The 70,666-nt window shown below is 42.0% G+C and overlaps 1 protein-coding gene across 6 annotated transcripts; it reads left to right on the top strand.

The window, feature by feature from the left end:
• The first annotated feature begins 17,741 nt into the window (after positions 1-17,741).
• MYB (MYB proto-oncogene, transcription factor) lies at positions 17,742-45,848 on the top strand. Of its 6 annotated transcripts, none has more exons than XM_090039746.1 (16): positions 17,742-18,302; positions 22,647-22,764; positions 24,229-24,300; positions 25,166-25,258; positions 25,687-25,907; positions 27,577-27,811; positions 28,605-28,685; positions 29,045-29,149; positions 30,444-30,692; positions 31,725-32,087; positions 33,546-33,688; positions 34,106-34,220; positions 34,307-34,432; positions 34,744-34,854; positions 35,426-35,533; positions 44,609-45,848. In XM_090039746.1, the coding sequence occupies exons 1-16, from the start codon at positions 18,076-18,078 to the stop codon at positions 44,723-44,725; spliced, it is 2,484 nt and encodes an 827-aa protein (XP_089895872.1). In that variant the 5' UTR covers positions 17,742-18,075; the 3' UTR covers positions 44,726-45,848. The 6 variants fall into 6 exon arrangements, with proteins under 6 accessions (XP_089895872.1, XP_089895881.1, XP_089895889.1 ...); XM_090039755.1 differs by having other exon boundaries at positions 17,745-18,296; XM_090039791.1 differs by lacking the exon at positions 17,742-18,302 and adding an exon at positions 19,606-20,631.
• The last annotated feature ends 24,818 nt before the right edge of the window (positions 45,849-70,666 follow it).

The following is a 70,666-nucleotide window of genomic DNA, read 5'->3' on the forward strand; positions in this document are numbered from 1 at the left end:
GTCTGTGGGGATTTGAGCCCATTTCTCCCACTTCCCAGTAAAGTGGCCTAACTACCAAACATAGGCTGGGATAGGGTCAGGGCACCCTGACTGTATTGATGCTGGCCCATTAGGCAGCCAAAAGTACATGAGCAATGGGGCCAGAAGGACAACAATCAAAATTTGGCTTGACTTTACAACCCAGTGAGAAGAGTATTCTCCTTCAAGGCCCTAGACCTGGGAACTATTATGGTTTTTGTATGAAAAAGCTGTGCATAAAAAGCATTGGGACTAAGGGTCCAAGATCAGGACTCCCCAATGCCTCAGTAGGCTACAAAAGGAAAAGCTTTCTGTGCATTAATGCCTTCCATAATTTAATATTTCCCTGTCTTTCCTATCTTACATGTAGTAATGTAAATCTTTCACAAATAATTACATACTAAGAAACCTTGTTAAAAACTGTTACAAGATTGTACAGTTAAATACTCAAGAGTCAGGGAATTAATATAGGCAGACAGGGTTCTTTGGGTAAATGTGTTATCTTTTATTAGACCAACTAAATAGTTGGGGAAAATTGTTCTTTGCAAGTTTTTGAGCACAAACACCCTTCTTCAGGTATAGGGAGAGTCTGCTGGTGTTTTGTGTGCTCTCCTGGGTGGAACAGAAGCCAAAATGCAAAATGAAGGTCTGTGAAAATGTAAATGTGAGGATCAGAGAGAATAGGAGACAGTAGGTGTGAGACAGGCAGGTGAGAGGAGAAAGTTAAACTGGTAATAGAATGTAGCTGGTAAAATGCAGACAGGTTACCTGGGGTTATCAGATGGCAGGCAGGTTATAATGTGCCATAAATGCAAAGAATAACTTTTCCAACTATTTAGCTGGTCTAATAAAACATATCACATTTACCCAAAGAATCTTGTCTGGCTATGTACTTGGACCAACGTGGCTACAACCAACAACCTGGAAGGAAATTAAATATCATTTATAATCAGATATATTAATAATGACATATATCTGAACCAGACATCTAATTACCACAGCAAATTCAAAATATGTTTAACTTGTGGGGAAAAAGAAGCGTTAAGGAGTCACAGAAACCCACAAGACATTTTTTTATACAAAATTTAAAACAGACTACTACAATAAACCAACCAAAAACTTCTGCTGTACACCACACTGCGGCAAAAGGCCAAAAATACATATGTTCTAAATAGAAGGAAATTGCTTAATAATGTTTAAAGTTATGCTCTTTTGCAGTGGTAGGCAAGTAACCTCTAGAGAAGGAATTGTAAATAAAATGCAGAATACCTCCTGGGGCATTAGAGAGCACAGAACAAGGACAGAGTTTGATTCTGTAGCAGACTAGAATAAGTAAAAGAATCCTGAGGACCTGGAAAGATCAGCAGGCCAAAAGGAAAGACAAAAGGTAAGAACTTCTGATAACTCTGTCTTTGTCTGATAAACCAGGAGAGAAAGTTGGATGTCATTCCCTCCAGGCTAGATGGAGAAAAATATCACCTGCAGTAGACTTACTCAAAATACTTAAAGACTGCATGCTTGCCAGATACAACAAGAGTAAGTATCATTGGAAAGCTTAAGAGTATATTTGCTTCCCGGGGAATTCCAGAGGAACTCTTACAAAAAATGGGGGGCACTATATCAAAGATTTCATGGAAAAATATTATTTCCAAAACATTATTTTCCAGCTTTCAATATCCCTGAAGCAAGTGCATCTGCTGAAAGGGATATACAGACAGCTATAACAATTGCATGGCAGGATGATCCCTGTTTGGCAGTGTGAACTTCAGTTCAGCTTCCATCTTGTCACCTAATAGATCTTTGGTAGACAAGTAACAGCCACCTTACTCACACTAGAGAACAGGAGCTTTTGGTGTGCTCCTTCCAGCAGTTTTTGATTATTTGTTGTATGTCCGCATGCCCCTGTATACAGTACTCACCTTGATTTGAAGGGGAGCTTGAAGAAAAAAATCTTTGACTGAGGTGAGTGATTGGTAGCAACTAGGGAGCCAAGCCTGCTCCTGAGGCTGCTGCCAGCCCTGTCCTTGGACTAGCCCAGAATTCTGGGTCCAGGGATGTGTGCTAGGTCTGATGCCAAGTCTGTATGTTGACTCCAGAGCCATATGCCAGGTCGATTCCAGTCTGCCAAGTGTAGGACTGCAAGTCTAGGAGCCCAACCTGGAAGGCATGCTCAGAGCACTCCTAAAGCACACTAACAACATTGGGCTCAACACTCACAGCCACTTTCATTACAAGTTACACTGGATCTGATTATAGCTTGCTTTATTTGTTTATTGCGGTAGCCTACCTGTCATTTTCCTATTAAGCTCGTTATTTAATTAATAAAGCCTTTCTGCTTAATATCAATGGAAGTGTTGTGTCAATCCTCTTAAAGCACTAAGTACCCCATTTTAATTGCAACAGACATCAGCATAAAATGTTTAGTAATTGTAAAATATTGTCACAGGAGGAGTTCGGTTCAGTCAAAACTGTTCAAAGGTACAATGGAAAGCCATTGAGTGAAATATTTTCTGTCTTTTTTATCAAGATTGTATTGTCTCTTTTGCTGTTCATTTCCATTTGCTGACCTAAAGCAGTGAAACTCCATATTCCCCTTCCCTGAATCATTAAAGCCCCTGCACTGTGGTTTTCTGGTTCTAGTTCTAGTTTTGGTTCCAATTTTCTGATTAAATTTCTGGTTCTAGTCAGAACAGCTATGGTAAGATTGGATCTATTCAAATAAGCTCAAATTAATAGAAAAGGTAATATCTGTTTTTCAATTTTGCTCATATACAGTAGATGAATTCAGAAAGTTCATTCCACATCTATCAATATCACCAACATAGGTGTATTCCTCCTTAAGCATGGGGAATGTCTCTGAAACCTGTTTTATAGTTTGTAGTGTCGGAAGGGACCTGAGCAGATCATCGAGTCTGACCTCCTGCCATGGCAGGAAAGAGTACAGCAAGGTGTACACCTAGCCTCCTCTTAAGGACCCCCAGGGTAGGAGCCAGGACCACTTCGCTTGGAAATTGGTTCCAGATCCTAGCCACCCTGACAGCACCTCCTGATGTCTAATCTGAAGTTACCCTCTGCCAGCTTGTGACCATTATTTCTTGTCACTCCTGGTAGTGCTTGGGGAAACAGGGACTCCCCCAGTGCCTGCTGGTCCCCTCTGACTAGTTTGTAACAGGCCACTAGATCCCCCCTCAGCCTTCTCTTGTGGAGGCTGAACAGGTTCAGGTCCCGTAGCCTCTCCTCGTAGGGCCTGCCCTGCTGCCCCCGGATCATGTGAGTGGCCCTCCTCTGGACCCTTTCCATGTTGTCCACATCCCTCCTGAAGCGCGTCGCCCAGAACTGGACGCAGTACTCCAAATGCAGCCTGACCAGTGTCACATAGAGATGTGATATCTCTAAAACCAGAAAGTGCATTTTATATGCAAGTTCTGTATGACTACGTAAGAAAAAAGAATAGGATATATATACTTACATTTGATCAAAGAATGAACTGTATGTAATAACATAAGATCACTAACAGTTTATTAGCAATGAACTCAATGATAAATATTTCATTCTCAACTTAGGGCTAAATTCTTCTCATTTGCTTCCTGCCAAAATTTGAAATAAATGACCATTACCATTAATTAGAATCTCACATGAATCGGATTTTGACTGCTAACCATAAAAAAGACTCTGCAAGTTACCTTTCATATAATGAAAGATGCTTTTGGACTAAAGCAGATGGATATATGGATTCAATCAGCTTACTATGCAAATTTCTTGTATGCGATATGTGTTCCATTTATTCCTCTTTGATAGTCATTTTTTCCAGTGATGATGTTATAGAGCAGGCAGAGCCAACCTGCAGCATGTGTGCCACAAGTGGCAACTTTTGTGTGTGGCATGCAAAAGATCAGGGAGGGTACAGGCAGCACAGTAGTAGAGAGGGTAGAAAGCAGAAATCTCAGCAGCAAATCTGGCAAGGAGTACAGGGCAGGAAGCAGAAAGCAAAGCAGCTTGAGAAGGGACTACAGAGCAGGAAGCAGTAGACAGAGCAGCAGATCCAACAGGGGAAAGGGATTGGAGTGGCATTCAGGAAGGGATACAGGCTAATTTGTGGCAGGTGGGGAAAAGGATTGCCTCCCTCAAAAGAAGCAAAGGAAAAAAAGATCTGACTTTGACCTTAGAAAAGTGATTCTAAATGTACATTTATACTAAAAAAAGGTAATCTCACAGGAATGCAAACTGTTGCAAAACCATTGTGAGACTCGGGATTTCAAAGTCAAAATAACTCTGACTTGCGATCTCCTGATCCAGCCCTCAGATCTTTGGATTTTCCCAACTGGTAAGTGGAGGGAAAGGGGAGGAGGAGTGTGGGAAAGGGTTGGGGGAAATTGAAGCCCCCACATGAGGCAGGAAGTGGGGCAGGAGCAGGGAAAGGGGTGAATGGGGCCCTGGCCGGGGTGGATCGTCCAGAGGTGTGGGGGAGGGGTACAGCCCCCCGAAGCAGCGCACACCACCAGAGGAGTCATGAGGGCACATGCCCCCTGCAGGGCAGGTGTGCTGCTCGCTGCGGGCTGGGGCTGTGTGCCCTGCTGCCTTGCCCAAGGAGCTCAGCCGCATGTTACCATTGCTGCCCGCTGGGTGGGCAGGGAACATGGGGCAAGTTGGCTGTGCAGCACATCCCCTGCCCACCCAGCAGGAGGAGGCACACTGGGGTCACATGGCTGAGCTTCCAGGGCAAAGGCTGTAGGGCACAGAGCCCTGAGCCCACAGTGGGCAGCCCACCTCTGCCCTGCAGGTGACACATGCCCCCATGTCTCCCCCAGTGCTGCTGTGGGGAGCTGCACCATTCCCCCGTGCCTCTGGATGACCTGCCCTGGCTCCGGGGCCCCATTCAACCCTGTCCCTGCTCCTGCCCCACTCCCCCACTCACTGCAGGTGCCTTGATCTCTCCCACCCCAACCCCTACCCTTTTCCCCCCTGCCCCTTCTCTTCCACTTACCAGCTGGGTGCTGTCTGTGTGTCTGTCAGTGTCTGTGTGTGTGTCTGTCTGCTCCTCACTCCCAAGCCACAGACCACCAGGCCTGCTGCTGCTTCTCACTCCTGGCCCACAGTACCTTGCATCTTGTCAGGGTGTATGGGGACCCTCCCTCTCTGGGCTCCAAACCCCCACCACACATCCACAGCCCCCAACACTTTCACAAATAACACCCTTCCAAAACACACACACACACACTTCAAAAGTAGCATCGCATGATTTATGTGCCAATCTCTTGATTTTTTAACAGTTTGTGTCATAATTTTTGGCACAGTGGGGTTGGCAATACTGGATCTCATGTTGTATCTCATAATTTTCCAGTAACATGTTCTACATCAGGTTGAAGTCAAAACAACTTCCTGCAGAACCAGCTCACACTAGGGCAAAATTTAGAAACCTGGTAGTGCTTTGTCAGCTTCTGTATCATCACCAAAAGTAACGATTCAGGAATCAGAACCCCACTGGTGACTCAGTTGGTGGTGCAAGAGTTAGAACTGAATCCGGCTTTCTTTTCACAGTTCTACTGGTTGTGCAGTGCTATAAGCACCAGAACATGTTTTTGTCAATATATTATCCAGATATGACTCAGAAGGCATATGTAGAGTATATTGTGCAGTACCAAGATGCCATTTTTAAAGTCACTTTTCTGTTCATAACCACAATTAAATAAAAAGAACCAAGAAACCCTGCTAAACTGATGCAAACTGTCATTAACGCATCTTCTCTTGGTTCTTGGCTAGACAACTGTAACAAAGGTTTGCTTTTTTCCTTTTATGTGACAATGCAATATTGTCCTGGAAAGACATTTAGTTTATTAAAACTATCTGAAGAGTGTCTCTTTTTCAAACATCAGATCCCATGAAATTAACAGTTGACATACAGTAAAAATAGGAATAAAATACATCAGCATGGAGCATAAACCAAATTAACTGCTTAGCACATAAAAATGGGTAAGGTTTCACTGTTTTATGGAGGAGTTATATATATTAAGATATATTTTGAAATTAACAACAATCCTATAAATAGTATAAGCATTCTGCCCTTGAACATACTGACTTTTGGGAATGTGTGTGTGCACTGTGGCCATTTGCTGTGAAATTTAAAATCCATACTAGAAAGCAACAGTAGATGGCCTACTTTTCACAGAAAGTGAGATTCAGAGAAAACCACATTGAGCCTTAGGGGGGAAAAGCACATACACAGCCCTCATTATGAATTGGTATGTTTAGGATAGAGCAAGCAGAAACAAGACTAGGAAAAGAAAGAAATGGACTCTCCCGGAAACATATGGGAAGCACAACACCAGAAATAATAAGACATTAAATAATAAGAATGCAAACATCAGCATAATTTAGAATGTACAGTCACTAGTTAGGAAGATGACGAAAGGAGTGGAAATGTGCATACATGAGCTGATGGATGGACGTTTTTGTGAAGTGTGGTAAGGACCACATGGAAAGGTTCTGAGGTACCTAAGAAGAACATCTGCAAAGGAGCCTTCCTAAGTATCATTTTCTAGTTAAGTAACAATACCTCACTAAAGACATAAGTAAGGGAAAGCACAGAAAATTCCACTTTGACAGCTGTCCTTTAAATCTATTTTCATTTTCACAATTTGCTTTCAGTTATTAGCAGACAGCCTGGCCACAAAGCTACAGAGATAAGTTTTTACTGAAAGATAATCTTTTTTTTGCAGTAGCTACAATTCTTCTTTTACATAAAGGAAAGACTTCACTGGTATTACTTCTTATTTGCATCTGCTGATTTACTCCAGTTCTCCACAGTTTTTTGGTACCTAAATGAAGAGTTAAGTGCCCATATATCTGGACTTACATCTTTTGAAATCCTCACTTGATGTCTTCTGTCTGTCTGTTTGAATTGCTTTCAACCCACAGTTTTCTGAATTTTGTCTTTTTATATTTATAAAAGAGCCCTAGAAATATTTTCATAGGCCCCCAAAGAACTTCCAGTTTTGAAAAATCCTGAAACGTATATGGATACAGATATATTATTATACATATACATATTATACATTATTATACATATACATATTATATAGTTTGTTGATAAATATAATATTTAAATTTTTTATTTAAGCAGTATTTACAATCAGAAAGAAAGGTCTTTGTCATTAATGCTCAGTAATAAAATAATGCCTAGTTTTACACTATTAAAACATTCACTGTCTTTTTTTTTCTTATTATCTTAATGGTTTTACTCTTTTAATAGAAATAGTACATTTTTTTCAAAACTAAAGACCAGTATATATATAGTTGCACTGAATTAAATGGAAATACTTATGTGTCCAAGGAATACAGGGACAGGTCACGCTGTAATGTGCAATCATAATTTTGTTGAACGTGTCATTCGATAAACTTCTGAACAGCTATGGCGACTGAGCACTGCAAAGCGCAAGATGGAGGTGACAAATTCTGGTCTGGCCAAAAGAATGACATTTGTTGTCATTTTTGGCACCTTCTACTGACTAATACAGAAAGGAGTGACACAGGGTCTGAGATCAGAGCAAGCAGCAACAGCAGCATTGCCATCCAGCCTACAGAAGATTACTACAACGATGGGATAAAAGTGAAAAAAAATAGAGCAAAGAGGGGAGAGTTGCTACCATGTTGAAAAATTCTCTTAAGCCACATGTCTAGAGAAAGTTGCTTTTCTTTTAAGCAAGTAAAATGCCACCTTCTGAAAATAATCATGTTAATAATAGGTACATCTACAGGTTGCTCTATGGCTCACATGCTACAGTGCCCATACTTCCTTTTGGTGCAATAGAGACTGTTACTGTGCTGTGAAGGCAGTGCATGGTTATATTTTGCCACTACGTCGCCATAGCAGTGTGCTATACTTGGGGAGCATGCCACTATGGCAATGTAGTTGGCAATCATGTGTAGACATACGTGATTGCTAAAGTAGCACGCCATACAGCGATATAGTGCATAGACACACCCAATAAGTAGTAGATCTTCTGCCTGGGCTGGTAACTGTCTCTCCCAGGTTTACAAGGTTGAGTTAACGGTGGGTTATTTGTAAAAAGAAACCTTTATGAAAAGACAAGGATCAGAAGATCCTCCAAATCTAGTGGGAAGACAGACGCACCAACATTAGTGTCCTCCTGCAAACAAACACTATGAATATTAAGGCAGTGATCATCCAACATAAACTTCATTGGGCTGGCTATGTCATCTGGATGTCTGACTGGCTATGTCATCTGGATGTCTGACTACAGATTCCCAAAGCAAGTTTTATTCTCCAAGCTCGGCCAAGGCATATGCTCAAGAGGAGAGCAGAGAAGGTACGTCAGGGACATCCTCAAGGCAAACTTAAAAAAATGCAAAATCAATGGAAGACTAATGCCCAGGACCATCCCAAATGGAGGAAGAGTCTGCTGCAGGGATCTCAGTACTTTGAAACCTCATGACAACAACAGGAGATGGAAAAGCGGGAGCGGCAGAAACAGTGTGTTGTGGACCTAATCAAGAATCCAGTGCCACCCACCTCACTTGGAAACACATGTCCGAGCTGCAGTAGTCTGTCTATCCGTAACAGGCCTCATCAACCATCTTCAGACACACAGATAAGATGATCATGGAAGACAATCACCCTTGATTGTGAGGGATTGCCAAAGAAATAACTACACAAGCTGTAATGCAGTGAAATATCAGAGCCAAGTGATGTCTCATTTAAACATTTGTAAGTCAAAAGCAGCCCCTTTAAGTTACCTAAGTCAATAGAGCTACACAAAAACAAATTGGTCTGAGAGGAAAACCAACCCCTATCAATCAAAGTCTACTTTCAGTTACACCAGTGTAACTCAAATGACAACTAAGAGCCGTGACTGCCTAGAACTGCACCTTGGGTGGTGGTGGGTGGTGTGTGGTCCAGACACAGAGACTGGGATGCCATCATATTTTTTGTCACTAACGTGCATCAAGCAGCCAAAAAGACAAAACAAACCCCCCGGCAAAAAAACAACCACCCCAAACCCCAACCAGTTTCAGCAGTAAAAAGGGAGGTGACATCTCTACCCTCAACAGCAAATCTCCAGATGCTACTTTGTCCCCCTCCCACCACAGTGCTGGAACTAGAGTTGGAATCATTGTAGGAAAGGTGCAGGGTGGGGGGAGGCAGAGGAGGAGGATGGGAGGGTGAGGTGTGCCCCCACTCCAGCTACATTCTGGTGATCTTCCCTTAGGCAGCACCCAGGGCTCATGCCCCATTCACCCACCCATCATTATACTACTGTATCAACTGAATTTCTTTCCATTTAAACCAGTGTAAACAAGAGAAAAAAACTGGACCAATATCCATATTGAACTCAGAGCACAGGTGTACTTTAATCAGGGAAAATTTGAGAGTAACTACACAGAACAAAGCTACTCCGCTTGCCAGCAGACGTACATAATAACCACACCCTCCCTAAACCATGTAGACAGATCAAATCTTTTGTCTTGTGGAATAGGTCTTGCTTTATTGTTTAGAGAGGCATGCTACTATTCTTGACATATTATTACTAGGAAACAAAGTACTGTAGAAAATAAATTAGTTACTCTGTGTTAAACTGTCCTGTTTTCTATTATGAATCTAATTTGTCTAACTTTTTGTATCGTACCTTGTTTTAAATAAATACATACCACAGTTACTTTAGATACACCCATTGCCAGGAACCAGAATAAAGGAAAGAAAACAGGCTATAAAATGAAAAGATTAGACCGGGGTAGGGGGCTCTATTGCCTTGTGTAGACCTATAACATGCAACTTTAATAACCCTTCATATTGCTAATTTTGTATTACCTTTAAGGATGTGACGTCAGTCCCGTGCAAAAGGGTAGAAGGATGAAAATGAATATACAAGAGGTTTCCTATTTTCTGAATGGCACCTTTGAAAGAATAAATACAATTTTGTTTGACAGTTTATTTGTTCCTACTGGAAAGCACTGAACTTCATTACTAGCTCGGTGCTTGTCCCCTGTACCATCCAGTTCAATTGTTTAGGCATTCCAATAAATGTTCCTTCTTTGCAGAGTGGAAGGGTCAAATACAAGCATTTTTAATCTGAGACAATTCTGCTGATGTCCAAAGAATTAGTCCCATTTACATCAGGGCTGATTTTGGCTCTAGTGCACTCTGCAGAAACAAAACATACTGTAGTTTCAAAACTAATGAAATAACAGCCTTTGCACAACACATGTTCAGCTTCTATAGTATTCTGTTTTTGCAGTTGGAAGGCCCCAGGCATTGCTTTCCCTTCCAAGCCATACACAAAGAGGGGTTAGCAGAAAAAAGAACCTGTGCTAAAGTGTAGAGCTTTCGTTTTGCTCTATCTTTCAGGATTATCATTTCTACCAATTTATACCCCTTTCCTTCCAACCTGATATTATACAGTTGCACCCTGTAGTGCTCTGCCTCTGGTAGCACAAGCCATTTTGGTTTCTATTAATTTTCCTTTACCCTTAGACTGGTTCAATGTTAACTCTACAGCCTGTATATTCTGCCAAGACCCTGCCACCATGAAAAATTACATTTTGCATCTCAATAGAATTGAATCTCCCAATTTTGCAATTCTTATCTTGCTGACTTCCAGCTGGTTAAAGATGAGTGCTGACATATGATCTGTTGACTACATAGTAAATTCACTTTTCTATAGGGTAAAAGCAAAATGGATACACCTGCATCTCTGATTTACTCTATACCATGCAAAGCTACCTGGTCTTCTCCTCTCCCACCTCCTACATTGTGGGAGCTTGTACATGAGATGTTTACTGGAGCTGCCTAATTAGCTGTGCAGTAAACATCTTAGCATCTATACATGTGGCGCTTTTAGAAAACAGTAAACTAATAAACTCTGAAGCAGATTAGTACTTGTAAATAAAAGTACTATCCTGCTGCAGAAATGGTTTGTGTGCAGCAATTCACGTGTAGACGCTGACCTGGCTGGCTGGGATATAAGGATGCTTCAGTGCGGTGGCTGCCTGCTGACTAGCCGTGACACTGAAGCACCTTCATGCCCTATCCAGCCCCTCTGCAGCACGTTGAGCTGGGCAGGAGCATGTCCCAGGCAGCAAGCTGAACCCCAGGGTCCCCTGCCAGCCAGGGCTGCTCTGCCTGAGCTCAACATGCTGCAGTCCTGGGCACATGTTCAATAAACTTGTGCATGATACGCACCAGAGTTTATTGCAGCTCATTAATAGCATGTGTAGATGCGCCCAGTGAGTCACTTGCATCAAGAGTAGTTACGCCTTGAAAAATGTCTAGTAACTTTATAAAGGGAGAAGGTTACTATGTAGAATGTGTCATATTTCCACTCCTCTCATCAATCCCCCTCCCTCCCACTTAAAAGTAAGCACACTCCCTACCATCTAGGGGCCAGGTGATGTAAAATCACCTACTGCAGGCAGACAGCTTAGCAAAACTCATCCTCATCTTACAACAAAATGTGTACAGAAATCTACATGAACAGAAATAATTCATAAACCAGAAGAAATATTTGGTTTATATTATCACAGCTAGATCACAGTGAAAGAGGAGAGCCAAAGGGGTATGCTGAGTTCCTACTTTCCTGAACACTCACACACAAGAGGCAGCCCTAATATGCACTGATGCACTCCAAAGCATGAAGAGTCTAGCACTTTGCAATCACTGGGTGACTTTGTGTGGTCATGGCCGCAATTTCTATATGCCCGATTACTTCATTGTGGACCGAGGATCTGTTTAGTGCAATAGAAATTTTTATGAAGGGTTGGGGCAGATTTCCCCTAGCTTTGCTTCTTGCTGTGTCTGTAGCCAGTTAGATTTCCAGCCCTATTGCAGGGGCACAGGAAAAGAAAGATACCACGGCAAATAGCTGCTTTCCTCCCTTCCCTTTTCTGCAATGACCCTCATTGTACAGATGCACGCTGTGGCTGCATCCATACACGCAGGTAGGTGCCGTTTGTGGCACCACAAACCACACCTGTTGAATGTTAAACCATGAGTAGCGCTGCTAATTTGCAGTGCAGGGGCAAAAATTGCTACCAGGATTTCCAGTAGCAAAATAAAGCCCCAGGAAAAAAAGCAGCACAAAGTGCATGAAAATAGTGTATACCGGGACAACCACAGAGACAGGGAAGCAAGCAGCCCTAAGCTGCCTGCTCCCCTGTCTCCACATGCTGCTCCCCAGATGGCTGGCGTGCAGGGTGCCACAGCGCAGGGCCTGTCTGTCAGCTAGTCCTGTGCTGAGGCATTTGTGCTGCAGCCAGCCGGCCCCTGCTCCACAGCCCACATGGAGCTTGACTGGGAGCCAGAAGGAGCTGGGCACAGCCTGTAACAAAGGGCACGTAGAGGGGTATGCATGGAGGCACAAATTTGTGCTGCTGCTATTTGCGCTGCTGCAAACACACATCCCTGCTTGTCTGGACACAGCCAATATGACTATTTAGGTATTACTGATCCTGCTTTAAGGTAAAAAGTGGACTAAGTGGACCTCTCAGCATTCTTTCTATGATTTCTAGAATCTGCCTTGGCCGTTAGTATTTAATTAAAACATAAATATTCAGTAGGATGTCCTGGCTGTTGTGTTGCTATTTATATATACCTATTCATCCCTGAAGTTCCATTACCAGTAAAAATATGAGTGGTGATGTCTCTAGCTATCCTGGCTGCAAGTACCAATCAGGGAGTTAACAGTGCAAGCATTTAAACTACACTCATAGCTCACTTCTTATTGGAGGAAAAATGCAAGTGCAGCTTTTCAGGTGCAAGTTGTATCCACAAATAAGGCAGACTGGAAGCTGACTAAAATGCATTGATATCCCCCAAAGGACTTGGCTTACAGGAGGGGTGGGCAAAATGCAGCCCAGGGGCCAGATGTGGCCCACCAGGCCACTATATCCAGCCTGCAGGACCCCTAAAAAAATGTAGAAAATTAATATTAATCTGCCCTGGGCTGCCTGTCATGCGACCCTCGATGGCTTTCTAAAACTCAGTAAGCGGCCCCCTGCCCAAAATAATTGCCTACCTCTGGCTTACAGGAAAGCTATTGCATAACTAGTGTTAAAACCATGTTCCCTGATTCCCAGTCTTATAGCTTACCCATTCTTTCTCCTTTACTGAGGCACACAAAACTTTCTATGACAGAGTCTATATTAAAGGAAAGCAGCCTAGTTAAAGTTTGATTCCCACTTAAATGTTACCAAGTTTTTTATAATATGTTACTTGAAATGTTTTCAATTGAAAGTCCAATAAAACCATTTTATTTTAAATTAATAAACATTACTTGGTGGTCTTTGAAACTCAAACACTACAGCAGCAAGAACTTGAAAATGAAACTATCTATAAAAGTTCTCCCACTGAGTTTGATTGTCCGAGCTGAGGGAAATTCAAATAGTAAATGAGGAGGAAATAGTTACACTTATACTACCAGAATAGAAAACAGTCTTGATAACCCAAGATACTATCAGTAAGTTAGGTAAAGAAATGTGTTTATTTATAAAATGTAGCTTTGTGTTGACAGTGTTTCTTCACAGTTCCTAGAAAAAAGAGGAAAAGCAATAAGGATTAGGTCTGGGATTTTCAAAGGGCCCTTAGTAAGTTAGGCATTCAACCTCCAGGCCCTTAAAGGATCCTAATGTCAGAAGCTAATCATATTTTTCTTTTCCAAGATAAATCCCCATTACAGTCAACTGGCATTTTGTCTGAGTATAAGGATTGCAAGACTGAACCCCAAGTCACAATAGTAAGTCACAGCAGGAAATACTGTGGATGGCCCTATTGTGCAAATATTCTGTATTTAATTATTAACTATGAGTTTTGATATTTTCTTTACATAGTTTTGTTAGTTTTTGAGTTTTTTGGGGGTGGTGGGAGGAGCACATTATTAATTTGCTATGCACTATCCTGTATTTATAATTTGTTTTTAATTATTCATTATAATTTGCATAAGTAAATAAAAGAACACTAGAATATGTAGTTGTGCCTTCTATAGTTACTGTTAGCTAATGCAATTAATATAGACAGATGCAGAGGCATTACTAATTAGTACAGTTGGAGGATGACACGAAAATTTTGCTACCAAACATCCAGAACACATTTTCAAGTCCAGCACCTCAAATGAGAAAAAGATAATCTTTTTTTCCTTTGTGCCTTCAGTAGATATGTAGATATAAAAGCCATATCTACATCAATATATAAAATTCACCTAAAATTTAGAGTTGGCTTGAGTTGTATATGTGCAAGAAAAGAAAACGTTCTGCATGTTGTATTTTACTTAACAATTTTATTTTAAACAGTAAAATGCAGTCATCCCTGTGATATGCATGTGCATATCCCATTGATTTTAGTGGGAGTTGCACACATGTGACTTTGAAGATGATTGACCTCTAAATTAGCTTTTTACAAAATGAAAGTTTTTTTGGGGGACATGGTTCACAGTCTCGCATGTAATTACAGACAGTCAAGTTGATTTGTAAGTCTGAAAGGAAATGTATATTTATTCAGATTCCTAACAAAAAGGTCTGTTCCTAAATGTAAATCAGATTAAGCTTGCATAAATATCATCCTTCTTATTTAAGTCAGGATACCCCTCACTTAACACTCAATGAAATTCAATTAATTTAATTCAAGAAACTTACATCAGAACAGAGTGGGAATGTGTTGAGTTTGTTTCAGCTAGAGTTCACCCTTCATGCATCTTGAAATATTCAAAAAGGATAAACATTTTTCAGAACAGCAGGAAGGAACATACAGAAAACACACTTTATGAGGCATTTCATGTATGTAACAAGAATATAGTTGCCACCAATAGGCAAGACACATTGCATTTCACTAGGCCCCCAATTCTTATTCACCTTATGTAGCGCTTATTCATGATGACTAGTTCTTACTCACATAAGCATTTCCATTCAGTTCCTAATGTTTATCTCATATTTATCTTGGTTAAAGGCCTATCTTAGGCCCCATTTCTGCAAATCATGCATAAATTGGGTAGCACTCACTGACCTTTTGTGTAAGGGACACAGAGTTAAACCAGTGATTCTCAACCAGGACACTGTGGAGTGCCATGCCATGTGGCACTCCACAGTATGGCACAACAAGTTTGCACACTGGTAGGCATGCAAACTTGATTCACAAGATAAACCTGAGGTTTCAAATAAGGATCCATAGTGTTAAAAAAGTTGTGACCTATTGTGATCTTTCTGAGTTCTTTGCAACAGAAAAAATGTTCATTTATTTTTGCCATAGTTAAAAAGAGAAAATTAAAAACTGGCATTTTCTGAGGGATACCTCGAGCCTAGCAGGGCAGTGCTCCAGGTCTGCAAAGGGTGGGGACCACTAGGTTAGACTCTAAAAATATAATAGAAACAAATAAGCATTACCCCATTAGCAACAGTGCAGCACACTTCTCCAGCTGTAGGTCTGATTCTTGTGGAGTGCTAGCAGTATGGATTCTTGAACTGCCAAGTTCTAACTACACAACAGCATAAATAACAGATGCTTTGCTCCAGATCAGAAAGTTTTTTCTCCCTATAACATACAACAGTGTTGACTGTGTATAATAATGAGGCTTTGATATTTTCTTTCATGAATGTGAACATAATCATCACTGCTTTCCTGTTCCCCATCTCACCTCCCTCATTCCTAAAAGGATTTCTTTACCAAAAGCAACTCCCAGGACGTGTCTTTCTTGTTCTTCTTGGATGATTATTATAACTTCCCCTGGAGTCAAGCTGGATGACAGGAGTTGGAATGAATCCTCCACGTTCTAGAGTTTAAATCTGCTTTATTATCTTTTCCTTGCTTCCTGAGAATTTTACTGTGATTTTTCAAATAAATACACACATGTATGCACGCAGGCACATATATGTACAAACATGTGTGTGTATGGGGGCATGTATTAGAGCTCACAACCTTGTGAAGTATAAAATTGGACCCATTTTACACATGGCAAACAGAAGTACAAAATATCAAAGTGCTTTTGCCCCAAGGTGACTCAGTGGAGACTGTAAGTTTCCAATGACACCTGCCATGGATTCTGGCTTTTAAAGAGGCTACAGAATATCTCTGGTTGACCCCTCAGATGCACGTACTATATGTCATTATAGATACTTTTAAATATATTCAGAATTAAATGGACCCATCTAAAATCATAAAACATTGCAATTTCTAGTATAGAGCATGTACACTGCTCCAATGAGAGTATCTACAAAATGGCTAGGGCTACCAGTGATTACCCTTTTTTTTTATTCACACCTCACCTGAAAAGTAATATTTCTGTTTCTGGAAAAAATAAAAATAAAAAAAGCCCTACTAAAGCATTAGGAACTCAGACCACAGAGTTAGTGAGTTTTGGAAAGTGCAGTTTGATTTGGAGAGGAACACCACCATCCAGAATTTTTTTTTTTTCTGGCGTGGGTTCAAGCTGAATATCCTCCTTCCTGGTGACTTGCCTGTACATAAACTTTTAAGCGCAGGTCTAAACACTTGGATCCGGGGGACTGCTTGTCGTTTAGAAAATAACCTGACATTTCAGATGCCACAAAACTGAAAGTGATCATCACTGCGCTGGGCTCCATTGTCTGCCTCTGCCGGAATGAAGGCAGAGGGGAGTTCATTCATAAACTGAGGCTTGGAGGAAAGGAGAAATGTAGCTCTAACGTGACAAGGATCAGAGCTCTGAACAGCAGAGTAGCCTGGGAACTTTGCATGCTTCGCCATTTTTCAAATTATGACTCATTCCTGTATCAAAAAATGTGTTCTTTGGAGCTCATCGGACACCCACCATCTCTCCTAAGGCGGCGAAAGCGGCAGCACCCTTCAAGTCCTGGCAGCAAGGGGAACTATGGTAAAAATCCCCAGCGGAACTGCACTGAGAATCAGGCTGCCTCCCAGCCCCGCACTGCCGCCGCAGCCCCGGTGCCCCCGGCCCTTGGCGGGGCGTTGGGCTTCGCTCGCTCAGGGCTGTTTTGAGCGGAAGGGGAAAGGGGGGGACTACTTCTTGGGATATGAAACGGAGCGAATAAAAGGAGCCACCAAACAGGTGCGCTTTGGGGGAGGGGGGGCGGGCTGTGAGTGTTTCCTCCTCTCATTGAATGAAACACATGCACACACAGAGCACAGCCGCGGGCACCCCCCACCGAGCCGCCTCGGGACTGCCCCTGTACAAGCACCAGTGCACAGGGCAGGCGGGCGCCCCTCTGCGCGGCTCGTATCCCCTCCGCCTCTAGGAAGCACCCCCCCCCTTCCCTCACTTGTCTCAGTGAGTCTTGCACACACACACACACGCACGCACGCACGCGCGCGGGCTCCTTCCTACCCATCCCACGCTGTCCCCGGCCCCTCTCCCTCGCTGCTCCCTGGGGCTGAAGGGCATTTCCAGCCATGAGGAGCCCGGGGAGGTCTGGTTGGAAACGCTTCCCGCGGGGAGGCTTCTTAAAGAAGGGCAGCTAAAGTGAGGGGTGTGTGAGTGTGTGTAAATAGGACTCACTGGAGCAAGTGAAAAAAGGGCTGCAGTGTGTGTGGGTGTACAGGAGTCACTGGGACACGTGAGGGAAGGAGGGGATGTGTGTGTGTGCAAGACTCCCTGGGACAAGTGAGGGAAGGCAGTGTGTGTGTGTATGCGTGTACAGGAGGCACTGGAACATGTGGGGTGGAAGGGGACGCACTCTGTGGGTATATGTGGGTGTACAAGAGTCACCGGGACAAGTGAAGGAAGGAGGGATGCAGTGTGTGTGTGTGTGTGTGTGTACAGGGCTCACGGGCCCCGCAGAGGGGGAAGTGTGGAGCAAAAGGCGCCTGTGCCTGCCTCCCCCGCCCCCGCTACCGCCGCGGCCGCGCGGGCTGGGAGGCGCAGCGCCAGGGCGGGCCGGGCCGGAGCAGCTCGCTGGCTGGCGCGGGACGAGCGGGCGGGCTGTGCAGGCAGCCCCGCGGCGGCAGCAGCGGCGGGGGCAGGGGCAGGGGCTGGACCAACCTCCCTCGCAAGAGGCGCCTGCGCATTGCAAGGGGCGCCAGATTTGGCGGGAGGGGGAGTGTCCAAAAAAGCCCTTTGTTTGATGGCATCTCTGTTTACAGAGTTGCTCTGCACCTCGCAACCTGTTCCCTCCTCCTCCCGCTCCCGGCTGCTCCGGCCCCGCGGCACGGCACTTTTTCCCCTCTTTTTTTTTTTTTTTTTGGAGGGGGGGGGGAGCAGCGAGGACAGCCGAGCCCTGCAGCAGCACCGCTCTCCTCCTCTTCCTCCCCCGTGGGCCAGTCCCAGGATGGCCCGGAGACCCAGGTACAGGTAAACTCCGCGTGCGCGCGTGTGCCTGGCGTGGGCAGGCTCCGAGGGGCCGGCTGCCAGGAGCCCCGGTGCCCCCGAGGTCGGCCGGCGGAGCTGGCGGCTCCCTGCGCCTCTGGCCCCTTCCAAGAGAGGCAGCGAGGCGGGCTCGCGTCCCGCGCGGGGAACTGCTGCTGCTGCTGCTGCCTCCAGCTGCTCCGCGCTTCCCGCGGGCACTTGTTGCTCGGCCGCGCGGACAGAGGGAAGGGCCGGCTGGGGCTGCGCTGTTGCCCGCTCATTCATTCCCGACGGCGGGGGCGGGTGACAGCCGGGGCCGGGCGGAGAGAGAGCCCTTTACTGGGGCTGGCATTATTGCACCGCCAGCGCGCACACACACCCACCCACCCCGCTGGCTCGGGGGTCGCGCTGCCCCGCGTCTGTGCAGCGCTGCACGCGTCGCTCTGCACATGTGGAGCCCGGGCGGGCCGGGCCAGCTCCGGCTGCGGCAGGAGGCGGGGGAGGGAGTGTGTGTATATGTGTGTACATGTATATGTGCTTGTTTGGGGGTGTGTATAAGTATAAGTGCCTGTGCCTGCATGTATATGCTCGTGTATACGTGTGTCTCTGCATGAATATGTGTGTGCCTGCATGCATATGCTTGTGTATGTGTGTGTGCCTGCATGCATATGCTTGTGTATGTGTGTGTGTCTACACATATGTGTGTGTATAAGTGCATGTGTGTGTATAAGTGTGTCACTGCATGTATATGCGGGTAAATGTGTGTGTATGTATAAGTGTGTGTGCCTACATGTATATGCTTGTGTATATGTGTGTGTCTCTGCACGTATGTGTGTGTGCCTGCATGTATATGCTTGTGTATATGTGTGTAAATGCATGTGTATATGTCCCTGCACGTAAGTGTGTGAATGTATGTGCTTGTATAAGTGTGTCTCTGCATGTGTATATGCACATGTATATGTTTGCATGTGTGTGTATAAGTGTGTCGCTGCATGTATATGCGTGTGAATGTGTGTATGTATATCTTGGGTAAATGTGCGTGTGTCTGCATGTATATGCATGTATGCGTGTGTTTATATGCGGGGGGGTGTATAAGTGTATGTCTGCATGTGTGTGTGCAGGGGTGGCTGGGCAGGAGCTGTCAGCAGCTCGCTCGCGCCCCCCCCCCCCGGGCAGAGGAAGGGAGCTGGGTGCTAGGGGAGGGCGGGCCGGGGCCCGGGCCATGCTGGAGGGAGCGGGCGCCGCGTGGCTGCTGCCGGGACAGGGCGCGGGGGGGCGGGCGCGCGGCGCTGCGGGGCTGTTCGCTAATGACCTCCGCGCGCCGGGCCGACACGTGGCTGGGGGATCCCCCTCTTTGACCAGCAAACCCCGCCCCACCCCGGCCTGGCCTGCACTCAGGACACGCATGCACATCTCCCCCCCCCCCCCCACACTACCCTGGCTCTACACACACAGCCCTACATGCGCTCACACACACTGCCCCAGCCCTAAACACATGCACACGCTGAACATAGCCCCCAGCCCTATACACAGGCACTGTAACACACATACACACACTTTACTCTCAGCCCTACACATACCCACATGCTGCACATACATACACACACCCAGCCCTAAACACACAAGCACTGCACATATGCACATCCCAGCCCTACATACAGACACTGTACATATACACACACACTCTCCTTAGCCCTACATACACCCACACACTATACCTATACACACACACACACACACAACCCCACCTCTACACACACACACGTACTGTACATACACATGGTCCCCCGCTGCCTCTACACACACTGCATATACACACGGAGATTCCCCCAGGCCTAAACAAACACCCCCAGCCCCACATACACATACACACACTCCCGGCAGCTATAAAGAGACACACCCTCCCATCTTTGGGAAGAGCAGGGAGGCTTGCACAGCAGAGTGCAGGGGTGGGGATGGAAGAAGGAGCTGGTGCCTATGCCCAGCATGGGATCCCAGTGCTCCCCTCATGGGGACTTGCTGGTGCCTCCCCCTGCTGGCAGCACAGCACCCTGGGCAGGGGTGCAGCAAGGTGCTAGCAGCCAGGTGTGTCCTAGCGAGCAGGCTCCGCACTGCTCCTGGCATCCAGTTTCTTCAATCACAGTATCAGCAGCAGCGAGTCATTTCCTCTCCAACCTTTCCCTCCCCTCCCCCCCTACTTTTTTTTTTTGTCTTATTGCACAATTCGGTTTCCTTAACAAAAGTGCAGCCTGGCTGTGGAGCATGTAAACGGCACTCGCCAGGCAGTCAGGTGAAGCTTTCTTCATTCTTGCAGCAGCCCGGCTCCTGGGGCAAGGTATTATCTGCTGGGAATCATTTTAAATGCTTCAATAAAGCTAGAACCTAGACTAGCCATGGATCAGCCTCAATTCCTAGGCCCTGCTGCTTCTTCTGCCACAGATTTCACCTCATAAGCGGTGAAATCCTTATTTCTAGGCCCCAGTAAGGCCCTGTATAGGGAGTGAGGGACTTTGTGGGGCAAGCGGGGCATTCAACTCATTTCACCTGTATGTCATTGCTCTTCTAGCTCAGTTTCTGCCCTGCTGGGTGTACTGTCAGTAAGTGTAATTTTCAGTGGAACCAGTTTTCAAAATTATACTTGGAAATTGAGCTGCAAAACTTCCTTTGACAGCAGACAAGTTAAACAGCTGGCCCCGTGTGTCACTTTGAGAAGAAAATCCAACTTTCTTTTAAGTAAAAACAAAGCCAAGGAGCTGATACCGCTGTTCTGTTTGGAACGGTTGGACTGCAGCCAGAGGTCCCAGTGAAGCCTGTGAGATTGACTGGTCCTGTGAATAAGGACCATTCTCTGGGGCTGCAGGATCAGACCTTTGTTCACTGTTTATGTCCAAGTGTTCCACAACTCTCAAAATACAGTGCACTGTAGAGTTGGACTTTGCCATCATACCTAGAGGCTCAGTAGTGAATTAAGCCTGGGGTTAGTGGACTTGTTTGGTCAGTCACCCTCTTAGGGCTTGCTCTCAGACAGGCCCTACATACTGCTGTGGAATCTGATACACCTCTTACAGCAGATTTTCCTTGATATGCAACATATGCCAAAAGACAGGGCTGAGGGCTTAATGTCATTTTAACTTAATATACTTTCATGCATCTTGGCTGCAAACTCATATACTGAACTTCAGTTTAATGCAAGAAAAAAGGACACTTGAAAATCGAGGTTAACAGTAGAAAGGGTACCTGATCCTTGTATGTTGATCAAAAAAAAAATTTTTAAACAATTTGCTCATATATCACCATCATTAGTCACAGACCACTGCATTGTCTTTTTTCTAACCCTGCACATGTTGTCTCTTTGTCAAAGTTTCAAAAGTGATGTTTATATCTTAACGTTGGAAATAAAATATTACCCAACAGAAAGACAACTCCTGTTGCAAAATACTCAGTTTTAAATTTAGTTAGCTGGATAGAGTACTGTTTGTGAAAACAGTGGTAGATTCCTTGTCACCCTTAGATAGCCTCTGGGGAAATCCCTTAGTCATGAATTAGGTGAGTATTGGAGTATTTCAGAAGTAGTACGAGGTATTTATAATACTATGAGGTATTTATAAATGCAGTAAGGTTTAGCAAAATAGTAAAAGGGCGATTGCTTCTTCTGTTGGTTATTATGGAGATCTTATACGTGTCTTCGGCTTTGTCTGTATGTGAACATGAAATGTAAGCATATTTTATGTTATAGTTTATTACAAAATGTATTATAAAATTTAGAATTTGTTTTGAAAACTTATGTCCTTTGATATGTTTGGTCTTCTAACACCTAAATTATTACTAACTATAATTTTGAGTAGTTTTGCTATTTTTATGGGCTTTTAATTAAATATACAAGGTATTATTTGGAACATACCCAATTACTATATCAAATGTGTGAAAGCATTAAGCGTTATTCAAAATGTATGGCACAAGTTAAAAGGTTTTGAGCATGCACTTGTGTAAAGGACTCAGCCTCTTGTTCTCTTTATTGTCCCAAACATTGTATTTTAATTTGAAACTTTCATTGGTTGAACGGCTGCCAAGTGTGTAATTTGCCACTGATCTAACAGTGCGAGCAGGTCTAAACATGTACAGTAATAAGAAGGTTGCCAGCCTTTTGCTTGTATCTTTGGATACCGAAAACAGCAGAACCAGTTCAGAATAGAAGAACAACAGAATGCAGAACAAAATCTTGTTGTGCAAGTTTTCAAACTTTTATCTCTTTAACCTTTGTAAAGATTATTGTGTTTTTCATATTTTTTGTAATTAAGTAGTTCAAGCCCTCATGTTACACTCTGTGTCTCCTCCTGTTTTTTTCTCTAGCATATATAGTAGCGATGATGATGAAGAAGATGTTGAAATGTTTGATCATGACTATGATGGCTTGCTTCCCAAGACTGGAAAACGTCATTTAGGAAAAACCAGATGGACACGGGAGGAGGTAAATATAGATTCACTTACTACTTTTTCATTAAAGAGAGAGGGAATGGGCTGAATTTATCTCTCAGATGCATACTTCATCATTACACACTGACTTTAGTGGCACTCCATCTATGTATGGGAGCAGAATTTGATACACCAGCAACTTTGAGGTTCTCTCTGTTTTTCTTTTTGTAATAAAATGTCTAAATGGATGTCTTTTGACTCCAACAAAACCTGCAGTACAGGTGTTCAAACTGCTGCATGAGGCAGGTGGGCAAAGGAGTTTTGAAGTTACCTGTAGCAATGTTTGATTGTTACTGCTGGCACGTTTTGTTTGCAAATGGTTGCTAAGAGAGAAATGACGTCCATTCAGTGTCTTACAGCAGCAGAGAACTATGTGGGACAGACTTCTGCAGCCCAGTTACTCCAAACAAATGGGCCATCTTAAGTTGGTGCTTTAATAACATGGTTGTGATTCTAAGTTGTAATCATTAAAAGCTGGAAGAAGCAAATCTATTAAGCACAAAAGTCAGACATTAAAGATTTCAAAGACAAAGGATAAGTATGTTTTGATAACATTTAGTTGTGGTGCTTTTGGTCTTATCATTTGGTGAATTACAGTGATAAAGTTCACTGACAGGTGGATGTTCCACAGTCACTTACACTGCTTCAGCCTTGTGTGAAATATACTGTTATATGAATTATATTTTGACTTTCTTAGTACCCACAATTCATACTGTTATATAAACAACATCAGGTCACTTCATGAAGGCTTTTCAAAAGCTTATATTGCTGTTACAATATCTTCATCCTTCTCCATGTGTGCAGTGGGCTGCTGCTTCTCATTGCAGTCCCTGGTACTGGACTTACAAATAAAGATACAGGAATGAATTCCATGCTGGTATAATAGGGCAAAACTCCACTGAAGTAAATGGGGCTTTGTCCACCTAACATTAAGACCAAATAAAAAGCCTTGCTTTCTATTCATTGTAAGTGCTTATGCTGTGAATATATTATTAGAGCTGCCTTGCCCTGAAATATCTAAAAATTAAGAGGAGAATTTTCAAGGATGCCTAATGGAGTTAGACACCCAACTCCACGGAATTCCAATATGATTTGAGTGCTTGGCACCCTCTTAGGCTTCCTTGAGAATTCCAGCACAAAAATAACAATTAAATTGCTTTGGCTGGAAAGATGCAAATTATTATCGTTTGAATAGTTCAGAACTGCAAAGCAAACGTGTTCTATCTCTATTTAGGAACCTATCAGTAATAAAGAAAAAAGTCTTCTGATTCTGGAGAGATATTTGTCAAGACAAAAATCGTAATCTGGCCGAAGACATTCCCCTTGATATTAGTAACTTATCACTATTGAAAGAAGTGGATCAATAGAAATCCAGCTACGTTCAGCATTTTTAACTGTACATACTACTTTTATAGTACTAAGTGACTGAAGCAGTAATGCTGTTTTCTTTATGATCTAGGATGAGAAATTAAAGAAACTCGTGGAGCAGAATGGTACAGAAGACTGGAAAGTTATTGCCAATTTCCTTCCTGTAGGTGGACATTGGTTTGTTTACAATTGTAGTGACAACTTCTTATCACACACTTTCTAGTAAGGGAAAGGGAAATTCAAAACTACATTTTCCTGAGAAGTACAAAAACCTCCACAAATGGAGACTTAAGAAATTCAGTTTTAATACTATGGAGGGCTTTACTGACAATCTTATCTTCTCTGTCTTTTTTTTGTTTTCCACTTCACATCTAAAGTGAGATTGGGGGAATGTAAGCAGACATTTTTGGAATTTGTTGCAGAGCATATGATTGGTACAACAATGAATCAAAAAAGTTCCATCACAGAGGAATTAGCACGCTTAGCTTTAAGCAATAATGGGTGAGTCTACATGTGTGCTTTAACGTGCACTAGCCTATTTTACTGTGCATTAGAATGTCACAGCAAAAACTGTGCTAATACACTCATGTGCAGTAAAATTAGGCTACTGTGCATTAAGCATCACTAAAAAAGCATGTGCTGTCTCTACTGAGCATTTGAGTAGCTTAATGTGCAGTTATAATAACTCACAGAGGTACTAAATTTAATGCGCAGTAGCAAAAGTGCATTAATGAATGTATAGGCGCACCCAATAAATGGTGTTTATAAAATTAATTTCTTTGCTGTTGTTCAGACATTATAGCTAAGGGTTACTTTTTTGAATGACAACTGTTGGATAGTAAAGTTTGTATAATTACAATGAAACTAGGAAATTATGCAGTAGTTCGGTGGGCAAAATATTTCAATTTTAGCATCTAAGCAGTCTTTACATTAGAGGAACAGAGTGGGGGTAAATGTACTTAAGAACATCACAGTGAGTTCATCTTATTTAATGAATGATTTAATTTGTGTATTTTACATATGATCAGAATCGGACAGATGTGCAGTGCCAGCACCGATGGCAGAAGGTACTAAATCCGGAACTTATTAAAGGGCCATGGACTAAAGAAGAGGATCAGCGGGTAATTACCTTTTCTTTCAGTCCACGTAATATATAACGATGGGACCAATACTGCTGTTTTAGATGGGACACAACTCTCATGATTTTTGTGGCAACTGTGCATGAGCAAGGACTGCAAAACTGGTCCCAGTAATAGTAGTACTTAGCAATAATTTATTGTTTCCTGGTACAGTTTAAAATTTCCCTACCTTAAGTAGTTAATTGTTTAAACGCTGCAAATTTAAATGGAATCTAGAAATGCCCCTGTTAGTATCAAAGCTTTTTCCTTTTCGAGCAAATATGTAACGAAAATATAAAACAGTGCCGACACAGGAGATTTAGCACAATGGTTTTGAGAAACTTCACTGAAAACATTGCAGCATCACAGAATGATTGCACTGATTCATTATATAATACTAAACATGCATAATTTTTTTTTCTTCTTTGAAGGTAATAGAGCTTGTGCAGAAATATGGGCCAAAGCGCTGGTCTGTAATTGCCAAACACTTGAAAGGAAGGATTGGAAAACAGTGCAGGGAGAGATGGCACAACCATTTGAATCCAGAAGTAAAGAAAACTTCATGGACGGAAGAGGAAGATAGAATTATTTACCAAGCACACAAGCGGCTGGGAAACAGATGGGCAGAAATTGCAAAGTTGCTGCCTGGACGGTAATTTCATGTAGTAGCCCTTAAGTAGGGAAGAAAAGGCTGGAGGTCTGGGGAGTATGTTTCCCATGTCTTTTTAACAGATTGACAGAGCTGCACATTACAAACCAAAATTCTCAGAACCTGAGAAATCCTGGAGCCACTGACATCAATATGTATTTTTGCCATTGGCCCAAATGAGACCAGGATGTAGGTCTGAGTAGAAAAATAATTTTTTTTTTAAGTATTTACTACTGGATAAGAAAATAATAATCACATTAAATCATCCAGGGTTTCCCAAATATAGGTTTAGTCTGGTTTGTGTTTAATTGGCAAAACTGCCATTCATTTAACAGCCCAGGGGTAGGTTCTCCAAGTGAAGTTAAATTTACATTCAGTTAGGGGATGTAGTTGGCTTAAAATCAACTTTTTTTTTTTTAAATTGACTGAAAAGATACTTAAGTCTTTGCCCCTGAGTCCTCTACAAAATTTTGCTATGTGAATGATCCATGTACGGAGTTGAAAGAACTGACTGATGGTAGTTCCAGTCCAAATAACACTTATGCACGTATGCCTCACAATGCAGATGAGCAGCCCCACTGCTTTCATTGGGGCTTATTTGTAAGTGCTGAGGACTGGTGCTGTATGTGCTGAGGACCCTACTGTGCAAGGACAACAGTGTAAGTGACCAAACAAAGGGCTACCAAATGCACAAAGTAAAAACAACATGTTTTTTCTTCAGTATTTTTTGCTATATTAATCATAGGTTGTAATTGTAACAATAGTTGGTAAAATCTCTTCAGGCTTTTAGTGTAATGTTATTGTGCCCTGTTAAGTATCAACCCTCTTTTGCATGGAGAGAACAACAGTTAGGTTTGTTATTTGGCAAGTTTTACAGTCTTGCCTATACTACAGACAATATAAGTAATGATGAATTTCATGATGGAAAGAAAGCTTTTGGTTAGTTGTATTTGAACATACCACACAACCCAAGTTTAATAATACCCAATTCAGATGGTTTTTCACTTAATCTACACTATTTGAATACTCAGAACAGTTTTTCCGAAAATGAAATTAAACTCCCCTTTCCTCCTTAAAGACTACATGATATAACACTAGCATTGCCTAGACTGCCAATTAGAGTGCTAGCTTGGAATTAACCTTTTCACAGCTGGTTCCTACACTCACTTTGCAGCAATTCAGTGCATTCGAATTCCACTGGAGTTTTAATGCTTCAAGTTTGGTGACATATTCACTGCACACAGTAGCTCAGAAAGGGAGTTTTGCCCACAAGCCTGTTGCTTCCTGTAACAGGAATGTGGGGTAGCTGAAATAGTTATTTTCTCACAGTAGGATATAAAATAGAAGGGTAAGAAATGGGTCTAAAACCCCTAGGAAGAATAGCGGTCTATTTGTCTTTTTTCATACTTTCCCATCATAAAAATTTCGTAAGGTGCAATCACATGAGAAAATCAGAGCAATGATCTGTATTTTGGCACTGAGACTATTAAAAGTCTGGGCCTACTAACCATAGGCAGAGGGAAGGTGGGAAGAGAAGACCATTAAATTGTCACAGAAATCCATTGAGGACTAACTGAGTTCTACACTAATAGCAGTTTTCTGTCAATTAACTTTAATCTGAATTGAAAGGTCTTGTTTATACAACTCTTTATATCCATGTATTTCTGTGTAGAACTGATAACGCTATCAAGAACCACTGGAATTCTACGATGCGCAGAAAAGTCGAACAGGAAGGTTATCTTCAGGAGTCTTCTAAAGCCAATCAGTCCTCAGTAGCCACAAACTTTCAGAAAAGCAATCACTTAATGGGCTTTACTCACACTCCACCTTCTGGACAGCTCTCAGCAGCCACCCAGCCCCCACTTAACAATGACTATTCCTATTACCACATCTCTGAACCACAAAATGTAAGCTGCTGAAAACCTTTTGTTGAATATGTAGATCTAAGATCCATTTATCGGTCTGTGAAATGATAAGGAGAGAAAAAATGGTGTAGTTTTGTGGGGGTGTGAGGGTGAAAGAGAGGCAGTAAATGTGTTAGACCCTCAGGCAGTTCAAGCATATGAGAAGTCCATTGACTTAAAGTTAAGCAGGTGTTGTGCTGTGGTGGGACACTATACTACAGTGATCCTTGTGATACAGCATTCCTAACATTTTAATTTTTAAAGCAAACTAACCCATTAAAAATAACAGTAAGTAACTTTTTTTACAGTGGGGAGTGCTGCACTTGTTGAGATGCAGCTTACTTTGGACCCTATTCTGCAGCCTTTCAGATGTTAAGCTGCCACGGGTCACACTGATTGTTCTGGTTCTGGGTTACTACAGAGTTGAGTAATTACTAATTACTAACATGAAGATGATTGCTATCCTAAACCCAGCTACATTATGGGATGCTAGATTACAAGAAAGTGTGTCCTTGACATTTACACTTCAGTTTAGAAAAACGTAATAACCCTGTCTTTGAACTAAGTTCTGCCCTATGTGCTACATGTTTCACATTTAGAATTTCTTCTCTTTAATGCTTAAGTGTTGCATTGTTAAAAACCCCTCGATTTTCTTGTAAGTTAGACAAGTGGTTTTAGCTCCATAAATTGTAAATATTCAATGTAAGATGCTTCCACTTAACCCAAATAGATGTTGTAGGATAGCAAATGTAATAGAATGAATAATTCTGAGTGTCTTTTGGTTTTTTTGGCGTAGGTCCCTGGCCAGATCCCATATCCAGTAGCACTTCATGTAAATATTGTCAATGTCCCTCAGCCAGCTGCTGCAGCTATTCAGGTAGATAATTTAACAATCATTTTTAAAAAACCTTTAATGTGCAAGTTAAAACATAAACTTCTATCCTTAAGTCATGAAGATAATGGGAAAGGGGAGGGAGTTCTAAAACAGCTAATAATCAATAATCAGTGCTTCTGAGGTAAATTGGAACATATTCACTGACATCTAGTGTGACAGCTTTCATTTTCTCCACTTCAGTGAAATTCAGTAGGGATTTTTACAGTGGAAAACACAATTGATGTGTTTCATCTCTGAGGCTAATTTGGCTGTTATACCACAGGATGGCAAGCCATAAGCATTTTAGTTGCAACATCCAATCAGACCTTTATCTTTTCTTTTCCCTTAACTCTTAATTGCAGAGACACTATAATGATGAAGACCCTGAGAAAGAAAAACGAATAAAGGAATTAGAGTTGCTACTAATGTCGACTGAGAATGAACTGAAAGGGCAGCAGGCATTACCAGTAAGATTGTCACTGTGTGCTTGGATGGAGGGATAGCAGCTTTACCCCAGTGCTTGTCTTTTTATCTTTTACTCCCCCTCTACCTCTGACACTAATCAAGGCTCTATATTTCCATTTTAAGAGGATGAAACATAGCACATACTTAATATATATTTGTTCTGCACATTTATTTATACATTCTGGTATTTATTTGCAGGTATTTTTACTTTTGCAAAGCCAATGAAAGCAAGATTGGGCTCTGTGTTGTCTTATAATACCACGAGCTCTTGGTACCATTTAAGCAAACACAGTAAAATGCTAACAAACCTTAAATTTCTGAGGTTCTGCATTTCTGACAGTGTGCAATGGTTCATATATTGAAAATGTAGTGCCTGTTCATTAGAATTTTCCTCTCTGCTGTATTCCTTACTTCAGCTGCATACGGCATACTTTGTAAACTCAGTGCATGTGTTTACAATTTGTTTTACTTCTCTTTGAATAATGTTAGATCCTTTATAGCTGCATGCATGAAACCAGTGCTGGCTATTACTGAATTTTCACATTTTGCTGTGTACAGGTAGTAAAATAGAAGAGCAGCTATATAATAATATAGCCAAAGCAAAAAAACCTCAAATCATCCTAGAAGATAAGTGATAGCCAGCAAATACTTTTATAAGTCATTTTAAAATTAATAATAAAACAACTGTGTGCATGATGTGTTAGTTTGGCCACTTTTAACTTTAGTTAATGTTTTGCAATTTCTTCTGTTGCATGATCACACTGGAAAGAAACTTCTGTTAATTTGCTCTTCTGCTTTCCTAACCACGTTGATTTGACAGCCTCTTCATTGCATTGGTGTAAGCTGTAGTGTTAGACAGGGACAGAAGAAGAAAAGAGATGTGCAAACAAAAGCAACTCTAACTCTTAAACCCTTTAGCCTCTCATAGAGCTGAGTGTTAAGTAGGGAATTCCTGCCGATTCTTGCTTCTCACAGCAAAATACTTGCAGACGACAGATTTTTTGGAATAATGTAATATGAATGAATTGAAAATACAATACACATGTTCATAATACTTGTTACTTGAACTAAATACATTTTAAGATAACAAATATAAATATTACTTAAAACAAAGTCTTGCGCTGATGAAAGGAAACATCTTGACAATTGTTTCATAGGCCTAAGTTTTTAGATGATGCAATTACTTTTATCTTTCCTCCAGCGGCATCTGACACCTTGTGCAATTTCATTGCTAAGTTCCTTCTGCCTTTTCCCCCCCACCCCTCCTTTTCTTTTTTTTTTTTCTTCTTCCCTTAGACACAGAACCACACATCAAACTACCCAGGCTGGCACAGCACCACAATTGCTGACAATACCAGAACTAGTGGTGACAATGCACCTGTTTCCTGTTTGGGGGAACATCACCACTGTACTCCATCTCCACCAGTGGATCATGGTTGCTTACCTGAAGAAAGTGCAAGGTGCATGATCGTTCACCAGAGCAACATCCTGGATAATGTTAAGAATATCTTAGAATTTGCAGAAGCACTTCAGTTTGTAGACTCCGTAAGTAGAATTGCCATCTCAGGTAAACTGGTATCTGTTCAGGGAGAAATATTAACAGAGCTCCTGTATTTAGTTGTGTTTTCTGAATAACATGATTGCAAGATCTGAAATTTGGTTTTAAAATACCAACATATGGTTGCCTAGATATCAAGCTGCAAGGCACAGTTTAATTTCTTACATGTGGGCTTATTTTTTCCCCCTTTCTGTGCGGGTGGTGGTGCAATTTTTAGCAAACTGCACAATAAAACAGTTTGAAACAGTCTCTAAATATCATGTGTTGCCTCTTAGAATAAAATCAGAGATAAGACAACCAGGTTAATTGTATAAATGATATTTATTCCAGACTGAAGAGTCAGAAGGCTGTAGTTCTATGTGTTGCTATGCACGCTTCTGTATGCTTTTCTGGTATTCTTCCTCACTGCGAGGTGTAGCGTCCATAGTTGCCTCTTCTCAAAGCTTAAGGAGCTCGTATGGCTTGTTTGAAGAACTGGTAATCTTAATTTAACAGTGAAAGGCTTACTGCACTTAACACTGGCCTTTGTGCACTGTAATCTGGTATTGTCAGCTGAAACAGAGGTGTTGCACTGAAATAAGTGTGTTGGTATCATTTTGATTTATAGCAACTAGGGTGCACAGCTTAAGCCATTCAACTACATCCCATTCACCATTTACTTAGCAACCATGGTGCTTAGAATAAAGTTAAACTTAGCTTGGTGAACACATTTTTCCGTAACAAAAGGCGTTGTCTTCATACCAATGTACATAATATTGGCAGCTCATCACTTGAGTCATTGCTAGTTGCAGGAATTCAGTTTCCAGCAACTCTAGGATAATATACAGCTTGATATATTCAATATATATATTAAAATATGACTAAGTTGTTTGTAATATTACTCAAATAAACAGGGTCAAATTGAATTATTGGGAAGGACAGCATTTTTTTCTTTGGTTACTGGCATATCATAGTGCTTTATTTTCATGAGGTGGCACTATACTCTGTCTTATAGTTCCGTGCCTCCCACACTGTTTCAGGATCCTTCATCATGGGGTGATCTCAGCAGTTTTGAATTCTTTGAAGAAGCAGACACTTCGCCTAGCAAAACTCCCTCAGGCAAAGTCGCACAGCTTCAGCAAAGAGAGGCCATTGCGTGTAGACCTGAAGGACACTCTAGCACAAACTTGAGCAAATTCTTATTGAGTCAAGACTCTCTTGACTCACCAAAGCCCTTATCTGCCTCAAAATGCAGCACAACTCCGCTGGTCATTCTTCGCAAAAAGAGAGGGCATTCCAGCCACTTAGCCAGTGGCCACAGTAGCTCCTTCATACTTGCTGACGTCAGCAGTTCAACACCTAAGCGCTCCCCTGTCAAAAGTCTACCCTTCTCTCCCTCACAGGTAGATCAAGACTTCTGCACAGATGTTACTAATTCTCAAAAGTCACCAGAGTTAACAATTTAGAAACTAATCCTTTGGAACAAATGACTAAATACTGTTGCACTTGTTGATTTCACTCCATGTTTGAATCTTCTTACTGCTGATAGTCTTCACCACTGAGTTTAGATTATCAGCAAGCTAACTGTTGATTTTCTTTTTCTCTATTGTTTCTTTAATTCTTCGTGGTTTTGTAGGGGAAGATGACTGCGTGCTTTGCTCTTGCTTTTAATACCTACCAGAGTTTAACATATCTGTTCATTGTAATACTTTCCATCTCTGTCCACTTACAGTATGATTCACTGACCCAGAAAATTCCAAATTGTATTTAAATAAAACTCAGATTGTGAAACAAACTAACAACAAACAGAAAATTCAAATGGTAGCTTCATTCTTAACTCAAGGCACTACAGTGGGTAGGACAAGGATGAAAAGAAAATATGCACATTGAAATCATCTTGGTCTCCACTTTGAATTTCCTGTCATTTGTTGCTTTGTCTCACAGCTGTAACATTAGCTACGCTTTGTTTTTGGTTTGCGGATTGCTTTTGTTATAGTTTGGTTTGGCTATTTGATGGTCCTTACTGTCAAAAAGGCAATTTTTCATGAAGGGTTAGAAAAGACATTTTATGTGTTTAAAGGTACCCTGATACATTTTTAATTAACTCTATTTGAGCATAACTTATTTACTGAAGTAAAGACATATTTTGTTATGCTATATTTTTGCCTATGTATATTTTTAATCTTCTACAAGTAAGACATATTTGGACAAATCTCTAACAGAAGAGATGACACCTCCAAATTCATAAATAAAATAATAGAATTAGAGATAAAAATGGCATATTAGGTCATTAAGTCCCTCTGTTTTCACAGAGATGATGATGATGAAGGAGCTCAGTTTCCTCAGTTTATTAAATTAAATGTATGCCTCATTGTCTTATTTAAAACTTTGACAAATTTACCCACCATTTTTTTTAGCCAGCTCCTGAAGCCTTTACTTGTTAGGCTTCTGTCCTTGCTTAGGCAAACTTCTATTAAAGAAAACTACAATTAATTTGATTAAAAAATAAAGTGAGGCTTTTAGCACTTGGCTTTATAAAGGGTAGAAAAAGCTTTTTTTGGAATGGAAAGTAATTTGGCTTATAGTTCCAGCACATGAAATGCTGAACCTTTTCCTTTTTTAATTCATAATTCTCTAATAAAACTTCTAGGGAGATAATACTTTTACCACATAATCAGACACTCCAGATATACAAGTATATTATAGTGCTTGAGAATTTTGGGGGGGGTTAATACCTAAAAAGATTCCTCCTCTCCCCCAGCCTTATTTAGTTCAGCAAATAAAAATCAATTTAGTTCAGGCTTAGAAATCAATTTCTTCATCTTGGTGTTTATATTGCTTTTGTTTTGTCACACCTGCAGTTCTTAAACACCTCAACCAATCATGAAAACTTGGACCTGGACAATCCTACATTAACTTCCACTCCAGTTTGTGGTCATAAGCTGACTGTTACAACACCACTTCACAGAGACCAGGCTTTTAAAACTCAGAAAGAAAATAATCTGTAAGTCCTTTTTTAATCTTGACATTGAATTTTCAGAACACAGGGATTTTTTTTTCAGGTTAGTCCACGCCAGAATGAAATGCTGAATATTCTCATGTCTGTTGCTGTCCTGTTTGCTAATGTATTCAGATTTTCTTTAGTTCAGAAAGTACTGATCTTTTTCAGTGTCAAGTTTCTTAGTAGGGAACAATCATATAGATGCATCCACCAGTTTTTTTAATTTAGTGTTGTTCCACATTAGACTATTAGAACAGGTGCTTCCTCCAGAAAAGTAAGATAGCTGAATGTGAACTCAGAATATCATTGCAGTATAATATTTAATGAATGTCAATTTTTTGACAATACGCAGAATTTTCATGTTAAAAATGGTTTTCAAACAGAATCAATGGAAATGTTTTTCTCTCCCTCTTTTTATAGTTTCAGAACTCCAGCCATCAAAAGGTCAATACTGGAGAGCTCTCCAAGAACACCTACTCCATTCAAAAATGCACTTGCAGCTCAAGAAATGAAATATGGGCCTTTAAAGATGCTGGTAAGAAGGCAATGGAGATAAAAGTTGCTTTGGTATTAGTGCAAGGGGCTTGCCTAGGGCTTAACCTATACCTGTTTCTTCCTTAGCCTCAAACACCAACTCACCTTGTAGAAGACTTGCAAGATGTTATCAAACAGGAGTCTGATGAATCTGGAATTGTGTCTGGCCTACATGAAAATGGACCCCCTCTGCTTAAGAAGATAAAACAAGAGGTGAGATACAGAAGTTATACAGAGGCAATCTAAGTCCATGGTGTTTGCTGTGAAATTTATAGCAATTTCTTTCAGTCCATGAGCTACATCTCTTTTTTTTTTTCCCACTTGAGTCCAGCTTTAGTAAAGAGCTTGCTGTTACTGTCCAGTTCCTTTCCCATTAAACTGATTTTTTCAGTGTTTGTGAAAACATAGAAGAACCCAGTGGAAACCAAGCTACATGGAATGATTTGGATCTCCAGTGTTTTGAGGAGGTCTCATTACATTAATATATAATGAAGTCTTTAACACATATCCTTTGATACTTCCAGGTAGAGTCGCCAACAGATAAAACTGGAAGCTTCTTTTGCTCAAATCACTGGGAAGGGGAAAACCTGAATGCTCAGCTCTTCACACATACATCTGCCATGGAGGATGTTCCGGTACATATAAGGGTTCAAACCATAGAACCCTCTTTTTGTTTCATCCTTACATGTTCTCAAATACAAGAGAAAGAATTTTTGAACATTTTCAGGAGAGAGCATTTATTCCATTATGTGTGTGGTATCCTGTGTTTATGTACTTTAGAGACAAGAAAAAGATACTGTAAGGGCAAAGACCCTTATTAGATTCCTAATTCATGCTCCTAACTTGACCTTTGTGACTCCTGTGGAAGGCAGAGAGAGTTGCATGCATTTGGAACTATGTATTGTCTTTTCCATATATTTAGGAGAGATCTTAACCTCCATATAATAGTCTCTCAGATCAGAGTTGGAATTCTTAAAAGGAAGAGTCTCTACCTTGGGCCCAAGCAAAGCCAAAGCAAAACATTTGCTTAAGTTGTTTTCTGCATTGTATAATAGTGGTCTGTACTAGAGGGACTAACCTTGCTTCCAGACTTCCTATGTTCCAATCCCTTGGAGTATCCAGTAGGGTAGTTGGGTTGAGTCTCTCTTGAAAATATGTTTATGCTATGAAAACTCCCTAAATATTCCCTTTCTTTTTTTGGTGCAGAATCTTCTTACTAGTTCCATTTTAAAGATGCCAGTGTCAGAAGAGGACAGCAGCCTTCACAGACAGTTTGCAGTACCTAGAAATAGGCCATTGGGTAATCCATTGCAGGTAATTGCTCTTTGATTTTAAATAGTTTTTATACACAGGCTGAACAGTTCCCTACAGAATAATGCAAGTATTATTAGTATTTACAATCCAAAAGAAAGAAAATCCACAGAAGGGAGTACTGTGGTAATTAACCAGTCTACCCTTGGATTTGTATTAATAGCAATATAGATTATTTATTCAGCAAAATCTGCCCTGGATTTATGATCTGGAAGCATCCTTTAAAAAGCAGTACATTAAGATCTCAAAAACTGCCTCAGTTTCTACATTTCAAATATTAGTAATATCTTTATATCAGAAGCAGAACTTTGTGGGAACTGGAATTTCTGTTTCACAAGAAATTCCACCATTTTAAACCTTTTCATTCTGAATTAAATTGAAAGCAAAGAATTTAAAAAGTTCTAAATCAAATATTTTACTTCAGTACAGCTTTGTAAGATCTATTTTTCGTAGTACAGAATAAATTTCAAAACAAAAACTTCTTTTATAACAGCAGAATTGGAATTTATATTCAGAAAAAGTTGAAATTGGAATATATTGGCCTTATTAAAATGTTTTAAAATTTTTTTCGGCATAAAGTTTCAGTTTCAAAGAAAAGGTATTTTTAATAGAACAGCATTCAGTCAGAAAATTATCAGGGGACTCTAGTCAAATGCAGAGATGACCACTTTGCATTCATAGAAGTTATCCACTTAAATCCGTTACGCGTCATTGGAAAAATACATTGAATTTTAAGATTTTAGCTTTTCCAGAATGTCTTAAGTTCACATCCTCGGAGGTATTTAGGCACCTAACTCACATTGAAACCAGTGAGTTATATTCCTAAATATTCTTGAGAATGTGCCTTACTTCACCCCACCATGAGAGAGGGGCCACAGCTGCCTGCCTGGAGCAGCTTAGGGAGTCCGAGGCTGCTCACAGGCCCTGCTGCTGGGAGCCACTCCATGGGGCCTTTGACAGCGGGTTGAGGAGGTGGCAGCAAGCCCCACCAGACAACACAACTCATTTAAAGCCGTGGGCAGCAGCAGCAGGTTAGGGACTTTCCCAGTCTACTGCAGCCACCAGAGCATTGGGAGGGTGGCCTGCAGCATATTGGAACAGTTGTTCAGATGTTAAATTGTTTTAATCTCCAAACTGATGACCAGACAGTCCAATCAGGCACTATGTCAATATTAATGAAGGGTTCTAAAGGCTGAAATGCTTACCTGTCATTAGCACATCTAGGTTTTCCCAGAGGTGAAGCGATGATATTTGGTAGCATTGCAGCACCACATATTGACCAGTGGTTTGTCCAAATTAGTATTAATGAGGTATAGGTAAAGAACAAGGAAACAGAGTCATCCCATAACTCAGTTGATTTTAGTGGATTTACACTAAGGTTGTATTGAATTTGGCCCAATTTTGCTCCCAGTTACTCCCTATACTGTTTTTATTTCATCTGCAGCAATAGGACATAGCAGTGCAATAATAGTAGATTATGTCTCACAGTTGTAAAGCAGTAGAAAGTGTTTAGAATTTTTACTTCCTAAGTCTTTATGCACAAACATAAACAACCAAATCCACCTATTTAAATAAGAACAGGATTTGGCCCATAGAGCTGATCTGGATGAAATTTAATCCAGGTGTGTTTGTTTAGATGCTGTTAATATTTTGGGTTTGATCCAATGCTTCTTATTGAGGCAAAATTCCCACTGACTTGAGTTCAAGAAAGGATTACAAGGTGCCTTATCATCACCAGTCTTTAAAGCCATGTGGATGTGAATGTGGTGTGGTGGGGGAAAGGAGGCGTAAGTTCTAAATCAGTCCAAGGTAATTTTCATTCACTAAGACTAAAAATGCCATGGGCACAGAGTTTTAGTCCAGGAGTACATTTTAAAAATCAGATTAAAAAAAAAGTTTTTCTCATTTTATATTTATGCAAGCAGCAAGCTTTACCAGCACACAACTTTTTTCTCAGCATTTTCATAATTCACATTATAGTTGCTTTAGAAAAAATGACATTTTGGTTAGCAATTATCTCATGAAATAGTCTAGTCACTTTCTGTACTGCTGAGTTAGTAAACTCTAAAGAAGAAAGCTACAGCTCTGTAAAGTAAGGAATATTAAGAGCAACTCCATAAGGTATTTTCTGCTGAGATAAAAAATGTTTTAGAACTAATTATAATTTCTGCTGCTTCTATAAATAATACAGACCATATTCTAAAGGGTGCAATTCAGCACTGGTGTGGGGGGACAGCATAACACCCTCCCACCATGACCACCACCACAAACTAATCTTCAGGTAAGGTGGGGTGGGATTCTGCCAGCTGAGCATCCACAGCATGCTTCAGAAACAGCTTGTGCCAAGTCAACAGAGTCTAGTGCAGAAGAATAGCTTGGGGGGAGACCAAAGAAGGGGCTCTCTGCCCTGCATAACCAGCGTGAAGGGTCTGTGGACCTGGGTACTCTGGAGCATAGACTATGAGTAAGTGTTGACGGTGTGGGGGCAAGTGTGGGGGAACAACTCTGTGCTGCTGCCACTGCCCCCACTGCTGTCGGACTATGACTCTGGCTGGGCTGCAGCCCCGCACCCTACTATCAGCACAGAAATCTCAGGAGACTTGTGCCCCTCCCCCCCACTGCTTATGCTCTGGAGAAGAAGGTACAGAAGGGGCTCTTGCCAACCCTGTGCCTCTGCCTTGGGGTACCTTTCACTCCTCTTTATGGAGCCCAAACACTTGCCAGAGTCTTTTCACTGTTGTCTTTTCAAACAGTGCTTCATTTGACTGCAGAGGGAGTGTTGCCTGGTGAAGAATGGCAGGGACAAGACTTCAGGGACTAACACTTCGGGATGAATCGGGAAAACCTTAGCCAGGCAAAATGATTTATCTCCCTGGGAATTTGCCTGTGTAGAGCATAACTACCTGAAATAAAGGCCATGGAATCTGGCCTTTCATATGTAATGTTATGCTTTCAAAAAAGCAGTTATAGTCATACATCTTACTAGTCTTTTGAGTAAATGACAGAATACACGCATAGTTACACCATATACAATACCAGGGAGAGCAAATTAGCTAATTCATACATTACCCTCCCAGTCCTGCCTACCCTCACACTAAGTTATGGCAGCCTTTTTTAAAAACACTTCTTTTTATATGTTCTGTGTTTAGAAATAACAAAAGGAAACTACAAACTATACAAGCTCTGCAAGTTAAAAAGCACATTCTTAAGCCTTTAGCTCCCATCACTTTCCTCTTTTTAACCACAGACTGACACCCGTCAGTTTGAATTTCCTGACTTTCAATGGCTTGTGTCACAATCTTAATCTTCTTTAAAGAATGAGTTTAAGTTAAAAAACACATTTTTTGCTTTCATTCTGCTCACTTGTTAACCTATCCTATGAGCCATTGGATTTTGCATCAACCTTTAATTTTCCCCTTTTTCATTTTGAGACATTTATTTTGCAGTTAGAGAGCAAAATCTGCTCCTTTGAGGCAGCATGGACTGCCTGCAGCAGAGGTCTGCAAGGAGCCTGCTTCTTTTACTGGCTTTTCTCATGGCTTCCTTGGGGAATAGGATCCTAGGCCTTCCAAAGTGAGGGCAGGAAAGAAAATCCTTACTCCAGTGGGACTGAAAAATGTGTGGAGGTAGGGAGAAGTTGCCATGCTGTTTTTCTTCAGCTGTGTAACTGCCTCCCTTCATTTTGTGACTAATGCACAGGACCTGTGCTTTGCACACCCTAGAGAAGAAAAAATGTGGTCAAAAGTGGGGGGGCAATCAGTCTCTTGATTTGTCTCTCAAGGCAACAGAACACAATACATCAGAAATGACAATGTCCTGGGCAGCCGTGTTTGCTCTCATGCAGCATGTAGGGACAGACGTAAGAAGGGCATAGGCAGGTGACTGCAGGAGGGTCAGCAAACTGCGGCATTCTGTTCACATCCTGAACTGAAAGACTGTCAGCTGCAGGGATAAAAATATCTAAGTCTTTCCTCACGGACACACCCTGGCGAGTGCCAGTCATCCAATCAGTAGGAGTTGCAAGCATTCATCACCCTTCAAGATCAGTTCATTTGTTCTTAACATTGGTTTTAAAATGAATGTTTCTGAGTAAGGGCTTCAGAATTGGGTCCTAGTGTAGTTTCTAGCACTGATATCATCAATATAATAATAAAAGTTTAGGAGCCTTGTCATTTTATTTTGTCTTAGTATACAGGAGTGGGCTATATTTTCCGAACACCTGGAAGAAAACCAGGTGAGGGAGAGAATTTCTCAGTGTCCTGGTAAGAGCCAGTAGAATGAAGAGGCTTAGTGCTGTTTTATTATTGCTGCATAGGCAAATAAATACATTATTATGATTCTTCCATAAGCAAATGAAATAGAATTGGTTTACAGTAACTTGACTTCTGCATTAATCTTTATTACCTTGCAACTGATAAGAAGCTGGTGAAAGTGCTGGCCTTGGTTTAAAGGCCTTATGAAATAGGAAGCCATAAACTTACAAATGATACGTATTGGAATATATTCAGTTGGGGTATTCATTGTGGTGTTAAAATTTAGAAAAAGAACTCTGCATTTCTGCTTTTACCCACATTTTCCTGCCATGTAGTGTACCTCAGCTATACAGAATCAGTGTAGGTTAACATAAGTAACTCTTTTAAGTGATAAGGAAGGTAAAACGTATTGCCTTTTAGGGCACAAAAACTGGGGTCAAATTCTGTTTTAATTGTACCCACCCAAGGATACAGTAACATCAGTCATTTCTACCAGCTTGACAGATCAGAATCTGGCCTGGGGAGTTTTAAATCTATTTTCTAATACTGCCCTTTTCACAAGGATTTTAACTACATTTCCATTATTGTGGTAGCTCTGTGTCACATAACTGCAGAGATATTTGTTACTACCTGTTCCAAGTAGGCATACTATAGTAATGGTGAGACTTATTAAAATAACACATATAGCACATTATAAAGCAGCTGTGTGAAAAAGCACCTTTCCCCAGCATTCTTTTGCCCTACTCTTCTTTTTCTGTCTAGAGGGTCCAAGTTTTTGGTTTTAAAGTACTTTAACTGGATATCCCAGTTAAAGCTTTGGCAGTTTATTTACAGTTCACTTTTGCCTGGGGCAGTTGAAAGCACGTTACAGGATAAGTGAGATAATTTTGTTGCCAGAAGGATGTGCTAGTAGGATTATTGATGTGAAAAAAATTAACCAAGGGGAGTGACATAGCTGGAATTGCAACATGATTTTGTAATTGTATGGGAATTCAGCGTAGTGGACGTATGTTGTTTTTTTCCATGATTCTTATTTAGAGAAACAAAATCTGCCTGCAAAAGACCAGAAATGCACCTACAGACCAATAGTTAATAGGGGACTGACAAAATTCTCTTCCTGCACAGTCAAGGCCTGGTAAACTTAGGGAAAACACACCCATCAGCATCAGTAGGGGTTTGGATCAGACCCTGTGAACTCCTGATTATGGACCAGATTCTTTAGCCTGTGTGCAGCAAAACTCCCATTGATGTCAACAGGAGTTTTGTCTGTGCAAGGACTTGCAGGATCAGACCTTTTAAAATGCAGTCTGAAACAAGGAAGATAACAAGGGTTTTCTAGAAAAGTATATTTAGTGTTGGGCATAAACTGTTTTTCTTTATGCATCAAACTTGCTGCTCAACCCCATCCCCCTGCACCTTTTCCTCTTATGAAATATATTCTAGGCTCTGCCTTCTACAGCAGAGTTATTTTATTATTTTTTATAACTAAGGCTCATCAGCACTTGCTGCTCTACTGGCATGCAAAGACCCATTGTGCTTCTCAGCCTCCAAGTTGCTTTTGCCTTTTTTACTAAGTGCCTTCTTGGACAGACATGTGCATTCAGATCCAGAAACATGCTATGCCTGGGTTGTGAGACCTAGTGATCTGTGCCAAGAATGGAAGCAAGGTTTCTCAAATTCAGATGACTCTCACACATGCCTCCAGAATTGAGCAGCAAGGCTCGCAGAGCACAGGCATTTGTGGTTTGTTAGGAGCTTTTTGCTCAGAGTAAGGATTTCAAGAGGGAAATAGTTGAAAATCTTAAAAATTCTTTATTAAAGCAAGGTCAGTGTATCATAGCACAGATATTGCACTATGATATTTCATTAGTACTCTTGCAATGATCTGGGTCAAATTCTGTGGTCCTGAGTCAGGCAAAACAGTCACCAACTTCAGCAGGACTGGAGTATTAGGCTTTCTCTAGAGTCTAATTGCGGACAGGAGGGATATTTAGGGGTCAAAAAACCTGCAGAAAAGAATCCCGGAGGAGCACGTGCACAGGCAGCACAGAGAACACTTAATTGTGTGACGTACAGCTGTAGACGTGTTTGTGGTGCCACATACCATACGGCTGCGCTCATCTGGATGTGACCCTGGAGTCTAAATATTCCATTATGTATAAAGAGCAGACCTTAGATAAGTCACTTTAACTTAAAGCATGTTACAGATCTACTGAATTCCTCTGTAGTCCCCTTTGCCTGGTCCATTCTCCCTCCTGATGATAGCATGGGAGAGAGTTAGCCTCCTAAAGAGAGCAGTGACTTACTACTTTATTGGATATGTCCCACTTGTCGCTAGTTTAAATGAAGCCCCCTCCGAGGAAAGTGTTATTTAATTTCTTTAAGTGAAATAACTGTACGTAGCAGTCTGCTGAGATAAATAGATGGCATGATACTTTTTAAAGCATATGTCTGTTAATACAAAGATAATATAAATACTAACACTTTAAGAATAATTTATGAAATTGGGACGCTCCCTGCATGATTTTTGTTCCATTTAAAAATATTGGCAGCTTGTGACAGATGGAATCTTGCTCCCATATGTTTTAATCTATTTAAAAAAAACCAAAAACTGAACCCACTTTTCCAGCCTAGCACATTGAAACTTTCAGAGAGTCATAAAGAAAATGGACACATATTTTTAACCCTTAGAATAACAGACTTCAGCAATGACCAGACTGAGTACAATTCAACTATTTCTAAGATCCCCAAGCCAGATTTGACCCTGTAGTAAAATCAGTGGGGTTATCCCAGAGTTTAATAGAGCTCTTTGAGAGTACATTTTAAAAGAAAGGGGGTAATAAAAGTCCAACTGAAACTCAGTAGAACTTAGGCTCCTGAGTGACTTAGTTACTTTTGAAAATGTTATCCTGGAAGCTGTTTACCCAAAACATAAGAGGAAGTTGCAGCATTTTGTGGCATGTCGTATGCATGTCTGTGAAGTGAAAAGTATGTCACACCTGGCTTTTGGCTGTGATATGGAACCTAGGCGGAGCCATACCGCAAGGTACATGACAAGTCTTAGTATAGTGGAGCTAGTAAAAAAGGTGTATAGCTTGTTTCTTTGTTTCACAGATGCTGCCTGCCCCAAGTAACTGCAGTAACTAATGATTTTTAACCCAGCCGTGTGCTCCTACTGGACACAGATCTCCTGTTGGAAGCCAATGGGAGCTTTATGTGCAGAAAAAACTGTACCATCAAGTTCAGCACATGGAGCTGGCAACATATAATTGAATAGGAAGAAGCAAAAGTCTTAAACAACTAAGATGTCTGCCCTCACCCTGGTCAATATTTGTATGATGTCCCTTTGCCCTGTCAAGTGCATTTTTGGCTCTTCTGGAGTGTAAGCCCTTCATCACAGGGAATGTGTCTGTCTCCGTGTCTGGACAGTGCCCGCTACTACAGGGCTCTGGTTAGAACATGCTTGTGGAATATTCTCTTTACATCAATCTTGCAGGTTTTCTACTCCGTCCCTGGCTTTTGACAACATAAACGTTTATCAGATAACACTTGTTCCCAGTCAGGATGTTATTCTTTATAAATTCAGATTACAGAATAGTTACAGTGCCTACTAAATGTTTGGCAACCAGAAAAAGAAACATAAATGTTGCATGCTCTGACCAAGAGCCCAGGAGGTAGCACTGACAATGACCAAGTAACTGAGCAGTGCAGAAGTTGAACTGCACCAGGGGATCCATGTTCAAGCAAGGGAGGGTTCAGGCTGGTTTCTACAGACTTAGCTATGCAGCTAAATCTATAGGCATGAGAAGATCAGCTGCTCCTGTCAACCACAGTAGTTCCTCTCTCAGCAAAGTTTGGAATCAAGAAATGTACATGTTTTTGGAACACAGGGGGCTTTGCAGTGCCTGACATTGCCCAGCGGTACTGTTGTGCATTTACATAGTAAACTAATGTGTTTTATGTGCATGAATTCCAAGAAATTTCACTTTCTTTCCATTTTATGGGACTGAGAAACATTTTATATATGTAATGAGTTAACACAGTGCATAGGCCTCAGGGTAGATATGCTTATTTTTGTGCAACATTTTACGAAATAGTGTCTCTAACCTCTGTCAAGTCAGGCAAGAAACAATGCCTTAAATGATGATTAGTATGTGGCTACTGAGACTGTTCCCTTTCCTACCCACACACCTTTGTTGGCACATGGAGATATACAACTGGGTATGTGCTAATTGGTGCAGGCAGGCAAAAACGCTGGAGAATGCTGAGCTATCCATTAGCTGCAGTCAGACTATCAAGAGCTTAGGAGTGCAGAGGCACAGAGAACCCATGCTTATAGAATAAAACTTCAGCAGGGTTTTTTATTTGGGGGCGGAGGAGGTATTGGTGGTAGTATTATACATTTAGCTACAACCTTTTAACCAGTATGAGCATATGAGCCAAAAGGAAAAATACCTTCTCTTTGTCTTTTTCCGGAAAGGCAAGAGAAGGGTACTCTGTGAATATGGTCTTGTCAAGGAGAATAGCCTTGCAGGTGACGTGCTGGGCTGGGTCCAAAATTTGAGTTCCATTCCTGGCTGTGCTTGTATGACTTTCAGCAAGCCAGTGAATTTCTCACTCCCTCCACTCCCCGTCTGTAAAATAGGTATAACGTTCCATTGTCTCTCTTCTCTGTTTTGATTTAAGTTCTTTGATACAGGGACTGTTTCCTAGCAGGTGAACAGCTAGTGCAATGAGGCCAGCTCTGTGATGGGGCCTACCATGACACAGATTAATAAATAATGTTTTATCAGACTCTAACCTGTCTCCTTGTTTTCAAATTTAGCATCTGAGCAGTAGCTGGGAGTCGGCCTCCTGTGGGAAGATAGAGGATCAGATGACCCTTACTGATCAGGCACGCAAATACATGAATGCATTCACAACCCGGACTCTGGTGATGTAAAAAGGGTCCACAAGACAAGCATTATGGTTTTCAAAACACTTCAAGTTGACTTGGAATTTACCGTTCCTCTGCATGAAAACTTTTCATGAATGGGAGAAGAGCATATTTTTGTTGTGGTACAACAGTTGGGAGCAGCACAAAGTGCATTTAGTCACTGAGCATATTCTTGTTGGATTTCACCCAACTTAAAAGGATTTTTTTTACATAGATGACACTTGCCTAAATTATTAGGTATTGAATTTAATCAATTAATTATTAATTATCTTAAATGCAGACTTATGCTAGAAAATAATTTTTGTACTTTTTGAGATCAAGCCGACCTGATACACCAGTATTGTTATTTCAGTGATAAAATATGTGGGGTTTTTATAAAGAGCAGGTACTCAGTTTTATTTTAAATCACTGAATAAAATGCATTGGTATGAAATACTGCAGTGAAAAGCATTACTACAAACGCTAGCATGTTCAAAGGTGGAAACCGATCGAGATTTTGAATGCTCAAATAACCATACTATTTTGAAGTACTCTTTCATTTTTTCGTGGTCTTAGACCCTATATGCATTGTGTGTTTCTGTTTTATTTTGGGGAGGGGCGGGATTTTTTATTAGCTTGCTTTAAAAATTATTACTGTATGAAACATAGATTTATGAGAACAAATTATATTTTTATTCAGTAATTTAATTTTGTAAATGCCAAATGAATACTGTGTTTTGCTGCTATGGACCTTAGCATGTAGTCGTGCTGCTAGTGTAAAAGGGGCAGTAGAGCTTTATATGAGAGGAAACAAACTTTGATGTTAGCTAATTGACTATGCACTAGCATTTCAGACTTTTTAATGTTATAATTTACATTTTTTCCTTTTTATAAGCAATACTTTGAACACTGTTCCTGGGAGAGTTTTATTTTTTGTCTGGTTGCGTTATATTTCTCATTGGTTTATAATAGCATGCGTTGCACCTTCATATGTTTGGGAGAACACTGTCTTGTTCATGTCGTCTTTTTTGTTCCATGTTTTGCTAATTGTTCCCTAACTTGGGTTTTTTGTACTGAATCGGGGATATTAGAAATGATGGCTCTATGTACTGCCATATCAAACTTTTATGGCAAGAACACTGTTTTGTTTTGGTTTTTTTTAAATAAATTTTGACTTTGCTGCCTTAATACCATTTGGTGCAGCTTGATCTGCACTTAATTTTTGATACAACAATGTACTGCCTTGTAGATAAATAAAGTGTGTTCTTTTTTACTTAAATGTGGTCAGTCTTCTGAACTTGCTCTTGTTTTATGTTGTAGCAATCGTATTTTAAACAATTACCAGGATAGTGGCATTTTTTTCCATTGATGCCAGGCTGCAAACAGATATCACACTTGTGCTTCCATAAAAATGTTCAGGGTGGCACAAAACCTGAGTGAATAGACACCGCTGGTCCTTTTTGCACCAAAAATAGCGATTCCGTGATTTGAGTAATAGTTTGTGCTGCCTTTTTACAGTGGACACCTGCTTGTTTAGTGCGTGTGAGTGAGAGCAGCTAACTGTACTCTCCAGCTGCCTCTAGCAGGGGCTCTTAGGGCCCAGTCCTGTGGAATAGCAGCCCCAGGTGCCTGGCCTCAAGTGGGGAGTTTCCTAGGACACCCCATGCACTCCCCACCCCACACTTGCAGACACATCTCAAGAATTCACCTGTAGAGGAACCCAGGGCACGTGTTTCACACTAGGCACACATCCATAAGTGCAGAATGAGGAACACATGGGGTTACCCGGGACATCCCTGGGTAGGGGCCGGGCACCTGGGACTGATCCCCTGAAGCCCTGGGAGCACCAGGGTCCCAATCCTGCAGGACAACATTTGCCAATCAATCAACACCTCTCAGCACAACTGATCCCACCACAAAAATGACATGTATTTGTAGCCATGATGACAATATCAGGATTTTGTTACAGTAACACTATATTCTATGATCATGGATTGGTTTTGACTTAAAGGACTTCTGCTTGTAGGTACTCTGAGCTCTCAACTCTTACAGCTATAATCAGAGTTCAGGTTACCCAGCAGACCGCTGCAGATATTGACTATTGCAGATTCAGGCCTTAAATCCGTGAGCATATCAATAACCGAGGGGCTGGTTGCAGCTTCTAGGAAAAGGTGGTGTTCTTTTGAGATATTGCCTTCACATACCCCTTATTTTCATCCTTCTATCAGAGACTACCACACCAGAAGCTCTTGTAAGTCATCATCTTTTGGTACATACTACATAGCAGGATAGTCACGTGTACTGTTGACATGTCTCAGCAATTAGAGATCCAAATCTGACTTAAAATGCCCCATGATTTCACAGCACAATGAATATGTGTTCAGACTTACAGGTCCTAATCCAGAAAAAGTGCTGAGGACTCTCAGCCTCCATGTATTTAGCTAGGAGCTGACAGTGTGATATTTTATAAACACCACTAGTCATTTAAAAATATTGTGTGCGAGTCCCCTTATTTCAGCTGTTTCAGAACACCAGGGGCTGCAATGTGAGTAAATTGAGTTTTTTCAAAGTTACACAACTGTACATGACAGCTGAATTTGGTCTACTGTGAGAGAAGTCAGTATAACTAGAGGCTTAATCCAAGTAGGTGTATAAGAACCAGGGGTGAGATCCAGCGAGTCCTTTTCATCCTCTTGATAGAAGGCTGCGGTGGTATAAGGCATCCCTAGGCTCTCCTTGTTCATCTGGACAAGGATTTTCCTGGTGCAGGCACTCTGAACAGGCATGACCAGGGATCCGGGTTTTCTGTTCCATATGGGAAAATGGAGTAAAACACGGATTTCCCTCTTTACTGGAGGAAAATGCAGATTTCTCATTTTAGCGGAGAAACCCAGAGTTTGCAGTTGTGCAGCAAGCTCTCTGTAGGCTGGCAGCATTGCAGCCTGCAAGGGACTGAAGGGAGCAGGAGCGGGAGGAGGGTGGTCAGGCAGGGGGAGCCATGTACATATACATGACCGCCAGGCAACCTGGAGAGCAGCTCCTGCATGGAAGTTGTGAGGGGGAGGCAGGGAGGGGATTGAAGTCTTCATAGGGAGGGAGGGAGGGAGTTGGGCAGGTCTGGGGCTGGGACTGCTGCCCAGCTGGGCGGTGCATGGAGCTTGGGGCCTGGGGCCTAAAGGCACAGCCACAGGACCCCAGCCAGGAGCGGGAGTGGGCTGTGGGCGGCTTGTCCAGGGGGTACGGGAGAGAAGAGATTCCCTGCTGCTGTGTGCCCTCCCAGGTGGCATTGGGGAACCCTGCCCCCAGATCTTTGGGGCAGGTGTGGGCTGCCTACTATGGGCTGGGGCTTCTGCCCTGCTGCCCTCCCCCAGGATCTCTGCAGCCCAGCGCGTGCAACCAGTCGCAGTAGGGCAGAGCGGGGCCACGCACGAAAGCTGCTTGCTATTGCGAGCTTCGAGCAGCCCTGGCAACATGTCCCCTAATCGCAGGGCTGCAGTGAGGGGCACAACCCCATGCAACTGCCCCCGTTGCTGCCACGCATGCAGGGGACATGTCGTCAGGGCAGCAGAGTGGGAGCCTGAGCCCACAGCACAAACCTGCCCCCTTGCTGCACACAGATCTGGGGCACAAGTATCCCCTCATGGGTTGGAAACAGCCTGACAGGTGCCAGGGAGGGCTGCAGATAATAGGACTACACATGGAGGTCTCAAGTCCATGGACCAGCCTAGACTTTTCCCCACAGAAAGCCCCCTGGGCTCTGCTTCTCAGAGGTGCAACCGAGCATCTCGCCCCAGTTTGTGCACAGCATCTCCACAGGCGCAACAGGGAGAGGAAAGGACAGATGTGGTTTTACACCCTGGTTGTGTCCTTGGATGCTTTTGGTTTGTAGTGCAACCAGGAGCTGTCCCAGGAGGTGCAGGCATCTGAACAGTCTTCCCCAGGTGCTTATGAGCTGCAGTGCAGGATGGTTATACTGCCTGCTTATCTAGGCCAGTAATTCTCAACCTTTTTTGTATCAGGACCCATTTGTAAATATCAATGGTCAGTCTCAACTCAGTGCCCCTCACTCCTGCTACCCCCCATCCAATTTGGGGTGGGGAGGGGGCAGGAGGGTAGGGGGCTCCCAAGCATCCCCTCGCAGGCTAGAACTTTGCCAGCCTGCAAGAGAAAAGCCACAGTTTTCCATGTTAAAGGAGAATCGATTTTTAAAGTTTGTTGATCCATTTTTAAAGTTTGCAACCCTGTTATATATTCTTACGACCCACTTTTGGGTCGCGATCCACAGGTTGAGAAACGCTGGCCTAGGACATACCCTTCAGGTCCTTGTGAAGGGGCACTTAAGGGCTACTTATATGAGCCCAGCACCTCTCATCTGCAGAAGGGAATTTTTTGCAGCTTATTTTCTGCCATGAGAATCAAAACCTTAAATAGCTGGAAGGTGCTTATTGCAGTAGAACCTGGGTGCTCTCTAAGGATTACTGCAAACAGGAAGTTTGTGGGAGCACTTATGTGAGTAAAGGTTGCAGGTCTGGGTCATAAAAAATTCTTATGCAAGATGTTAGAGGCCTGCAGGATTTCATCGTATGCAACTTGGAAAAAGGGAAAGTGCTTTGTTTGTGGTAGGCCATGGCTTAAGCAATGTGTTATAGCTGAAAAAAAAAAAAAGAAGAAGCAGCAAGCTTACAAGAGCTCTCTCACTTGTGTGAAGCATGCTCTTCAGTGCTGCAGCACAGACTGCCTGCAAAGCATTGCTGGTTTTAGAAAAAGCATTATGTAACTGGCTGGAAAGGACTCAGGTGCCCACGGGGAATCTGGAGGTTTGCCCTGAGCATTGTCAGCAGTAGAACCAGCTTCTTTATGCAAACTCTTAAATGCTCTAACTTCACATGCAAAACCATTTAAATAAGTTTCTTATTTATGGTGCCACTTGCAGCTAATATGCAGGAAAATTCTTTTTTTCTTCCTCCTTTTCACTCTTTTTATTGAGAATGCAAAGCACCCAATAGATTAAGCCTGATTTGCATAGAGCAGATATGTGGATCTAAGAGGCTTTGTTCAAAAGCTGCAGTCCGTATATTTGAGTATTTATTTTTCCTTCCAATTTTTGCTGTACGGGCTTTGCAAAATCCTGCTCATCTTCCTCACACAACCAGCTCAGCTGGGCCAAGTTCCAGTCAAGGTGGGGGAGACAGACACCTTTGCAGGGGGCCAGTGTAAGTCTCAGGCCTTTGTTAGGTCCCGTCTAAGCCCTATCATTAGGGTGTAAGAGGTCTTGGCAATACATCATTGGGTTTACACTAGTCCTGAACACAAAAATGAATTTACCCAGGTTTAAATCTCGAGTAATCCCACCCAACGTCAGTGGTGTCAGTGAAAAGAGCTTTTGGCTCACTGAGGTTCAGCCAAGTTATTCTGCATTTTAATTTTAATCTGAGAGCAGAGTTTGCCCTCAGTGTCTATTCTGGACGTCTTTTAAATTCTGTGAAGAATTTGAACTGTTGTCTCAGCACGTGCCACTCATTTTTTTTATTTTTTAAAAAGGGATAAAGGAACAGCGAAACAATGAAAGCAAACAGAGCAAGTAGTTTCCCAGACAGTATGATACAGTTTGCTAACTTTCCTCAGCAGATTGTTCCAGATTAATGCATGTCCTGTACAAGAGGTCTTTGAGGTTCAAAGCCTGGACGAACCCCGACTATGTGAAGCCACCACAGCGAGTAAACTGGGGATGGACTTGGAAGCTACCGGCAGGAATCACTACAGCTTGAGCGTTGCATGCACCCATGCAACATCGTCTGTAGATAAGGCAGAGGGTGACACAGAGCACATGCCGACCACCCAACAAGATGTGCTCCACAAATGCTGGAGTAAAGATATAACCTATATATATATATATATATAAATCTTAAATTTCTCTCATTCGTTTGTATGAGAAACCTGGCCACTTTCAGGCATTGCCCAGGGAAGCAAGTGGCTGCCACACTTACGCAAGGAGTGTTTCACAAGGTTGCGAAGGCAGCATTTCCACCTGTTACTACCCTGTCCTTCCTACTTCTGCCAAGCTAAATTCTGTTTCTAAACTGTTCTCCATATAGGGAGTGCATTAGGAAAGAGAAGAGGATTTAGTTCATAGGATGCACCAGCCTGCTTCCAATAAAAAGCGGGGGAGGGAAGTAACAATGGGAAACAAATCACCACCAATTATGAGATAAAGAGAGCTTGTATCATAATTTTTAAATGCTATTTTGCATCCTGTTAGGCTCTCTTTTGATGCCTGTGGATAGACCAAATATTGTTCAAAATTAATGCAAGTAGGAGGTAGAAGTTTGGTGACGCAGCCAAAGAGAGGCACTCTGGCCAAGTCTTTCAGTCACTAGGACTAATGTCTTAATTCCAGTTGAATTGGTCATTCCTAACTCATCGCAGTTGTTTTGTTTTCCTCTTTCCTTTGAACTTGACTTGGGCGTCACAGTAGATTTCACTGCAGCCTTGGTGCCAGCATGAGCTCATCTATGGCATTTCCTCTGGTTGACTGGCTGGCCCTTGAGTATAAAAGAGAGAGGATGCATCATTCAGGACCAAATTCCATTCCTAAGTGAAGCATGCACAAGAACAGGATAGGTGATGCAGTTCAGTGTTAACAGTTTATTTTATACCTTTTATCCCTGTATAAATTGGTTCTGATCAGTTTATATTCTTTACCAAACTATTTGTTGTTCAGGACAGCTCTACAGGGTGTTTGAATGAAATCCTGGAGTCTAAGAGCTTTTGGTGAATTCTTCATAGCAAGTATCTGAATACAGGATACTTAGATCATGTGGTGCTGCAGCTTTTTCTCTTTGGATGATGCACACACATATGCAAACATGCATGGGCACATGCGCATGTGCACACACACACATCTAGAAGAGTTTTCTAAATGGCTTAGCGACATAAGTCAGAGGTTTGCAACACCTCTCTCTTCTACTACAGCAGGTTCAGACCTGAAAAGTTTTGGCTCCACCTTCCCAGATGGATATAATATCTACAATACTAGTTAGCAGATTTGGGAGGAACCTGTGTCAGGTCTTTCAAATGTCACCTTCACAACTAGCCTCCTGTCTGCATTACATGAACATTAAAGTTTTTATAGCTTTCTCCATGTCTAGGAGTTGGATCTTGTATCATCAAACCAACAATTCGCCCTCCCTACTGTGTGTATGGTTCAGTCTCTGTAAAATTTGTGAAGTGCTTTGGGATCCATACCAACGATAAAGAGGGGGAAAGGAAGTGCCTCTTTTGCAATTTTAACCATAGCCTCTGAATACTGTAGCATGGCCACAAATGAATACGGTTAGAATATGATCAAACAGAGTTTTCCCACTGTCTCAGTAAATCTGTTGGTATTGAACAGTGACACAAACTGGTATAACTGACAGGGCAGCAACCAACCAGCAACGAATATTGGTTGAGTCTCCCTGACCTAGGGTATGGTGTAACCTACGTACAGTGCAAAATAGGCTAAACTCTCTCTCTCTTCAGAGGAGTTTCAAGACCGCTGTAGTCAGCTTTATTGCATGAGAAGATAGTTAAAAGCCAAACAGATGCAGTAAAGTTATCTCAGTCAAAGAAAGGCTTAGCCTTGGTTTGCTTCAGCCATGCCCAAATCTAAAATATATTTTCTTTCAGCCAAGTAATAAAGAAGAGCAAGATTTTCTTCCTTCATTTCTTCTTTGTGCTCCAGCCGCCTTCCTTCTCCTGGTTCCTGTGGTGGTCCTCTGATAGGGCCCGACTCAAAGCTCATTGGGGTCGATGAAAAACCACATTGAAATCAATGGGCTTTGAGTCAAATTAACACTGTGAACTGGAGAACGTTAATTCATTCCCCACAGCTGGGCCAGCCCTACTAGCCAGAAAATCCTTTAACTCAAGAAAGGCATCTCTCTCCCTCTCCTTCTCCCTGCCCCTCTCCCTCTCTGCCTCACCTCCATATTTCTAAAGCTTGTGTTACCTTGATGCCCAAAGGCTTCCCTGTGAAGTTAACTCAAGTTGTACTTTGAGTGTTGTCCCATTAATGCAGAAAAGCCCTGCAGTGTGAGATGGAGGCGTTGTCTTCAACAGGCGGAAACTCAACTTGGCTAGTGCTAATACGGCTTTTCTGCCACGGGACACAAGCTAGCCTCACTTGACCACTCCCACTCCTCCTCTTCCTTTCCACAGGGCCCTCCTCACTCCTGTGCACCAGGAAGGACACAAGGTTTTCCACTGAGGAAGAATTCATGGGGTGGTTCTGCATGCACAAAGGACCATGGGATTTATCTGCAAAAGTCTTCATGTGACACGTAAGTGAATACAGCACTGCTGTTTGAGCAGAAGCTTGAGTTGTATTTCACAGTGTGGCTGCTGTCACTTGGGCTCGCTAAATTGGGAGGAGTAACCTGAGTGCTGACATGCCAGACAGGGTGTGCAGGGAAAGCGTACCTCCAGCTCACGCCAACCAAATGGATTTGATTAGCCCTTTCTTTCCCAACCTCTGATAGGCCTCTATGTACTCTGTCACAACTCCTCTTGTAACTCACTTTGTGAAAAACTCCCACAGAGTTGAAGATTATATGCCCTATATATCTCAGCACTCAGAACACCTCTTTCTAGGTTAGCTTTTCACAGCGTGCATTGTACCAAAGTGGCATCATCTTAACATTCAGATCTTAAGAACAGTGTGATGAGAAAGGAATGAGACTGACACACCTGCCTTACGCTTTTGCCACAGGCATCATAAAACAGCATACCCACATAAAATAACATGCCAGAGTCCCCCCTCCATTGTTAAGCTGTCACTTCTGAGGTTTGGTATGCTGTCTATCTGTCATCCAAAAAATACCTACTACCTTCCACTTTGGCATCAGATCAATGGAACAACCAGCTTTTTTATATGAGAGCTTGAATGCTGGAATACTAATTTAAAGGGATACCTTGGTTTGCCTCCCTAACTGTCAGGATGACAGAAGCTCCTTTGGCTTCCTCTCTAATATCCAGAACTGTTCAAAAGATTTCCAGTTCCTGAAATCAGCTTTGTTTAAACTGTTATATTTTCACATGAAGAGGCTTTAAACATTGGTCTGTCTTCACTCTTCAAAGGTTCAGATAACTCTTGTGTTTTTTAATGGTGTCAGAGTGTCACCATGCTCGAAGTGCCATCTTATTGTATCAGGGTTATTTACTTAGGACCCAAATCCCTGGGGAAATAGAAACATATGGAAGGAAAGAGAAGTTGATTTCAACATATTCCGACTTAGGCTAAATATAGTGTTCTCCAACAAGCAGCAGTGACCTGCATTTATGGCCCAGTCATCAAAATGCCTCTGTGATCATCTGGCTACGTACTGAGGAGGGTAGGTGACTGCTTACCAAAGAAGCTTCTCCGTGGCAAAATAGCCTCCAGTAAATGAACCCAAGGTAGATCTTGGTAGTGCTTAAGGACTGCCTGAAGGCCCAACTCAAGACATGGAATATAAACACCTACAATGAGAGCAGCTCACATGGGACAGGACAACAACCTATTTAGGTATTCCCTATTTGAGAGCCAGTGTATACAAAACATGGATCAGAAATGGCTCAGGAATGAGGAAGATCTAGACAAGAAGAAAAAGGAGTTCTCTTAACTGTGCACACTGATGGGCACAGGCCTGACATACCTAGTAGTGCAGAGTCATTCAGATATGATAGGGATGAGGTTGATATAAGAAATATTATAGTAGAGAATTACATAATGTGTTGTAACATATGGGTCACTAACTACACCTCCTCCTGCCTCAGGGCTGTCATGGGCTATGAGCTCTTGAATGTCACTCTTAAAGATTTAGAAATTCCTGTTCTTAGGAGAGACTTTTCCAGCCATCCTAGAGGACATACTGACATGTCCCTGAGGGTAATGATGGCCCTTTGATTTTTTTTTTTTACAGAGAACCACACTGTAAAGGTGTTGAAGCTCTGCTGAGGAGAGCAGAACTCATCACTAGTGGCAGAGGTGTCAAATACTTGGGGGCTGAAGGGCCCTGGCCCCACTTCAGTAAGAGGGCTGTCACCTGAAATGTGTAAACTTTCCACATGTCCATCATCTTAGCCCTCCCCCCAGCAAAAATAAAAGTCGACACCTATGACTATTGGGTTTGGCCTGTCTCTAACTGCACCTAGTGTACTTAAATCAGGGAGACCCTAGTCCCAAGGGAGGAAGGAAATAAAAGGTAAAAATGATCTGACCCATACCTGTGCACAAAGAAGAAGTAAGATAATAACAAAGATGGGAACATTTTTGTGATAAGAATTAAAACTGTATGTCACTGTTTATCATGAAGACAAACCAATAAGGACATTAAAATCACTTTTATCATTTTGATATAAGCATAGCTATGCCTCTGTTTTTCTTTGGGCATTTTCCATGCTTCTGGCCTTTGCTGATTGACATATGGGGTGGGAGGAAATCCTGTCCTCCCTCTCTGTTCCCCAGCCCCCCGTACTGGCCAACCTTTCTGCTACATGTCAAGTTTGGTTTTGTTTTTTCAAGTCTTCCTCAGAGGCATCAGGCATTGGCTACAGTCAAGGCTGCTGGTTTTGACTGGGGCGTGCCAGTGCTCCTGATAAGACTTAAGCCAAAGGTCCCTGGCTAGAAAGTCTTCCTCTTTTGCTCCAGGGTCAGACCGACCAGCCAGTTTGGGGTCAGAAAGCAATTTTACCCCATGGTCAGATTGGTATGGACTGTGGGGGGCATTGCCTTCCTCTGTAGTAGCGTGTGTGCCCCTCTCCCTGGGATCTCTATTAACAACTTTTATAGAAGCAGAACATGGGCTGTCATGGGCCCTCTGTTTTACCTGTGGCAGGTTAGTGTTTTATGTTTTGTGTTGTGTAAGGTTGACAGTAGTTTTACGAAGAGGTTAGAGTATGGATTTGTATAGGATGGTTTGGATAGGGATGACCCTGCCTCAGATAGGGGGTTGGACTAGATGACCTAAAGAGTTCCCTCCCAGCCCTACTTCTATTTGATTGCTATGATTTCTATGATTTTACAGACAAGTCATCTGAAATCTGCCACCTTTCAAGACATACAGATCTTGATTTTTGTAAATTTCCGCATTTGTGATTAGGTAGCCTCATAGTTAAAATCACTATTATTTATTAATAATTAAAAACTACTATTAAAACATCCAGAAACACTAATCAAAAGCTGAAGTTTTCTACCCGATTCGCTTTCCCCACAATAAATATGGGGTCATTTTCAAACACTTGCTTTGCATATGACTTTGAATAAAAACATCTATCTCTAGACTGACAGAGATTTGACCGGCCACCCAGGGTTTTAAAGTCTCAGTTCTTCCTCAAACATGTAAGTCTGTAGACTGGATTTAACTTCATAGTCATAGCCAAACCTAATTCCTGTCTGCCTTATTCAAGTAATTTCAGTGAAGTCAATGGAAGCGATCATGTGAATAAGGCAAGGAGGATTCGGCCCAAAAATCCATGGTTTATGGGTCAAGGTTGGGTTGCTTCTGGAAAGACAATGCCAATGGTGAATGGCCTTTACATTGCCCATTTCTAAGAGATATGATGATATTACTAAACCACTGGGACTGCAAGCACATAATGAAAAGTGACAATGCATTCATTTGTAAAGGGTATAAGGCAGCCATGGTAGTTAGGACAACATTTGCATAATCACATTAACTTTAAGCACTTGCTTTAAAATGGACCTAACAATGCCACTCATTGTTGAAAGCCACAGCTGTCCAGGCAGATCTGACAATGTGCTGGGTCAACCTGCATTGCCGCTACCATCTTCATAGTGATTCAGGAAGCCAAATGGAAAAATTATGAGAAACAACCTGTCAAAAATTGATATCTTCTGAAGGTTTTGATGTCCAAGATCCATGGGTCTCAAAGTCCAAAATTTCTGTGACTGACAGTATCTCAAATATAACATTCTCTATCTTCCTCAATTTTAAAGACTTTAGTATGTGAAAAAGAATATACAGACAGGGAATGACTTGTAAATAACATTGCAGTACGTTCATTTTAAGTACATTTTTATAGCTGGAGACACATTTATTTGGGGCTTGTAAGTGATAGTTAGGATATGACCCTTCAGAACAAAGGGCCTATACATTGCTTATTCCGTGATGCACACATTAGCTTCAAAATATAAGATGAATGTGAACCAGCCTTCTTTACTGTCCCCTTATACAGTGGTCCCTCCACATTGATGTAGATGACATTCTGTGCAAAAATGGAACTGGCACGCATAATTTGACAGAAAAAATAGACATGTGAAGTAATGATGATTGTAATGCTTTCTGTTGATAAACGCTGTGAGTACAATAATCGAAGCTCTGATGAGACACATGCATTTCACCAGCTAGCCCCAAAGGATCTGTGCGTGTTTTTCCACAGAGACAGCTTTGCTCACTTTGAAAAATGTGAGTTTTATTTAAAAGATTTCCAGGATTGACTGAGGTCAAGCAGGGTGGCTCCTGCTGGGAACCTGAGGTTTCAGTTCGAGTGAGTATTCTTTGAATAACACTACCCACAGGTAAGGAAATGACTAGAATGCACCTTCTGTACTGAAAAACAAATAAAGGGAGCAATCAAAGAACAAAACAATTTTAGCTAAAAGTGGTTCAGCCATTTCTGAGAATGAGGTTAAGGGAAATAAATGCATGGCTTATCAACGTGAAATTCTTAGAAACGTTTAATTCAGAAGCTCTGGGGCTTCCACGCTTTGCTTGGAATTTGGCAAGGAAGGGCAGGGGTTACAGTTTTGGACATGCATCATTTCTCTGTAAATCCATACAAATCTGGCCTAGTTACTGTGACTGGAAATTTCATTTCACTTGTGCACAGTAGAGACATGTTAGAGTTTGACAGCCAGATTCTTTGAATATTTCGTCTTACTGAGCATGTGCCATCCTAGGCTGTAGCGACTGGGAACTATCCACGTAAATCTCCTTCCAGGGACCATGTGCTCTAAAGCAGCGGGTCTCAACCTGTTTTGTACCAGGACCCATTTGTAAACATTAGCCAATCCTGACCCAGTGCTCCTCACTCCTGACCCACTGTCCCCTGCCGCAGGCCACAGCCCCATGATGGGGCAGGGCATGGGTGTGTGGGGGGCAAGCAGCCCCTTGCAGGCTGGAACTCTGCCAGCCTGCAAGGGAAAAGGGACAGTTTCCCATGTCTTTCTCCTTTAAAGGCAAAGCCATTTTAAAAGTTTGTTCATGTCCCTTTCATATATTCTTGAGACCCACAGAGGATTGGAGCTCATGGCAGGGGCCTGTGGAGACAATTCTTGTATGGGTTCATATAATTAAAGATTGCATCATAATGCATATGCACAGGGTGCATGAATGAAGATTGCACAGTAACCTCAGTTCTGGTATTGCCTCATTTGAGTGCTTCATTTTGCAACCTTAATGTTCTTTTAATATGGTATCTGTTTGGATGTAACATGGTGAACACTTTACACCGGAGGTCATTCAGGTTGAGCAAAGTAATTGAGACGATACAAATGCCTTTAATATATTGACATGCAGTATTCACATGTGATCAGCATGTACAATCATGCTTTTTTAACCAGAGTTTCATTACCCACAATTTTATTCTTTGCAAATGCTGTACATCTTTGATGCTGCAATTCTTGCTCAAGCTGTTTCTCCTGCCCCTCTCTGAACATAGTGAGCCAGACAAGACTCTCCAGAAAAAGGTAGAATATCATGGAGAGAGAATAATGAGTTTTCTACCGAGGATGCTTAAATGCAAAAAAAATGTTGTATATTGGAAGAAGACCTGGAAACAGAGCTGAAGATTTGATGGCTAACTGCAAATCTATATATATATTTCAGAAAAAGAGAGGCAGAGACCAATAAAGGATACAGATGAGATGTCTTAGGCTGTTCTTTTTTTTTTTTTTTAAATGCCTATTTGGTGAAATGTAGCTTCAGGTTTTAGATTTATAAACAGTCCTTGAGTTTGGGTTCTTGGCTCCCTGGCAGCAGCAGGGGCAGCCGGGATAGCTCCAGAAGCAACACGGTTTGGAGAGGGGCTTCATTCACTCTTCAGCATCCTCCTCCTGTCAGCAAAAGGCACAATGTCCAACCCTTAGCAAACCCGTCACTATCATTTGGTTTATCTTATTTCAGGTAGTCAAGTGGTGAGAGACACAGACATCTTGCTAAACTAATTTATCAAGGTAAAACTAACTAGGTAGCCTACAGGTTGTTCTAAGGATTTCAAAAGGAAAATTCTCATGAATTAAAAAAAACAAAAAACCCCGCCTCTAATATCCTTCCACTTATTAAGAGAGGTGCAGAAGGACAAACAGGACAGGGACAATATGAGAACGATACTTTTACTCAAGAGGTAAATGTAACATGCTTGCATTGTAACTACCATCAGATTGAGAAAGCCAAATGGAAAAATCGTGAGAAACAACCTGTCGATAACTTATATCCCCTGAAGGTTTTGCTGTCCAAGGATTCATGGGTTTCAAAGCTCCAGCAATATATTATTCTCATCTGTGACTGACGTTATGTTATGTGTACTTAAAAACTATGGAAGACACAAGCAAGGGATTTATATTAAAATAAACTCAAGAGTCTATTAAACTACGTACTCAGTGAGCTCAAAGGTTACCATGGGAGGATATGAACCTTCAGAACAAAGGCGCTATGTACATCGCTTATTCTGTGATGCACGCCTTGGCTTCAAAATATAAGGTGAGTGTGAGCCAAGCTTCTTTAATGCTCCCTTGTACAGCGGTTCCTCCACATTGAACCTCTGCTCTGAAGGTCCTGTCAATTAATGCTTGCCAGTTACATTTTTGGACAGAGTGAGGTTCCCCAATTAAATCCGGATACATTCAGTATTATTGATATACAAAATACAGTTGAGCATTCACATTTTAAACGTCTATGTTCAGGTTCCATCCCAACACGCTGCCAGACAGCCAGTGCACTATGTAGACCGCCAATATACTCAGCACTTTCTGGGGACTGAAACTAACACCACCACAATATAAATTTCAGCTCAAACCTTTTCTGCAGGTTTGGCTGTTCCAAGGCTTCCTTGCTTAGGACTACTCAGCCTTCATGCTGGGTACCCTCTTTAGAGGGGCACCCCAACCTTTTCACCTGTTTTGGTGAGGTCAGAGGCATAACAGGGCAGCCCTGAACAGCAGTAGCACAGGCAGTGTGGCCAGAGTCAAGCTGCTGATGGTGGCATGATGGCTGAAAGATCAGTGACAGCAGCTGCTATTTTTGTGCTCCCCCTTATGTCAGTGCCTAGGGCTGTTGGCCTGTTGAGGTCATGATTCACCTATTTTAGTAAATGTCCAAAATCCATGTAACCCCTTTTTTAACAGGATCACTTGTTAATGGAGTATGCTTTTTTAAGGTCATAATCCCAGTTTAGGACACAGACAATTAAAAACCCATGAATGCAGCGAGAAAAATTTTGAAATGTGAAATATACATTCACAGACAAATAAAATGGCCTGTTTATATCTTATAGATCATAAATATAGGAAGGTTATATAAAAACATTGGAGCAAATTATTCCTGGCTGTTATTCCACTGAAGACAGGAATAAACTGATTGGCATCCTTTTGTCTGTGAGAGATGGTGGATATTGCACCCTATGGTGTAGGTGGTTTGTAGTGTCTCATGTGACTGAATAATCCTATCCGAGATTTGCATGATCTGTGGGAGTGGTTGTAAGTGTATGTGTCATGATTGGGTGGTTTGGGAGCTGCTTGCTTCCTGCGGACTGTTTTCTCTTCAAGCTGTTGAATCCAGTTCCTGTGGCAGACTTTAATGCCCTGGTGGAGACGGTGCTGCCACTTGTTCCAATTGCTTGCCAAGGCTTCCCACTGGTTAGGGTCACTACCAACTTGTTTCATACCTCACTTGTATGTGTCTTTGTAATGAAGCATGGGATGTCCTGTTGCTCTTGTTCCTTCCAATACTTTCCCGTATAGTATATCCTTGGGTATATGTCCATCTTCTAATCTGCTCTGGCGTAGTCTCTGTTCGAGTAGGACTGTTGCACTTGATAAATTTGCCCTTTGAAGAACCTCTGCATTGAAGAACCTCTTTACCTTGCCATTTGATGTTGAGTATGTGGTGTAAACAGCACAGGTAGAAGCTCTTTAACTTTTTCTCTTGATGTGCGCAAGTTGTCCATGTTACTGCACCATGCATGAGAGTGCTGAGTACACAGGCTTTATACAATTGCATTTTGGTCGTGATGGTAAGCTTTGAGTTGTTCCATGCTCTTTTAGTTAGTCTGCTGAAGGTGATGGCAGCCTTTCTGATGTGAACATTTAGTTCTTCATCCAGTGAGAGGTTGGTGGTCACTGTGGAGCCTAGGGAGCCGAACTTTTGGATTTCTTCTAGCTGGTTTTCATTAAGAGTGATTGATGGATCTTGTGAAACTCCCTATCCTAGTAAAACTTTTTTCTTTATGCTGATGGTGAAAGCAAATGCCTGGCAAGCTCTTGAGAGGTGATCCAGGAGTTCTTCTTGTAGGTCTTCATCATGGGCTATATTGGCAGCATCATTAACGAATAGAAGCTCCCTGATAAGCACCCTTCTAACGTTAGTCTTTGCCTTGAGTTGTGATAGGCTGAAGAGTTTCCTATCTGATCTTGTGTGAAGGTACACTCCCGATCCCATGTCTTTTAATGTGCAGAAGAAGATTCCAAAGAGCGTAGGGGCAAGAACACATCCTTGCTTCACTCCACTTTTCATTTCAAAGCTGTCCAAAGCAGACCTATCAAACTGAACAGTTGCTTTCATGTTGTTGTGAAAGGAATACACAAGATTTAACAGGATTGGTAGGCATCCTGCCTCTTCTAGGACTATGAATAGGCCTGCTCTGCTGATGGTGTCAAATGCTTTGGTTAGATCCACAAACGTGATGTACAAAGTTCGGTGTTGCTCTCCGCACTTTTCTTGAAGTTGCCGCAGGGAAAATATCATGTCTGTGGTCGACTTTCCATCCCTTAATCTGCACTGAGATTCAAGGTAGACATGACTCGCTAGCTGTTGTAGGCGCACCAAGATGACCCTTGCAAAAACTTTTCCTGCGGTACTTAGTAGCGAGATACCACTGTAGTTGTTGCAGTTGCCCTTATCTCCTTTATTTTTATACAGAGTAATGATGTTTGTAATACACATGTCTTAAGGTACCTCACCCTTTTTCCAGCATTTGAGGAATAAACACAACCACAGAATAAGCCATCATGAGCATCTGGGCCCCTCCAGTACAACACCACTAAAATTAGATGTAGTAAGAGAAGTAGGAGATCATGCATCTGAATGGCACCACAGCTCTGCTGCATAGAAGATCAATTTGAAAGTCATCAAAGAAAACTGGGCAACTTTTTCCTACTTCACATAGTCAAGCATCATGCGTCAGGTAAGTGCCCATCTGTCATAAGTGGCAGCACGATGACTCATTTACTTCACACTGTGCATGGGAAAAATACGTGTTGTCCCATGACTGCACATGAAACTAGTGCTGAAACATGCAGATTGACAGAACTCCTCCTACACCCGCATATATAGCAGTGTCCTCCATATCACACACAAGAACACACAATTTACCAGACTGAATGAATCACAGAATCATAGAGAAGTAGGGCTGGAAGAGACTTCTGGAGGTCACCTAGGTCAACCCCCTGGTCAAGGCAATATCATCCCTATCTAAACTATCTTGGACAAAAAATTGTCTAACCTAGTCTTAAAGGCTTCAGGAGAAACCCTCATGCACAATTATTGGGTATAATAATGCCCAAAACATCGAAAATGCCTTTAACTTGGGTTTATCTTTGTATTTTACTTATATAGCAGGTGATACATGTTGCTTTAAAGTAGGTTAAGACCCATGCATTAAGTAACGATGGTGTATATGGTGGAAACAGTAAAAACCAAATTCTTTGCTGGCCCTTTCTGATGAATAGTATGCCCTGAAACAGGAGGTGGCATTATCCTTATATATTGCTGAATGCCCCACATTATCATACCTTGAAGCAATATCATATGCATGGCATACATTGATTAACAGTCTAGTGTTCTCCAGTCAGATAGGTAGCCAGCTCTTTAGGAAAAAAAAATTAAAACCTTCTACTTAATTACTATCTATGTGTGGGTTATTTTCAGCAGTTGTAACGTTGTTCTCCATTTAGCAACTTCTGTATTTTTCCCCTTTTCATGGCACTTTGAAGGCGTGGGGTCATAAAGCAATGATGTAAAACAACAATCTAAGAAAACAACCTAAATTAAGCACCTGTTTGTGTGATTAAGAAAAAAAAAGCAGATGTCCTTTGCTTCTAATAGCACTTTCAAAGCCCACACAAATGGCACATGGCTCTTTAACATTTAACTTTTCCATCAGATATTTGGGTTTTCCCCCTCCTATTAAAAGTCAAGTGTGGGAATTATTTTTACTATTACATTTGATTGAGAGTCATGTGTCCAAGCTATTCCATTTCTATCATATTACTATTATTATTTATATCCTAAGGGCACAGCTAAATAATGGAAGGGAGCAAGAAATAGAAAATTATGGACATTCCCTGTTGTCTGTTTTTACCCTCACTGCCATCTGCTCTCTGCCACTGTGTGAGATAGATTTATTTGTTACCCTAGGCCTGTGGGCCTAGGCTTACTTAAAAACAATAAGGTTCCCTCTGGTGTTAAAGGGAGGCCAATAAGTGTGTAGTAACAGATTACAAAGAATGAAAAAACCCCAGGGATGGAGTGTAATTCAGAGTTTGCTAATGAGGGTTCTGGTGGGGAGGGAACATTGAGAAGAGGACACTGGTCAGCACCCACTGCCACTTGAACATGCCCAAGGAGTCAGTGAACCCAGTGAAACTCTTCCCGAAGACATCCATGGAGGAGTGAAAGGAAAACAGCCCCACAGTTTCTCAGGTTCCCCGTGGCCATGGCCATCTTCCTGGTCTGGTAGATCATAGATTCATAGATTCATAGTAGGAAGGGTCGGAAGGGACCTTGTAGATCATCAGGTCCAACCCCCTGCCCTGGGCAGAAGAGAAAAACTGGGCTCAAATGACCCCAGCCAAGTAGACGTCAAGCCTCCTCTTAAAGACCCCCAGGGTAGGCGCCAGCACCACTTCCCTTGGAAGTTCCAGGAAGAGGTTGACCAGAAGGTCTTGGGACTTGGTAGGGCCACAGATGAGGAATATTTAAAAAAAAAGGTGCGGGGAGAAGTGCAGCCAGATCCTCAGGAGTGTGTCCCCGAGAAGGTGGCAGGGGAGCTGCAGCCTGGCACACTCAAAGTACATGTGCTTCAGGGTCCCCCTCTATTGACAGAAAGGATGGGTGTTAGGGGAGCAAGTGAAGCATGCCAGATACACCCCTGTGGAGAAAGCTCCCTACTAGCCCAGGTCCTTTGTGGCTCATGGGATTAGGCTGGAATACAGGCTTCTCCACCGGGGGGGAGACTCACTTTCCGCAAAGGCGTCCTGCTACTTATTTGTCTCGATGGGTCAGTGGACGGTACTAAGCATGGGTGTGTAGAGATGGCAGCCATGAGCTGTGAGGGGTCAGACTGGCTTGGTGGGATGGTGAAGAACAGAGTGCCTTGGGGATCTCATGAGGCAGGGACCCCACAGCAAGCTCCAGAGAGGATATGGGGATTGCCTGCTGTGGAAGAAAGGCTACAGAGCTAGATGGATTTATGATTTGATCAAGTAAATGGCATCTCATGTTTTTATGTAAAAATCTTGATCCAAAGTCACATAACAGGGCTACAGACTTGGACTCAGATAGACACAGGCCATTTCATTGCTTTGGAAATAAGTTTAACCCCTTCAGAAATCTGTATGATCTTGCTTTACTATTGCAGGCAAGTGAAGGCTCTGTCAGTAGTAGGCGGGTCATTTACTTCGTATAATACAGCAGCATATGTGCCACAGGTCTGTAAGGCCCCTATTTGAGCTACTTTGTCAGACATGCATTGCATTGCCCATTTACTTTGCCAGAGCAATTCGTCTATGCGCATTGGATTATTTGAACAAATACACCAGCTCCTTGGTGGAGGAAGTACATTGCTGATGCCACTACTTTAAGCTAATGCATGTACTTTAAGTTAGTTTTCACCACATCTGCATGTGGTTGTACAGTTTAGGATTCCTTCCATACCTCCACTGTGTCTCTCAAAATAGAAGGAAAACAAAAAAGTATCTCAGGCTATTTCTTTAGGTTGGGAGCTCCACACACTAGTTATCTGTGCAGCCTGTCACCTGTTCTATGCTGTTTTGCCATGCTGTGTAGCAATACAGTAACTTTGATCCCCTGGGAGGTGAGGCGGAAGTTGGTCTTCACCATTAAATTTTTTTATAGATAGCAAAGTCCATCCTTCCACCTGCATCCAAAGCACTGAGGCAGCTGGCAGAACAAAGCACAAGAGAAAAATAGCTGGCCAGAATCTATCTGAAATTGCCGGCATACAGGTGCAGTCTTGTTTTTCATCTCAGTTGTGGCAGTCTCTAGTGACTGTCAATGTTTTACTGAGACTAATTAACCCTTTTCCCCCTCAGGTTAGACCCCAACCTTGCATAAATAAAGAGCTAATCTAATAATGCCTAGACTACAATGGTTCCCAAAATAAAATACATGAAACAAGAAAAGCCCACCAGCAAAAGCGTTAGACTTACCTAGCCTTCTTGTCAGGATCTTTGAGATCTTTCCAAGCATTATCTAATTATTCACAACACTCCTATTTTTTAAGATATGGAGAGAAAGAGAGAGAGAGAGAGAGAGAGAGAGAAATCACCCAATGCCAAAATAGAGCCCGTTTTTGTGAGGGTAAGTATCAGCCATTTTACATGGAATAGGAAAATTTCCCAATAGCTTTATAGAAGCGTGGTAGGGCAGGAAGAGTTGAATGCAGACAATTGAAAATAAAGGCAAGTTTTGTGGAGCAAATAGGAATTCCTCAATTTGGAGTCTGCTTCAGACAGTGGTATTAAATTGAAAAAAGAAAAAAAATTCATAAGCTCTTTAAGGAGCACATCAAAGGGATCTACAGTGTATTTCCTTTCGGGAAGACAAGCCCTGTTCAATCATCTGGCTGTGGCAATGCAGGATTGCTCTGCATATTGATACCTCCCTATCCAGTTTTCAGAGTCCTAAATAAAGCAGGTTTCTGTTACTCCTTTTGGGAGACTAGTCCACAGTTTCAGTGCCAGGATACCTCCCCCACTCACATTCCTTTAAAGAAGAATTCTCCATTGTTGGTATTTATACTCTTAAATATTTCCACTTTTCCACATCCTCCCAATCCTAATTAGCTACCATGAAACCAAGACATTTGGTTTCAAACCAAAACAACCCCAGAAGTCAATAACTCCAGCCCCCCATTCATATCTGATGCCATTTTTTTGATCCCATCAGATTTCCCCATTTATCTTTGTGGTAATATGGGGCCCAGAAATAAATAAAGCCTTCCAGCTTTTCCTCAACAAAATAGGCAGAAACTCTTGCTTCCCTGTTCAGCAATATGATTGTTCATAATCAGCCCAAAATCACATTGCTAATTTATCACATGACTAGCTCATGTCTTGCTCTTTGCTATCATCCAAATTTCCTCCTTTCCAATGAATATGTTTAGTTTAAATTTGTTTCAAATTTCTCTACTTTGGTTTTTCCATGATGAACTTCAGGATATATCTATCTATGCTGTCAAAAGGCCACACTAGGACGTGACACAATAAAGCACAGCGTGCCTGCTCTGTAAAGCACGGCGTGCCTGCCTGTTACACCTGGAAATAGATGTAATGTAGTTGCCTTAGTGTTGTGTTGGGCACGCATCAATGCACACAGACCAGCCAGAGAGATCACTGGTGTGTGCCAAGCACCACACTGAGGTTGCTACACTGTCACGCTTCATGGCAGTGCTCCCGAACGTAGTCCTTTGACAGGGTGGGCATGCCTTCAAGTTATTTTCTGAGTTTCTCCCTCTCTCAGATAGAAACAAGTAAACAGCTTCGGGTAGCAGGAGGGAAGCTAAACTTTGGCAGGATCTAAAGGGCTAAATAGAGATTAAGCTTGATCTTCTCACCAGTTGCTATAAAGGTGGCAATTGCAATAAAAGGAGGATAACACATGGGGAAATAGAGAGATCTCCACAATTCGGACAGGGATGTAGAATACTCCTGAGTTATAGTGGAGGGGAAATGTTTAATAAAGTTGTTATTGAATGAGTTCTGCACTTGTGCCAGCTGATTCACTTGAAACAGTTCAGTTAAAAATAGCTTGCAACGGGCAGCTTGACATCCCTAGATGCCATCATGTTCCTGCTCCTAGCAATGCTGCCTTTCCCATGTTCTCTCAAGCATAACCATAATGTGGAAAAGCAATGCCTCGGGATTTGTGAGATGGAAGCCTGCCATGCTGCTAGAACAACTGGAAAGCCAAGCATGACCTTGATGCAGTTGTTTGGCATCATCCTCATCACCATGCTTCCTTCAGACTGCATCACTAAGCCAACTGTCCCATTGGCGTCTACTGTTTTGAAGGAGGCCATGCACGGAGCCCGCACATTGAAAAGTTGTAGAAGCCATGCAATCTGCCAGGAAAACCATGTAATATGCCAGGAGATTTTTAATAGTACAAGGTTGGATGTTTTCTTGGCTATAACAGTAATGACCTACCTCATAAACTGAGGTGGGATTTAATAAATTAATTGTCATCAGACAGAGATCTTCAGATGAAAAGTACTATGAAATTGCAAAGTACTATGATTATTTTTCCTATTGGTTATTACTCCTTATTTGTAAAGGATCTTCACTGATTCAGCTGCACTAATACCACTAAATTGAAATACCATAGTGAGGGGAAATCTAAACTTGTAAACCACCACCTCCCATTCATAAATCAAATCATTTTGCATATATATGTATAGTCAAACATCTATTCAATCTCGAAAATGATTTGCTCTTTCATTAATGGAAGCTAGATGAAAGCTACAGATAACAGCTCACAGTGATTGTAAATGAAGGAAAACTGCTTTCTTATGCTGGGTTTGCAGCCCTAACACCATGGTGATAATCTAATGAAGCCAAAACTTGGATGCCCTTCAACTGCTCTGGAACAATAGGTGCTGTCAACATGACATATCTGGGTACTAGCAACTGAGAAACCGGAGTTTGAAATTATACTTCCCTCCCTCTATTTAAGGCCAGCACATAAATACAGTATCTCACTTTTCCCTCAAGAAAGGTCATTCAAAGAGAAAGCTGAAGACTGAGGGTTGAAACAGATGTCAGAGAACTAAAGTGGATCAGCTGTCCCACCACAGCTGAACCGCTTTACTAACCCTGACCTTTATCATGCATTGGGCCCCCAGCACCTGCCTGGGGGCAAAGGAGAGTTCAGGCAGCTCCAAATTGCCCACTCTTTCCCACCATAGAACAAATTAACATCAGCTGCAATAAAGTGGCACAAGTTGCTCATACCTAGACAAGCACCTTGCTGGGGTCGTTTGACCCCAGCACTCTTTCCTGCCATGGCAGGGGGTCAGAGTTGATGATCTGCTCAGGTCCCTTCCGACCCTACCAGCTATGTAAGTATGAAATCTTTTGTCATGGCACTGATATAGTATGACAAACGGCAGCAATGTCTATTTGCTCGGCATTTGTGCCACTATAAAAATGGTTATGGCAGCACAAATGCAACATCTGGCAATGTCTGTTTCTACCCCAAGAACCAGGTCTAGCTGCCATTGCAACAAGCAGCAGAGCTCCCACTGAAGGGGATCTGAGTCTCTGTTAAAAGTACTACATGCTACTTAATGTTAGGAGCTGGTATTTACTTCAGTGGGCGCTTGCAGTAAAACAAAGAATAGAAGGGGTTTTACTTTCATGCTCATTATGTTTTAGAAATCAACGGGAGCTCAGTCTGGATGAGGACTCGGGGATATTTTAGGTATGGAAACTAATCTCCAAAGCTGTTTCAGGGCCCAAAACAGAGTTTACTGAAGGCTACAGAAAACCTCCAGCTAGACTGATTTAGGATTTAGATTAGTTTCCTAGAAAGCAATGTCCATCTTTTGTGGTCTGCTATCAGGGACAGAATTATTTTGACATAGTTTTGAATTGAGGCAAACCACCTGGTGGGGTGATTTTAGTCCACAGTAAAGTTCACCTACAAATAGTACGGCACAAAGCTAAAATGCAGCTGGAGTGGACACATTTTACTTATAGGCAAAGAATGATTTCTTGGACTGAAATCTAGTCCTTGGAGTCGATTTGGCCATTGTACTTTTGGGGGGAGGGCGGAAGGAGGGGTTGAAGGTGGGAAAAACAAACCACTAAAACATTATGACATTATGATTTTGCCTTCCCCAAAATTGTCACATTTCCTGCCTGCAATATTTGCTAAACAAAAATACCTTTAGTTTTGAAATACAGCCTTTTAATCAAAATAAAGAAAAGTACACCCTTACTATAAACTATTCACTGATACGGATAAAAGCTAATTTCAGGTCACAACATAGCAAGCAGAGAATTTCAAAGAAAGATCTTACACTCCAACATCTCAAATTGAATGGATGAATGTATTCTGTTTTAATAACTTGTTCAATGAAAGAACACAGTGAAGATGCACAGGTTGCTCCTGCTCCGGATTTGGCCCCATGACATAGAATCATAAAAAAGGAGGGTTGGCAGGGACCTCAGGAGGTCATCTAGTCAAAACCCTACTAAAAGCAGGACCATCCCCAACAATATCATCCCAGCCAGGGCTTTGTTAAGCTGGGCCTTAAAAACCTCCAAGGATGGAGATGTCACCACTTCTCTAGGTAACTCAGTACAGTGTTTCAGCACCCTCCTAGTGAGAAAATTTTTCCTAATATGGAACTTAAACCTCCCTTGCTGCAACTTGAGACATCGCTCCTTGTTCTGTCATCTGTCACCACTGAGAACAGTCTAGCTCCATCCTCTTAGACCTGCCTTCATGTAGTTGAAAGCTGCTATTAAATGCCCTCTCAGTCTTCTCTGCTGCAGACAAAATAAATCCAGTTCTCTCAGCCTCTCCTCATAAGTCATGTGCCCCGGGCCCTGAATCATTTTCATTGCTCTCCACTGGACTCCCTCCAACTTGCTTACATCCTTTCTATACCAGGGGGCCCAAAAGTGGACACAGCACTCCAGATATGTCCTCACCAGTGCAGAATAGAAGGGAATAATTACTTTCCTTGATCTGCTGGCAATGCTCCTACCAATGCAGCCCAGTATGCTGTTTGCCTTCTTGCCAACAAGGGCACACTGCTGACTCATATCCATCTTATTGTCCACTGTAATCCACAGGTCCTTTTCTGCAGAGCTGAGGCTTAGCCACTCAGCCCCCAGCCTGTACAGGTGCATGGGATTCTTCCGCCCTAAGTGCAGGACTTTGCACTTGTCCTTGTTGAACCTCATAAGGTTTCTTTTGGCCCAATCCTCCAATCTGTTTAGGTCACTGAATCCTAGCTCTACCCTCCAGTGTGTCTACTACACACCCTAGCTCGGTGTCATACGTGAACTTGCTGACAACACTATATTGTACATGTTACAATAGAGGCTTTTTAGACTGAGGTTTTGTCAGCCACATTCTAGCTCCAAGGAACTCCCATTCCTGAGATATGAAGACCTGAAAATAGAGATTGGCAGAGGAAACTGGTGAATCACCCTTTGATCTTTTGATATCCTTTTAACTCCTTATATAAAGTGTGGGTTGTAAAGTCAGCTCCTCACCCCTTACTTTTATTTTTGTAAAATCAACACTCTCTGCAGTGTGATATACAGATAATCCCATTTGTTGGGATCAGCTGAGTTCTTTCCTGCCAGCACCCTCACATTTATCTTCTCTCTCTCTCTTTTGATCATAATTACCACTTGAGAGGGCAAAGAAACCTGAGGGAAAAGGTAACCTCTCT

This window comes from Crocodylus siamensis, chromosome 1 (genome assembly GCF_052110815.1).
Source record: "Crocodylus siamensis isolate JL-2025a chromosome 1, ASM5211081v1, whole genome shotgun sequence".
Taxonomy (NCBI): domain Eukaryota; kingdom Metazoa; phylum Chordata; order Crocodylia; family Crocodylidae; genus Crocodylus; species Crocodylus siamensis.

What these genes read in the sequence shown, in the direction of transcription:
- MYB (XM_090039746.1), top strand. Translation starts at nt 18,076, where the DNA reads ATGGCATCTCTGTTTACAGAGTTGCTCTGCACCTCGCAACCTGTTCCC. An exon ending in GCAAAGTTGCTGCCTGGACG is followed by an intron (nt 25,908 to 27,576) that starts GTAATTTCATGT and finishes ATTTCTGTGTAG; the next exon opens with AACTGATAACGCTATCAAGA. An exon ending in ATGGGCCTTTAAAGATGCTG is followed by an intron (nt 34,221 to 34,306) that starts GTAAGAAGGCAA and finishes TTTCTTCCTTAG; the next exon opens with CCTCAAACACCAACTCACCT.